Here is a 67511-nt window from a genome sequence, read left to right as displayed (position 1 = left end):
GGGGGGGGTTGGATCCCATTGGCAACTGCGTTTTTGTCTGGAGTGCTGGAGACAGATAATCGTGCTGAGCTGTTTTTCAGTTTAAAGTCTGTAGCTTTGGGGCTTCTAGACCACACGTCAGGATCTGGGCTTGCATCACGATAGTGTCTCTGGCTCAACAAGACAGGGTTCTGGAAGTCCCAGGCTGACAGGGAAAATGGGATCAAGTTAATTTCAGCACATCAGGTGACAATCCCAAGGGGGTCTCTGTGACCAAACCCATCACAGGGTGTTCTCCTGTCATCTGCCCTGCTTGCATGTGGCTGGGGAACGGGGGAGCCCGAGACTCTGCAGGTGATCGGATGGTTCCTGGGGCAGGCTCTCCCTGAAGACCTGGGGGAGGCAGGGACAGAGAGATGGTTTTCTCAGAGCAGCCATCATCAGACTCTGATTAAAGAGAGAGAAAAGGAGAAAGGTAAAGACAAGTGCAAAGTATTTCACTTAGGAAAAATATCCAATGCACATGAGCTGTCTGGAGAGACTCATGGTCCTCAGGGTAGACTGTCAAAAAGCAGGGCCGAGATCCTAGCTGGTGCTATCTGTATGCTCTATTTTATAAGTATCAGTGGTGAAACTTCCAAAGTACTATAATAGTTTGACAATGGAGTCACAGACGGTCCCCTTACACACGCCAGTCTCTCTTGCCTCGCCGGCAAGCTGGACTGTGTGCTAAATGGTGGTGACTTCCTGCAAAAATCAAGAAAATAGTCACATTGTATCTAGTTCCACACTCACCCAGGTCGATTGCATCCAAGATCTCACATGAAAAACACTGCTAGTCAATTCGACAGTAAACTAACTAAAGTTACTAGCTAAGAGAAAGGAAAGAGAGTTATTGAGATGTGAAAGCAGATAAAAATATATGTACAGGATAGTCACAGTCTAGAATTCCTAAAGGCAGCAGAGATTTGGGAAACTGGCAGTTTTTGGGCGACCCAGAGGAACTCTTCTTCTCATTCCATTATTCTTCCTGTGAGAATCCCCCAGTCCAGAGATGAAGAATTTTCCCTTGTGTCCATACATATAGTTTCTTCTCACATAAAGAAGCTCAGAGAGTCACAACCGATGTGGACTCCTTCTCTGATGGCAGAGGGAGAAGGATGAATTTAAGGTCTTTGATCAGCACACACAGTGAACGCTTGCCTTCAAATGCACAAAAATTTCCACCTTCCCATTAAATTTCTTCATTTGCATTACACAAGGCTTCTTTCTCATTGGATGGGTGAGTTTGTCAGTTCTCAGCTGACACTTGGTTTCCCAACATCACAGCACAACTACAAAATGGGGAATAACTGGTTAGGTGGTAGGATAGCTGAAAAGGATCTTGGGTTCCCTAAAGCTTAGGCTGAGTTCACTGGAGTCTCAGTTTAAGTCTCCGTTCACTAAATTCTACACAGTCTGCTGAGTCAAAAGCAACATCTTCCTTCAATTGTTTTCAGGAATCTTCCCTTGAAATCCAGGCAGACTGATTAACCAACCACCCCATTAAGTATATAGATTTAAAAAACCCAACTCTGTTGCAAGTAAATGCAAAACTGAGAACAGCAAAACATAAAGGACTCTTTCACGATCACATTTACAGAAAAGTTGGTGACTCACACTTGTTGAGACAATTTAATTAAAGGAGTTTGGCTAAAATCAAAAATTCAAAGTGTACAATTACAATAAAATTTACATTTCCCTCCCAGTTTCCCCTGTAATTTACATTCCCCAGGCTTCCCTGTTGGAGGGTTGTAACAATATCACTGACCTGCTGCAAAATGCTTCCGACTTTCGGGCAAAACAGCCTGTTTCCTGCTCCTGGGCCCAGCTTCTCCCTGCTGCACAGAGCACAGGGCCTGGCGCAAAGCAGCTGCCCTGACTGCTGCCCTCATGGAGTCTGAGCCCGGCACCAGGGAAACCTATTGGAGCAGCCCTAAACGACACCCCAATTCCAGAAGCTTCTGGCTGGGGAGTGCGAAATTTGGCCTAGCAACAATGACCCAGACACAACTCACTCCTATCCACCCTGCCCCACCAGAGAGCTCTTAAAGAGACAGCTCCTGTTAGGGACATGGGTTAATCTGCAGCAAGGGAGGTTTAGGTTAGATCAGGGGTCACCAACTGGTCAATGGTGATCGACTGCTCTATCCTAGAGAATCTCCCAGTCAATTGTGATCTCTAGTGGCGCAGCAGGGCTGCTCTAAGTCAGGCTCCTTGCCTACCCTGGCCCACACTGCTCCCAGAAGTGGCCAGGGAGGCCCCAGAGGCGTGGGGGGCAGGGTGCCTTAGCCTCACTGTGATGCCGACCGGGAGCAGCCCAAGGCAAGATCCGCTCGGCGGGACGCAATCCCAAGGCCCAGCGCTGAGACCCTTCCTGGAGCCAGCACCCTGTGAACCATCCTTCATCCCAACACCCCACCCCAGGCTGGAGACCTCTCCTGCACCCAAACTCCCTCCAAGAGCTTGCACCCCTCATCCCCTCCTGCACCCCAACCCTCTGCCCCAGGCTCAGCCCACACAGGGAATCCCTCAGGCCCAGACCAGAGCCCACACCCCTCCCCATCCCCGACCCCCTCCCCAGCCTGGTGAAAGTGAGGGAGGGTGGGGCAGAGCGGGCGAGGGAGTGATGCAGGGATGGAGTGAGCAGGACAGGGCTTTGCGGAAAGAACAGGGCCTCAGGGAAGGGATCCTGTATAGCCCTTTAATTCAAAAAGTGATCTTGGGTGTTGTTGTCAGAGTGCTACTGGTGCGGTGCTCTGCTTTCTCCAATGTTGATATCACTCACCTGCGTGCGTGTGTTCCCTCTGTGTTCTGCCTAGCTCTGCGCAGATAGCTGACCTAGAAGACCCGATGAGAACCCCCAATAACCACAGAGTCTAGTAAGGTACGAAGGCACGTCGGCCAGGTTTATTGTCGAAAAAAGCACAGTCTCCAGCTCCCTGGCAAACGTAGTCCAAGGCGCTGCTAAGATACAGCTAGCCAGTACATATGTACTCCCTGACATTGGACTCAGCTCAGTCAGTGGCGGGACTTTCCACTGCCCCCTCGGCTGGCCAAAGACACCGCCCCGGGATGCATTCTTATACACAGATACAAACAAGTTACACATCACACCTGACGTATGAGGTACAACCCCTTTACGCAGGAAGGTTCAACCGCTCTACGTATTTAGGTGCCGCCTCTTACCTTGTACATGTTGGCACGATCAAAACAACTCTATCCATCATTTTACCCTTTTGCCACCTGTCATTGGGATGGGTCGGCCTGTCCTTTTATTATCTATGGAATGTTCCAGTATAGTGTATTGTGGTGCTGTGTTTATACTTCGGTATGCTAGGTGAATATATGTTTATGCAACATCAGCCCTTTTCTTGCCAGCTTCTGTGAACCGAGCCGGCCTTCAGCTCACAGCCTTACTTTGCTTTTTAGCTAAGTCTTGTCCATTACTTTAGTTTAGGCCTCAGGCCTCATACTGGGCCTTTATCAGGGCCTGCACTTACTACATTCCCCCGCTTTTTGTCTTTTTATGGGGAGATGTTTACCCATCGTCCCCGAAAAGCATCATGTACAGACTAAAGATAACCCAGTGGGCTAAACACTGTTATGTGGTTACCTTATCTTACCATCCATACACTCATGCCCCATATGTCATTTTAGTCTGCACATTCCCTCGTACGACTATTAGACAGACTTTATTATCCAATTATTTTAGTCCCTTATGTTGGGCCTGGGAATGTTAGGCCCGGGACCATGGATACATGGGGTCAGTAGCCTCTTTGGTGTTTTATTGAGGGCCTTGTGAGAATATACAACTGTAAATGTAAATATAAATGTAAAATATGGGATATATATTATGTATATAGATATGAATATGTCTATTATGTAATGTAATATATACTAATCATTACCTCTCTCTATATAGGTATATAGCTTATAGATGATTGTTATTAATTTGTTAATTGTGTTTATACTTCTTATTCCATGACATGATTGTTTGGGTGTACCACAGCAGTGTTGATTGCCATTTCCATTCCCTTGTTCACTCTACCTTGCAACTTGGCTTTCTTTGTTTGACGGGACATATAGCAACACATTCCTATTAAAACCACAACAGTTAGGGCCTGAATTCCCATTAAAAATACGCTTAGAGTGCGGAGTGCGGACTACTGGATGCAAAGTCACATCCTCAGGGATTGCCCATCAGGGTGTTTTGAAATACTGGGATAGGGATTATTATAGTGTGTCCCACAGTGCTATGGATATGAGAAATAAAACAGAAATTTGGAGTAGTGACACTACCACTGAGGCCTTTATATATAAATATATTGTAATTAGTTACTACACAGTACTGTCCATTCATGTTATAGGTTATCCTTAAGGCTGGTTGTCACCCTCTGGTCGGCTTTACTGGACAGGAAACAGAAGTGATCCATTGGTTGATGTAGATCCAGTTGTTTCTTATGGATGCTGTCTTCCAGATAACCTACTGAACAGACAGTAACCAATTTATCAAATATTGCTGTGTCAGGATTTAATATTGGTACCCAGACACTGAACAAGATTGTTTTGAATAACATGTGCCTCAGTTAGGATGCAGTGTCACTGACCCAAATTATGACTGGTACTAACAGGAAATTTGTTTACCCAATTTGTAGTTACTATGTAACTTAGTTTCTTTACCAATTTGTTTTTTCCTTGTCTTCATGTTGTTTGCTGCTATTCGTTTGTTGATTTTTACCTGTGTGTTGGTTAAACAATTTAGCCAAGGTTATACATCGTGTACATATTGTACATCAATCATACAATACAGCAATAATACAGCAGTACAATAATAGAGTAGTACAACAATAATACAGTTGTTTTTACACAGTAACAAAGTAGAAATTAAATGACAGTTTTTCCTGGTCCAGCTAGTGGTTTTTAGCTGATTGTTAAATTAATTGTCCATATATGGTAGATAGAGGTGTATTTGACCAGTCTCTTATTTATAAAACACTTCATTTTTCTTTTCTTGATGCTTGGGGGGTTCTTCACTGTATACAGATATGAACTGGTGTCTTCAGGGTGTGATATTTTCTGGCATCTTTGGTCTGTGGGATGCAACTCAAACAACTTTTGTTAGTTAACACAGTAAAGTTTTTTGTTTGTTTGTTTGTTTTCAATAACCCAAACTTAATACACGGTTTTAACTTAGTTTCTTTACAATGTAATAAGAACAATGTAATAGGGACCGAGCCTTTTATAACACAAGCTATACTTTTGCAATTGTTGTATAGACATTCATTTTTATTTGGGGTGCATTACTAATATTTAATACTAAATGTAATGCTTAACAGCAAAAATAAATGCTCACAATCTTCCATAAGAAGGTATATTGCTTTCCCTTGCTGAACACTTTGTTTCAGCAAAAGAGTTAATAACATAATTTTAACAAGCTTTTTAGAGTTAATTTGCTTGTGATACCAACTTCATTTTTAACTGTTTAGAAGCACAAACCTTAACAACCGTTGCTTCCCATTAACATAACATAACAAAAGAAAAGCATATAAAACTAAACCAACTATAAAATTACACCAAAATAATTTTTAAATACAGATACATGCAAATACTTTGAGGGTATTTGAGGGTATACTTTTATGATGCTTTGTTATGTTTGGGAGCCAAAGGTGGAAACCTGTTGAAAATGTGAAAACCTGTTGAAATTGTTTGGTTAGCTTAATGCATAAATTGTTATTTTAAAACATTTTGGTTATGACATTCTTATAATATTATCTTTACCTTAATGTTGAGGTTTCCCCTTACATTTTTTCTTTGAATAACAATTTAAAAAAAAACTAAAAAAAAAAAACTGTAATTGATGAGAGAATTATTTTTGTTTGCAATTGCATTATTTGTTGAGGCAGAAATATATGTACATATATTTGTAACTGAAACCTTTTTGAACTTTGCACAAAAAATTGGTGCTAATAATACTATGATTACACCCAACCATGATTTTAAAATAGTGTGGTACCATATCTTATATATATTTTTAAAAGGGTATAAAATTGACTTTTGTTGCAACAAAATAAAAATAATTTAAAAAAAATAGTCACGTGACACACACAACATAGACACAAGACACACACATGACATACAAGTCAAACTTACAATTAAAACCAAATGGCGCCAGAATTCTATTCATAACTATACAAAAATAACACAACCAAAAATAAAAAGTAAAAAGTTATTACCTTATTTAAAACTTGTAGCATAAATTTGATAAAAATATATTAATATTTGCCAAATGTATTGTATTAATTTGGTAACAGGGAATTTTGCATTACTTTATATTTAACATTATTTTAAAACTCTGCTATATGGAAGTAAGAAAAGCCCATGTTTCAAATATTAGTTAGTGGTTAGGATTAGAAGCAGAGAGTGCATTTCTGTTGCTTGGCAACCATATCTTCAAGAAAGTTAGGAATAATTCCAGCTGTTGCATCCCTGAAGGGTTAAAATAATTAATTTACTGGATTTAAAGTTTTTACCTTGTTTTCTTTTTGTTTCTTGTTTTGTTCTGTTTTTCAGTTGCTTTATTTTTTGAAGGCTTCTGTAAAAACTATAACTTTTAACTTTTAAAACAAAAAGAGAGAGACGAAGTGAGGAGAGGCAGGGGGTGGGGGGAAAGGGGAGTTAAGAGCAACCTAGGAAGGTAGCGAGACCTGAGCCAAGAGAGATTTAACTCCATCGAGGTATTTGAAAGTACAGGCAGCAGCAGCATGTTTAGCAAATTGAGAAATCATATAAAGGAACAAAAACTTAACTGGTATGTAAAAATATTTGAGAAAGAAGGTTCCATTTTCAGATATGAGCGCGAGTGTGGTTCCATGGGTCAAAGCAATTGGGAACCTGCACAGTTGGGAATTGCGCCCCTGGTTTTTATCCTGGCTCTGAGAGGAGATTGGGGGTAGTTACCTGCTCTTGTAAAACCTGAATTTGTTACCCCAGTGTCTGTTGCTTTTGTGTGCAAGCCAAATGGATAGTGGGAGTGCCCTTTTTTGCTGCAGTTAACTGTTTTGGGGCAACTTTAATTCTAGGTGTCAACCTGCTTAATTTCAGTTTTTTATTTTGAAATTCTTTTTTATTCACTCCCCTGCGATCGAGTCGCAGCTCCTGTCTCCTAATGTGCTCTGTGAACTGTTCCATTTTTTCCTTCATTTGATTTACCAATTCAGTGAGAGTGCTGTGTGCTCCTCTCTCCTTCTGTGCACTTACTTGTCCCGTTCTGACAGGCACCAGTCTAGGTTCCAGTTTAAGTTTAACTGGAACCTGGTTTTTATCATAAGGTGATGGTTGCAATGCAGTGGACCCTGTTTCATCTTTTAATTTTACTAGGGCCACCTTTTTCCACTTCTGTCCCCATTCTTCAGGCACAGCGTAGCTACCTGAAGCCTGCTGTTTACCACCAATATTTATAACAGGGGACGGCACATGTATTTTTTGTAGGTTCCTTACAGCTGTTTCCAGTGTTTCACTCTGTTCCTGTACTGGTTGTCTCTGGGCTGCTTGCCACCCTGCAAATCGGGTGGGAGCATTCCAGGGCTGTGTAGCTTCTTTTGATTCTTTTAACTCTTTCTTTGTTACTGTTACTTGCTTGGCCAGCATGCCAGCATGCTGTTTAAGCCATCTCACTGCCATAGACATGAGTTGCAAAAGTTTTGCTTTTTTACTTTTATTACTATTTCTTAGAGCCTCGGTTTGTACCATCGCTCTACATATGCCAGTCCATGTTTCCCCACTCTCCTTTTTAAATTCATATGGCCCCCCCTTACTGGCAATCCAGCGGGTCCAGGAGTTATCAAACTCCATGGGGATCAAAAGGGAGGGGATCAGGGGGTTCCCTAGCTCGAGGTTTTCTGCCATGTTAGATTGCAATTCTTACAGTGGACAGGTCGCTTACTCACCAGATCAGCGGTCGGGGTCACCAGTGTTGTCAAGTGCTACCGGTGCGGTGCTCTGCTTTCTCCAATGTTGATATCACTCACCTGCGTGCGTGTGTTCCCTCTGTGTGCTGCCCCAGCTCTGCGCAGATAGCTGACCCAGCAGACCCGATGAGAACCCCCAATAACCACAGAGTCTAATAAGGTACGAAGGCACATCGGCCAGGTTTATTGTCGAAAAAAGCACAGTCTCCAGCTCCCTGGCAAACGTAGTCCAAGGTGCTGCTAAGATACAGCTAGCCAGTACATATGTACTCCCTGACATTGGACTCAGCTCAGTTAGTGGCGGAACTTTCCACTGCCCCCTCGGCTGGCCAAAGACACCGCCCCGGGATGCATTCTTATACACAGATACAAACAAGTTACACATCACACCTGACGTATGAGGTACAACCCCTTTACGCAGCAAGGTTCAACCGCTCTACGTATTTAGGTGCCGCCTCTTACCTTGTACATGTTGGCTCGATCAAAACAACTCTATCCATCATTTTACCCTTTTGCCCCTGTCATTGGGATGGGTCGGCCTGTCCTTTTATTATCTATGGAATGTTCCAGTATAGTGTATTCTGGTGCTGTGTTTATACTTCGGTACGCTAGGTGAATATATGTTTATGCAACATCAGCCCTTTTCTTGCCAGCTTCTGTGAACCGAGCCGGCCTTCAGCTCACAGCCTTACTTTGCTTTTTAGCTAAGTCTTGTCCATTACTTTAGTTTAGGCCTCAGGCCTCATACTGGGCTTTTATCAGGGCCTTTACTTACTACAGGTGTAAAAAGGTTGGAGACCACTGGGTTAGCTATCAGGAAAAACATAACACTAGGGGTAATTAAGCTCTGGAATAGCCTAACCAGTGACTATAGCTTGTCAGACTGTGGTGCAAATTCCATGAAAAGCGCCAGTGTCGAGAAGCCCTTAGATTTGATGGAGGCTCTGGGGAGGGCAGTACTGAGGAAAAAGGACAGCCTGGAGAAGAGTATGTCACTCATTTTAAGGAGAATTTACAGGTAATGAGGAATTGAGAGACAGAGCCTTGAAAAAGGTCAGGGAATCAGCACGTTTCATACGATTGGCGAACTGGAGAAAGGTGGTTTGACACTGCCGATTTGGTGTTAGTGCCGACCCCAGTGAGGGGAAACAAAAGGCAGGATTATAGGAAGGACCTTTTGAGGTGACTGAAGGGGTGAAGGTCGTCACATCTGATGTAAGGAAGCCCAGCGGCAGAGGAACGGTGCAAACTGTGCATATCAATAAAATAAAACTTACTCTCAAAGGGAGATGGCAGTAAATTTGATTTGTTGAAACATTCTGTGTCCGTTTAAATAGATTTGGTCAGGGAGAGCAGGGCAGAGAATCCCCTGGAAAGCCGTGAGTTCAGGGTGGGTTTAGATCCACCTCCAAAGCAGGAAACGCCGGCCCTTTCGAAGCACCACAAACAGGGATTTTCCTCGCCAGGTTTAACTGCCAAGATTGCAGACTCCAGGCAAACCTCAGGGCCCCGCCCTGCTCCTAGCAGAGCATCCCCGGCTGAAGGGGAAATGCAGAAACAAGTTCCGGAGGAGGTGCAAAGCCTGCGTGAAACGGGGGTAATCACTGAGTCAGAAAGCCCCTGGGTGTCTCCTATTGTAACGGTACCTGAACAGGACAAAGCCGCGAGAGTGTGACAGACCCAGGGCACAGTCTAGACTAGTGAGTAGCTGTGTCACCCGGGCTCTAACCTGGGGTGCCCTGCACCCTGCTTTGCTTCTGTAGCCTCCAGTCCTGCGCTGCTCCCCAACAGGCTCCAGCACGTCAGTCGCTTCCAGCTTGGTGTGCGTGTGATCTGCAGCCAGGCACAGCTCAGCTCCTACCAGCCTTGTTCATACTGCAGGGTGACGCCAGCACAGACCCAGTCTTATATTTCCCCCCAGAAATGGATGTCCTGTACTGCTCAGCCCTCTCCCGGACAATACAACCTGTAGTAAGATGAGGCCCAGAATCATGAACCCCTGGTATGAGTGATCTGGTATCAGAGGCCTGAGCCTGAGCCAAAGGAATTGTCAAGAGTTTGCTAACAAAAAGCAAAGTTCAGCTGTGAGCCTAGGGTGACCAGATGTCCTGATTTTATAGGGACAGTCCTGATTTTTGGGTCTTTTTCTTATATAGGGTCCTCTTACCCCCCACCCCCATCCTGATTTTTCCCCTTTGCTGTCTGGTCACCCTCTGTGAGCCACAGGCAGGCCCTGCTCACAAAAGTTGGCAAGAAGGCTGCTAATTGGACATATACACATATCTAAAGGGTATCAAGCGCTAATAGGATAAACATGGGCCAGGATGGCACCAGCACCGTCCCCTACGAACGCATTCCTCAGAGATAATAAGGAACAGGGTGACCCATACTAAAAGACAGGATCAAAAGGGTAATATGATGGAATGAGTTGTTTGTTCCAACCAACATGTACCAGCAGAGAGGCAGCACCCCAACCCGGAGAGAGGTTGTACCTCCATACGTCAGGAGTGATGTGTAACTTGGTTGTACCTGTGTTAAGAATGCATCCCTGAGTGGATATCTTTGTCTCGCCGAGGGGACAGTGGAGAGTCCTGCCACTGACTGAGCCGGTCCCTTGGCATGCGGCACATATTTGTAGTATGTCCAGTAGAGTCTGCTGGGAAGTATCATGTGCTTCATTTGTTAATAAACCTGGCTGGGTGCCTTCATACCTTATCAGAGTCTGTGATCATTGGGGGTTTCTCAGAGCCTGCTGTGCCAGTGATCTGCAGAGCCCAGGCAGCACACAGAGGGAACACACACACACGAAACCAACTGTTATCAACATTGGACAAGAGCAAAGCACTGTTGTCAGAGCTGTACCGGTGTGGTGCTCTGCTCTCTCCAATGTTGATATCACTCAGCTGCGTGCGTGTGTTCCCTCTGTGTGCTGCCCCAGCTCTTCGAAGATAGCTGACCCAGCAGACCCGATAAGAACCCCCAATAACCACAAAGTCTAGTAAGGTACGAAGGCACGTCGGCCAGGTTTATTGTCGAAAAAAGTACAGCCTCCCTCCCCGGCAAACGTAGTGCAAGGTGCTGCTAACAATACAGCTAGCCAGTACATATGTACTCCCTGACAATGGACTCAGCTCAGTCAGTGGCGGGATTTCCACTGCCCCCTAGGCTGGACAAAAGGCACCTCCCCAGGAATGCATTCTTATACACAGATACAAACAAGTTACACATCACACCTGACGTATTGAAGTGCAACCTTTCTACGTAGCAGGTTACAACCTTTCTACGTATTAAGGCACCGCCTTCTACCTTGTACATGTTGGTTCGAACAAAACAACTCTATCCATCATTTTACCCTTTTGCCCCTGTCATTGGGATGGGCCAGCCTGTTCTCCTATTATCTATGGAATGTTTCAGTATAGTGTGTTCTAGTGCTGTGTTTATGCTAGGTGAATATATGTTTATGCAGCATCAGCCCTTTTCGTGCCAGCTTCTGTGAGCAGGGCCTACCTCTGGCTCACACCTTGACTTTGCTTTATGTTAGCAAAGTCTTGACCATTACTTTAGTTTAGGCCTCAGGCCTCATACCAGGCCTCTGATACCAAGGTTTATATCTTAGGACCTCCTCTTACTACAAGCACCACACTGGTGACATCCGATGGCACAACCTTAACCTGCATCAAGGGAGATTTAGGTGACATATTAGGGAAACCTTGCTAACTGTAACAATAGTTGAGTATTGGAACAAGCTTCCAAGGGAGACCCTTACAGATTGTCCTCCTTTGGTACGGCTACACGGCAGAAAAGTTACCAACTCCAGACTGATGCCCTGGAGCACAGCGCTGCAGGAATATGATATGGAAATTGTCCATATTAAAGGCAAAGGAAATGTGGTGGCAGAGGCACTGTCTGGGCAAGAGGGTTCCAAGCTGACGCATGCAGATTAGCCAGTAACAGAGGGAGTGCAAGGGGTGAGGTGTGACCCAAGGCCTTCAGCAGACACAGAATTGCATGGCGTTTTTACAGGGATACCCTGCAGCTGGATGTGTACAGGTTAAGTTTACAACAGGTGCTATGTGAGGGCTGTGCCCAGAGCCGAGAGCCCGCTGGTCATCATAATCATTGCAAAGTGTACGGACAGATAATGTTTAATTATCAGATCATTGTACAGATAATTATGTATCTGTACTGGAAATCATGTGCTTAAGGTCTAGGAGCTAAGTCAGGTCACACAAAGGGATGAAGTTGCTCCAGTCACGCAGGAGGGAAGAACAGGTGGCAGACAGATTTGATTGTCAAACTCTGCAACTGCAATAAAGATGCAAGAGAACTGTGTGAGAAATACATCAGTTTGGAGCTGCTGATAGGACACGGCCTTTCATGAAACCAGGGAAATCTAGTCTTGCTACTCTGCTTTCCTTCTTTATTCTTTATTTTGACAAGTTTCAACTCCCCTTTATTCCAAATTCAAATATATACTACCTCATACTACTGGTCTTCTAATTTAATTGCTCGTCCTTTCGTTATCTTTTCATATTGCCAAAGGCTTTGACATTGTTTGGCCAAAAGTGTCGTCCAGGTTTGGATACCTCCAGTGTTGGCGCACAACTCAGGAAACCTTGTAGCCTGTTATAAATAAATGTTGAGCGTGAACCGCTCCGGTTTGCTTCAGTGGGACTTTTGAGTACTCAGCACTTCAGAAAAATGGGCTTTTATATAAAATCAATGACTCCTTTGGAAAGAGGTTGGCTTAGCTCCATCCGGAAGTCAGATCATTGAACTATTGTCTTATTTAGCCCCGGTGCAATTCTCTTAGGTCTGAATTCTTGTTTGAAATGCTCTCCCTGGAATTCACAGGTCCAGATTTCCTAGGCCTTCCAATTTAAAGAAAAGAAAAGGTGTGTTTGCAACATACTTGTGAAAACATCTTTTGGTCATGTCATTTCAGCAAGGAGTGGAGATTGCTGCTGACCAGTTGATGAACACATCAGGGCAAAGAATGAGAAGAAGATTAATTTCATGGAGTTATATTGGTGCAATGAAATAAAAAAATCTCAATATGAGGCTGATCTATTTCTGCCTCATTCCCCTACAGCTCCACCATTGCAAAGTAAGTTCAAAGCTCATGTCAAGGAGCTGACTCAGTTGAATTTAACCCCCCCTCCAGTAGGTTGCCTTAAAAGACAACTTTCCAGATGAATGCTTCATGCTACAAGTCACTGGACATTCCATTAGAGGAGAAGAGAAAAATGTCCTGGAAAAAGGAGAAATATTCAGAGACGGCTACTGACTCCATAATTATGTTTCCGCAGAGTCTCTGTTGGAGAGTTTATTCTTCAAAATGCTCTCAAATGACATGCCAGAGATACGTTGGTTTTTACATTTATCCTTAGCGCCGGGAGGAGCGGTGATGATGGAAATGGGGTTTTGTTTTCTCTGAGGGCTCCTGATAGGGTTGCCAACTATCCAGTCAACCAAATCCTAACACTGTTGTCTCACCTCTGCCCCTTCCCCAAGACTCCATCCCCCACTTCACTCCTTCTCTGCAGCCCAACCACGTTCACTCCATCCCAGGGCCACCGGGGGGGGGGGGGCAAGTGGGGAATTTGCCCCAGGGCCCGAGCCCCGCAGGGGCCTATACAAGAGTTTTTCAGGGCCCCTGGAGCGGAGTCCTTCACTGACTCTGGAGGCCCCGGAAAATTCTCGTGCCGCCGAATTATAGCTGAAGTGGGGGGCCCCTGCTGCTGAATACCCCAGGCCCCCTGAATCCTCTGGGTGGCCCTACTCCATCCCCCCTCCCTCCATCACTTGCTTTCCCTTACTTTCACTCACTTTCACGGGGCTGAGCTTGGAAGTTGGGGTGCGGGAGCGAGTGCTGGCTCTGGGCTGCGGCCGAGGGGATTGGAGTGTGGGAAAGAACTAAACCTGGGGCAGGGGGCCTGGGGTGCAGAAGGGATGCGGGGTACAAGCACTGGAAGGCAGTGTGTGTGCAGGAGGGTTCACTGGACTGTGTGTGTAGGGGGGGGTTCCGTGCAGGAGAGGGGTCTGGCCTGTAGCAGGAGTGCAGGGGGGACAAGGGGTGTGGGCTCTGACTGGCCTTAGGTCAGGCAGTTCCCGGTAGGTGGCGCAGTGGGTTTGAGGCAGGCTCCCTGCCTCCCCTGGCCCCGCACCACTTCCAGGAAGTAGCCAGCATATCCCGGCAGCCCCTGGGGAAGGAATAGGGGTCTCTGCGTGCTGCCCCCACCTCCAGTGCTGACTCTGCTGCTCCCATAGGTGGGGGACTGCCTTAGATCTGAGTTAGATAGTGGCCTGGCTATGTGTCTGATCTCTTAGGTTAAGCAGAATCTTCTATATGATGAAATAGGTTTTTAATAATCAGTCATCATAAAGTGTTGGGGTGGTGAAATAAGGGCTGGAGACTGCATTTTTGAATTCTTGTTAACCACTGTATTGAGACAGAAATTTACTTTTTTACTAGCTTGGGATCTAACGTCAGAATAACCACCAGCGTGAGGTGAGTCTGCCATATCCCTCAACAGTTTGTCCTGAATCTGGTATTCTCAGCTGTGAGCCACTGAGGCCAGGTGACACATACAAAAACCAGGGTCACTGTCCTTCAGTGACTCACCCAGATGCTCACCACGAACCATATGGTTAGTCTTCTTGATACCAAAGGAAAAACTTATATTCTTGAAGTGAAAAATGGGCCTATGTTTTCCAGGAAAAAACTCTTTGCTAAAATAGGTAATACAGGGAGGAACTGCACCCTGGTACTCAGGGCCTGCAGAAAGCTATCAGCCACTACAACTCTAGATTCCCCTATCACTCCAGATCTTTGAAAATTGCAAGTGGAGAAGTGCTCAGTGCTACCGGTTCCACAGGGAGGAATTTTGTGATTTTTAAGCAAGGAGGGAGGAACAAGGAGAACCAGGAGACCGATATTATGATGCAGCAGAGTTTTTAATGCAAATGAAATTGGCAGTACACAGTTACAGAAGTAATACTACAGAGCAGAAAGAATGTATTTCCAGTGTTTCAAGAAGGGCCATGACCGATCGCAGGCCTCAATGGGTGTATTTCAGACAAGATGTTCTGCTTGCATTGGTGCAGCTGCAGAGGTTGACAAACAAGTCTCCTTTACAACCATTTTAAGGCCCTTGTTTTAGCCCAGTGGTTGGGAAATGAGACAAAACAAAATAAAAGCAGAGAATTAGGCAACTTCTCCCTAAATGTCGGCCTCAGAAAAGGTCAAAGTGAGGTGCTAAAGATACGTCTTGATGGAAAGGGTAGAACATGTCGGGCCTAATTCTCCTTGACATCAAGGTCTCTTTTTTTGCAGGAGTGCAGGGGGGACAAGGGGTGTGGGCTCTGACTGGCCTTAGGTCAGGCAGTTCCCGGTAGGTGGCGCAGTGGGTTTGAGGCAGGCTCCCTGCCTCCCCTGGCCCCGCACCACTTCCAGGAAGTAGCCAGCATATCCCGGCAGCCCCTGGGGAAGGAATAGGGGTCTCTGCGTGCTGCCCCCACCTCCAGTGCTGACTCTGCTGCTCCCATAGGTGGGGGACTGCCTTAGATCTGAGTTAGATAGTGGCCTGGCTATGTGTCTGATCTCTTAGGTTAAGCAGAATCTTCTATATGATGAAATAGGTTTTTAATAATCAGTCATCATAAAGTGTTGGGGTGGTGAAATAAGGGCTGGAGACTGCATTTTTGAATTCTTGTTAACCACTGTATTGAGACAGAAATTTACTTTTTTATTAGCTTGGGATCTAACGTCAGAATAACCACCAGCGTGAGGTGAGTCTGCCATATCCCTCAACAGTTTGTCCTGAATCTGGTATTCTCAGCTGTGAGCCACTGAGGCCAGGTGACACATACAAAAACCAGGGTCACTGTCCTTCAGTGACTCACCCAGATGCTCACCACGAACCATATGGTTAGTCTTCTTGATACCAAAGGAAAAACTTATATTCTTGAAGTGAAAAATGGGTCTATGTTTTCCAGGAAAAAACTCTTTGCTAAAATAGGTAATACAGGGAGGAACTGCACCCTGGTACTCAGGGCCTGCAGAAAGCTATCAGCCACTACAACTCTAGATTCCCCTATCACTCCAGATCTTTGAAAATTGCAAGTGGAGAAGTGCTCAGTGCTACCGGTTCCACAGGGAGGAATTTTGTGATTTTTAAGCAAGGAGGGAGGAACAAGGAGAACCAGGAGACCGATATTATGATGCAGCAGAGTTTTTAATGCAAATGAAATTGGCAGTACACAGTTACAGAAGTAATACTACAGAGCAGAAAGAATGTATTTCCAGTGTTTCAAGAAGGGCCATGACCGATCGCAGGCCTCAATGGGTGTATTTCAGACAAGATGTTCTGCTTGCATTGGTGCAGCTGCAGAGGTTGACAAACAAGTCTCCTTTACAACCATTTTAAGGCCCTTGTTTTACCCCAGTGGTTGGGAAATGAGACAAAACAAAATAAAAGCAGAGAATTAGGCAACTTCTCCCTAAATGTCGGCCTCAGAAAAGGTCAAAGTGAGGTGCTAAAGATACGTCTTGATGGAAAGGGTAGAACATGTCGGGCCTAATTCTCCTTGACATCAAGGTCTCTTTTTCCCTTCTAAAGGGACTTAACTAACAACAAATGTAACTGATATCTGTCTTAAGGCCCTTGTTTCCTTTACACAGCGTGGTCAGTATAAAGAGGCTGCGCCTAATTCAGATTGAGTCCACAGGTGAAAGCGAGAATCAGCACACGGGTGGGAAAGCCTTGGCAGAAGGAGTCATAAAGCGTAACATTAGAAAGGCAGCATGGCTGTCAGCCCAAGGTGCTGAGCACACACAGCTCCCACTTAGTTCAGCTGGAGCCCTGTTTGCCCAGTACTTCTGAAAGCCATGCCCAAAAGGTCAGGGGTGTATCTGTATCTGGCTGTTCATTTCCTGGTTCTTCCTTTTTCCACGGATGTTCCTGCTGGGTTTAGCATGACCCACAGTATCCACCGAGATACCTACGGCCATATCCCCCATATCCCCATAATCCTCCGTAACCACAGAAGCCTGGGTAACCACAGTATCCCCCATAACCACATAATCCCCCATAACCATAACCACCTGGGTAACCGCAGTATCCCCCATAACCACATAATCCCCCATAACCATAACGGCCGCCGTAACCACCCTATCCACCTAAACCATACAATCCTCCGTAATGGCCTCCATAGCCGTGCAATCCCCCCAACGCGTATGTGCCTCCGTAACCGGGTCCGACCACATGTTCTCCTACAGCTCCGACTGCACTGTGTTGAGGGAAATTGCTGAGAATGGGTCCTGGGAGGGTCACGACAACTGGTGAGGGTCTGATGATCACTTCAGAGTCTTGGCACTGCCTAACGCACGGCTCGTTGCAGGTACCAGTGACCGGACAGGGCCGGGCCACTCCGCATTCTGGATAGCACAGGCTGGAGCAAGTCATCTTTCTGGGATGGAGGTAAACCTGAAACACACAACAGGGACTAGAGTCAAAAGAAGGTACAAGTGCCTATGGAAGAAAGGCTTCAAAGCTTGGTGACTATTGCAGCGAGGTCTGTACGGGGCGGGCAAGAGAGAGGAGAAGTGGCCTTAGTCTCTATGTATGTGGCAATGTATTTGTTCCTATTTTCTCTTTCTAGGCTTCCCTCCAAACTGGTCCCTTTGAGCGCCTATCTAGAACATTATCTGAAAAACACCAACTAGAATAAGCATCACTCTTTCCATGATAGACACCTGCGATTCTGGGTCCATTGTAGACATTTCTCAAAGAGGACATGCCTGGGATTATGGTAATCACTTCCTTTCATTTCTGAATTTAACCTCTGCATGCAAATGCGTTGAGTCCAGTGTCAGAGTAGGGCTCATCGGGTTTCCAAAGCTTGGAAGTCATCAATAATTGCTGATGAATAAACAGAAAACTTTACTTTTCTCCAAAGAAATCACTAAGGACATGCTCCTTAGCTGGGGTAAAATGAGTTCAGGTCCACTGACTTCCATAAGGTGACATTAATTTATACCATCTGAGGAGAAGCAGTGGATTTTTCACTCAGAAGAACATACGAATTGCTAGATTAGAGCACACCGTTTCTCATCTTCATCCATTTTTGTGTCTCCAATAGTGAGGAGTAACAGCTGCTTCAGAAGAAAGTAGGAGCGCACTGAACTGGCCCTTTCTCTATTAACCCAGGGAAATGTATTCCTAATTCAGATAAATGAAATATGGGTAAGTGACTTTCTGAGGTTACTGAAAAGATTTAAATGCCCTAATTCTTTTTCCAGGTAATAGGAAATATGTTTCCCATGAATCCACCAGTGCCTGCAACTCAATAACTATACAAGATAATTATGGAAGAACCCCGGATCCCTCATATAAAAACACATGAATAAAAGCAAGATTCAGTCTTCAATGAAAATAGCCCCTACTGTCACATCTCTAGAGTTCGTAAGCAATTGAGTGTAATTGGACTTACCGAGCTCACCGAGGAGATGAAGTCCGGAGAAATGATTAGAAGAGCCCTGAGTTGTGAGCACTTTTATACATTTCCTAGGACTGCCTGGAGGATCTGCGATGCTGTTTGTGATGGAGGTCCTAATTAGTTGCCAAACAAACTTGATTGCCTTGCTATGTCCTCCTTTGGCTGGAGCTGTTTTCCTCAGGGGCTTTGATCATTGGGCCAATCTCAGCGTCAGAGGGTGTGACGTGCACGTTGCACTCTTCATCTTTCTTTCATCTTAATATTGTATGGGCCAACTGCATTCCTTGTGTCATTTTACTGACTTTTTTGTGGTTGCAGTGAGAATGAATGTGAAGGTGATTCTGAGCGGCATCAATAGCACAACTGGCACTGATGGAAGGAATCCAGTTTGGGCCTTTCAATTCATACTGGTCGTGGCCAGGTGCATTGGGTCCTTCATTGTAAACCTGCTAGGAAGGAGGGAGCCATTTTTCTGCATTCTCACCATCTCCATCCTCACTGGGTCAGATCCAATTCCTTTTGAAGACAATCGGAATCATTCCATTTTCTCCAGCATGTTTCCTGTCAGGACCTTATATTTGATATTCACCTGTTGGCAGGGGTATAGTAAAATGCCCTATGAACAATTTTAGTCCCACTAAACTTTCAAACTGGATCTTAGCAGGGACCTAAGTGGAACATGGGCCTTTGTGATGGCCGTCAGCCTAGGGGTGAAACTTACCCTACGGTGAGTAAAACTGTACCTAATATTGGACTTCCACTTGTGTCACTAATGAGGTCACAAAGGGCTGCCTAGAACAGATTTGCTCACGGGTCAAAGTAGGGATGATGACGAGTGAAAGGATTCAATCCTCTTTTGTAGATAAGGCTTAAGTTAAGTCTTGGAATCTCTACTCCATCAGAAAACATCTCTCCATCCATGAGCAGGCAAGAATCTGAAATTTTCCGATGGAATTCAAGCTTGTTCCTGTGCAGTGTAGGAATACAAATCTCAATATTGGATTCAAATGGAAAATTTTTTTGGACCATACAATGTGTCTGCTCAAGTGTAAATATGCACCACTGAGGCTAAACCTTCAAACAAAGAGAATTAAAGTCCATGGCAAGACTTTAGGTGGTTGATGGTTGTTCACTCTTACATGAGAAGATGTTTCACCACTAAGATCCTCCAAAAAAAAATTTAAAATAAAATCAAGAAAAAACCCAGAATGAGCCTCTCTAAGAGTTACTCTCAGGTGAGTGATTTATTTGGAAGCCATGAAATGTAATGTATTAGATGGGTAGATATGTTAGATGATGCTACTGAAGAAGTGGGGGTTCAGTTTTGACTCTGTCAGTCGCTCCCTGTCTGACCTTCACTGAAACTTGCCATGGTAAACAGGTATAATTGTAATACGCAGGGTGGATCATCTGAAGTGTCCTCTGATCTTAGCATTTCAAAGCACTTTACAAACACACATCATGTTTTATATGGTCAAAGAGGTGTATTATTATAATAGTAGTAACTTTTTAATGGGATTAAATGTTCCAATAATGAAGATGAGATTCTCTTTAAAATTGCATGTCAAGGTCTCAGCTGTCACTCCAGTGCTCACTTCATGAGTCCGAGCCTCTGAAATTGGGTCTCTTTGATTTTCATTCAATGAAACTTTGAATTTCCCATTTATATATATTTTAAAGTTGAAGGGTAGATGCTGAACCAGCGTAAAGGAGGAGAGTTCCATCAACTTGAGATTGAAGGAAGGCACCTTACCCACCCTGGATTAGAGAAAACCTTTCTGCACCTCCATCCTCAGCTGCTCATATCTAATAGACAGTGAAATCAATGGAAACCATCAGCCATTGCATCTCCATGGATGGCCAGCCAAGATAACTGGGTCTTGTGAGAGAATTCAGCTAATAAAGAAAAGGAAGACACACAAGAATGAGTTAAGGGGAACTTCTTCAATGGTCAGTTTGCTGTGGGATTAATTGCAAGTCTGATCAGCCTAGAGCATTCTGGAAGCTCCTTCTCTGATAAAGATTTTCAGCCAGAATTAGAATAATTTCAAAGTGCAAAATTGACCCTCGCCAGGATTTCTTCTAACCTGAACAGGATAAAATGCCTCTCCATAATTGTAGGGCACAGAATATCATTGAAGTGTATGGAACTGGACTGAGGTACATTATCTGAGGATCCTTTACAGAGCAATGTTTGTTAATCAAAGGGAAATGCAAAGCTTTTTTGAAGGAAAAACCAAACAGCCCCGAATAAGGAATGAGGTTGTGTTTCGGTCAGGGACAGGCATTTCTTTGGCCTATTAGCAACAAAGAATCCTGTGGCACCTTATAGACTAACAGACGTTTTGCAGCATGAGCTTTCGTGGGTGAAAAAATCTCATGCTGCAAAACGTCTGTTAGTCTATAAGGTGCCACAGGATTCTTTGTTGCTTTTACAGATCCAGACTAACACGGCTACCCCTCTGATACTTTGGCCTATTAGTGTTTCCTATCCCCACCCCCTCCAGGCAGGCTGCTTGATCTTATCTCGGGAGAGGAGTTAGAGACGGGACTGTCCTTCAATGTACACTCGTGTATTAAACTCCCACCCTACCCAGCAACACTTTACATCTATCTCTTCCCCCAGCCATCTGCTTGCGGGCAGACGTAACACACAGCGTCTTTCTTCTTTGCTGACATATAGTGGTAAGAATGTAAAAAGTATCAAAAATCAAATGAGCAAAAAAGACCCAAAATTCTCTCTCAGGCAAATAGACAGGCCTGAATACAACATTATCATCACTATCACACTAACACTCCTGAAGAGCTCTTACCAAGGGCAGTGAGATGTGCCACCTTGGTGTTTGCATTGGTGCCTCCAGCACTGATCAGCACCATGCACTGTGTAGCTTCCTCAGGGCCTCTGGACAGTGCCTCTGGATATACGTGGGGCCAGTGTGCATGGCACCAGAGGCAGCTCTTGTCAGTGGAGGTGGCTGCGGCATTTCGTCATTGGGTGTGTGACTTTGCACTCCTTATGTTTTATTGAAATATGCTTATGAGTGTGAATATAATGTAACTGGAATATGCTTTATGAAAAAGGTCTCTTGTAAGGTATCCTAAGAAAGATTATAATCCTACTGACTATAGTCCTCCTCTTTGTATGCATGTATCATTCTTGTATGTGAAGCTAGAAATAGGAAGTAGAACTCTGAGGTCCTATTGTAATTATGCAAATTGTGGGCCATTAATGATGGTTTAGAATCTTGATGACTTCCAGTGACTAGGACAATTGGTTGTAAATGGTTTATTTACCTGCAAACCTTCCTGTCTATTTGTGGGCCAACCCAGGAAGAATGGAGACTGGGGTCTTACAGTGACAGGTGACCAAGTCACATGCTACTGGAATCCGTCTTAATCCTTGTACTTTTCCATTGATGAGGCAGGGATGGGGACAAGCACAGACAAAAGATTCTCGCCCTGTGCCAAAGCTATAGAAGGGGGTGGAGCAGGACAAAAGGGCTGCCAATCTTGAGAAACCCCTTGCTTACCACCTGAGATGTCTGCTGGATCTAAAAAAGACGGTACCGGAGAAAGGACTGGGCCCAGACTAGGAAGGAGTCTAGTCTGTGAAAGAAGCTTATTGGATGATCTTTGAGGGTTAGATACTACCTGTAATCAGTTTCTTAATGTATTAGGCTTCGACTTGTATATTCTGCTTTGTGACTTACTTTATTCTGGCAGATATTACTTGAAGCCACTTAAATCCTACTTGGGAAACTTAATAAAATCACTTTTGTTTATTAAGAAAGCCAGAGTAAGTGCAAACAGCTGTGCATGTCTCTCTATCAGTGTTATAGAGAGCGGACAGTTTACGAATTTACCCTGTGTAAGCTTAATACAGAGTAAATTGAATTTTTGCGGGGGGTGGATCCCATTGGCAACTGCGTGTCTGGAGGCTGGAGACAGATAATCTGCTGAGCTGTTTTCAGTTAAGTCTGTAGCTTTGGGGATATAGACCACACGCTGGATCTGGGCTGCATCACGCTAGTGTCTCTGGCTCAACAAGACAGGGTTCTGGAAGTCCCAGGCTGACAGGGAAAATGGGATCAAAGCTAATTTCAGCACATCAGGTGACAATCCCAAGGGGGTCTCTGTGACCAAACCCATCACAGGGTGTTCTCCTGGTCATCTGCCCTGCTTGCATGTGGCTGGGGAACGGGGAGCCCGAGACTCTGCAGGTGATCGGATGGTTCCTGGGGCAGGCTCTCCCTGAAGACCTGGGGGAGGCAGGGACAGAGAGATGGTTTTCTCAGAGCAGCCATCAGCAGACTCTGATTAAAGAGAGAGAAAAGGAGAAAGGTAAAGACAAGTGCAAAGTATTTCACTTAGGAAAAATATCCAATGCACATGAGACGCTGTCTGGAGAGACTCATGGTCCTCAGGGTAGACTGTCAAAAAGCAGGGCCGAGATCCTAGCTGGTGCTATGCTCTATATTTATAAGTATCAAGTGTGAAACTTCCAAAGTACTATAATAGTTTGACAATGGAGTCACAGACGGTCCCCTTACACACTCCAGTCTCTCTTGCCTCGCCGGCAAGCTGGACTGTGTGCTAAATGGTGGTGACTTCCTGCAAAAATCAAGAAAATAGTCACATTGTATCTAGTTCCACACTCACCCAGGTCGATTTGCATCCAAGATCTCACATGAAAAACACTGCTAGTCAATTCGACAGTAAACTAACTAAAGTTACTAGCTAAGAGAAAGGAATGAGAGTTATTGAGATGTGAAAGCATATAAAAATATATGTACAGGATAGTCACAGTCTAGAATTCCTAAAGGCAGCAGAGATTTGGGAAACTGGCAGTTTTTGGGCGACCCAGAGGAACTCTTCTTCTCATTCCATTATTCTGCCTGTGAGAATCCCACCAGTCCAGAGATGAAGAATTTTCCCTTGTGTCCATACTTATAGTTTCTTCTCACATAAAGAAGCTCAGAGAGTCACAACCGATGTGGACTCCTTCTCTGATGGCAGAGGGAGAAGGATGAATTTAAGGTCTTTGATCAGCACACACAGTGACCGCTTGCCTTCAAATGCACAAAAATTTCCACCTTCCCATTAAATTTCTTCATTTGCATTACACAAGGCTTCTTTCTCATTGGATGGGTGAGTTTGTCAGTTCTCAGCTGACACTTGGTTTACCAACATCACAGCACAACTACAAAATGGGGAATAACTGGTTAGGTGGTAGGATAGCTGAAAAGGATCTTGGGTTCCCTAAAGCTTAGGCTGAGTTCACTGGAGTCTCAGTTAAAGTCTCCGTTCACTAAATCTACACAGTCTGCTGAGTCAAAAGCAACATCTTCCTTCCAATTGTTTTCAGGAATCTTCCCTTGAAATCCAGGCAGACTGATTAACCAACCACCCCATTAAGTATATAGATTTAAAAAAACCCAACTCTGTTGCAAGTAAATGCAAAACTGAGAACAGCAAAACATAAAGGACTCTTTCCCACGATCACATTTACAGAAAAGTTGGTGACTCACACTTGTTGAGACAATTTAATTAAAGGAGTTTGGCTAAAATCAAAAATTCAAAGTGTACAATTAAAATAAAATAAATTACATTTCCCTCCCAGTTTCCCCTGTAATTTACATTCCCCAGGCTTCCCTGTTGGAGGGTTGTAACAATATCACTGACCTGCTGCAAAATGCTTCCGACTTCGGGCAAACAGCCTGTTTCCTGCTCCTGGGCCCAGCTTCTCCCTGCTGCACAGAGCACAGGGCCTGGCGCAAAGCAGCTGCCCTGACTGCTGCCCTCATGGAGTCTGAGCCCAGCACCAGGGAACCTATTGGAGCAGCCCCTAAACGACCACCCCCAATTCCAGAAGCTTCTGGCTGGGGAGTGCGAAATCTGCCTAGCAACAATGACCCAGACACAACTCACTCCTATCCACCCTGCCCCACCAGAGAGCTCTTAAAGAGACAGCTCCCTGTTAGGGACGTGGGTTAATCTGCAGCAAGGGAGGTTTAGGTTAGATCAGGGGTCACCAACTGGTCAATGGTGATCGACTGCTCTATCCTAGAGAATCTCCCAGTCAATTGTGATCTCTAGTGGCGCAGCAGGGCTGCCTCTAAGTCAGGCTCCTTGCCTACCCTGGCCCCACACTGCTCCCAGAAGTGGCCAGGGAGGCCCCAGAGGTGTGGGGGGCAGGGTGCCTTAGCCTTACTGTGATGCCGACCGGGAGCAGCCCAAGGCAAGAGCCGCTCGGCGGGACGCCACATCCCAAGGCCCAGCGCTGAGACCCCTCCTGGAGCCAGCACCCTGTGAACCATCCTTCATCCCAACACCCCACCCCAGGCTGGAGACCTCTCCTGCACCCAAACTCCCTCCAAGAGCTTGCACCCCTCATCCCCTCCTGCACCCCAACCCTCTGCCCCAGGCTCAGGCCACACAGGGAATCCCTCACGCCCAGACCAGAGCCCACAACCCTCCCAATCCCCGACCCCCTCCCCAGCCTGGTGAAAGTGAGTGAGGGTGGGGCAGAGCGGGCGAGGGAGTGATGCAGGGATGGAGTGAGCAGGACAGGGCTTTGCGGAAAGAACAGGGCCTCAGGGAAGGGATCCTGCATAGCCCTTTAATTCAAAAAGTGATCTTGGGTGTTGTTGTCAGAGTGCTACCGGTGCGGTGCTCTGCTTTCTCCAATGTTGATATCACTCACCTGCGTGCGTGTGTTCCCTCTGTGTTCTGCCCTAGCTCTGCGCAGATAGCTGACCCAGAAGACCCGATGAGAACCCCCAATAACCACAGAGTCTAGTAAGGTACGAAGGCACGTCGGCCAGGTTTATTGTCGAAAAAAGCACAGTCTCCAGCTCCCTGGCAAACGTAGTCCAAGGCGCTGCTAAGATACAGCTAGCCAGTACATATGTACTCCCTGACATTGGACTCAGCTCAGTCAGTGGCGGGACTTTCCACTGCCCCCTCGGCTGGCCAAAGACACCGCCCCGGGATGCATTCTTATACACAGATACAAACAAGTTACACATCACACCTGACGTATGAGGTACAACCCCTTTACGCAGGAAGGTTCAACCGCTCTACGTATTTAGGTGCCGCCTCTTACCTTGTACATGTTGGCACGATCAAAACAACTCTATCCATCATTTTACCCTTTTGCCCCTGTCATTGGGATGGGTCGGCCTGTCCTTTTATTATCTATGGAATGTTCCAGTATAGTGTATTGTGGTGCTGTGTTTATACTTCGGTATGCTAGGTGAATATATGTTTATGCAACATCAGCCCTTTTCTTGCCAGCTTCTGTGAACCGAGCCGGCCTTCAGCTCACAGCCTTACTTTGCTTTTTAGCTAAGTCTTGTCCATTACTTTAGTTTAGGCCTCAGGCCTCATACTGGGCCTTTATCAGGGCCTGCACTTACTACATTCCCCCGCTTTTTGTCTTTTTATGGGGAGGATGTTTACCCATCGTCCCCGAAAAGCATCATGTACAGACTAAAGATAACCCAGTGGGCTAAACACTGTTATGTGGTTACCTTATCTTACCATCCATACACTCATGCCCCATCTGTCATTTTAGTCTGCACATTCCCTCGTACGACTATTAGACAGACTTTATTATCCAATTATTTTAGTCCCTTATGTTGGGCCTGGGAATGTTAGGCCCGGGACCATGGATACATGGGGGTCAGTAGCCTCTTTGGTGTTTTATTGAGGGCCTTGTGAGAATATACAACTGTAAATGTAAATATAAATGTAAAATATGGGATATACATATTATGTATATAGATATGAATATGTATATTATGTAATGTAATATATACTAATCATTACCTCTCTCTATATAGGTATATAGCTTATAGATGATTGTTATTAATTTGTTAATTGTGTTTATACTTCTTATTCCATGACATGATTGTTTGGGTGTACCACAGCAGTGTTGATTGCCATTTCCATTCCCTTGTTCACTCTACCTTGCAACTTGGCTTTCTTTGTTTGACGGGACATATAGCAACACATTCCTATTAAAACCACAACAGTTAGGGCCTGAATTCCCATTAAAAATACGCTTAGAGTGCGAAGTGCGGACTACTGGATGCAAAGTCACATCCTCAGGGATTGCCCATCAGGGTGTTTTGAAATACTGGGATAGGGATTATTATAGTGTGTCCCACAGTGCTATGGATATGAGAAATAAAACAGAAATTTGGAGTAGTGACACTACCACTGAGGCCTTTATATATAAATATATTGTAATTAGTTACTACACAGTACTGTCCATTCATGTTATAGGTTATCCTTAAGGCTGGTTGTCACCCTCTGGTCGGCTTTACTGGACAGGAAACAGAAGTGATCCATTGGTTGATGTAGATCCAGTTGTTTCTTATGGATGCTGTCTTCCAGATAACCTACTGAACAGACAGTAACCAATTTATCAAATATTGCTGTGTCAGGATTTAATATTGGTACCCAGACACCGAACAAGATTGTTTTGAATAACATGTGCCTCAGTTAGGATGCAGTGTCACTGACCCAAATTATGACTGGTACTAACAGGAAATTTGTTTACCCAATTTGTAGTTACTATGTAACTTAGTTTCTTTACCAATTTGTTTTTTCCTTGTCTTCATGTTGTTTGCTGCTATTCGTTTGTTGATTTTTACCTGTGTGTTGGTTAAACAATTTAGCAAGGTTATACATCGTGTACATATTGTACATCAATCATACAATACAGCAATAATACAGCAGTACAATAATAGAGTAGTACAACAATAATACAGTTGTTTTTACACAGTAACAAAGTAGAAATTAAATGACAGTTTTCCTGGTCCAGCTAGTGGTTTTTAGCTGATTGTTAAATTAATTGTCCATATATGGTAGATAGAGGTGTATTTGACCAGTCTCTTATTTATAAAACACTTCATTTTTCTTTTCTTGATGCTTGGGGGGTTCTTCACTGTATACAGATATGAACTGGTGTCTTCAGGGTGTGATATTTTCTGGCATATTTGGTCTGTGGGATGCAACTCAAACAACTTTTGTTAGTTAACACAGTAAAGTTTTTTGTTTGTTTGTTTGTTTTCAATAACCCAAACTTAATACACGGTTTTAACTTAGTTTCTTTACAATGTAATAAGAACAATGTAATAGGGACCGAGCCTTTTATAACACAAGCTATACTTTTGCAATTGTTGTATAGACATTCATTTTTATTTGGGGTGCATTACTAATATTTAATACTAAATGTAATGCTTAACAGCAAAAATAAATGCTCACAATCTTCCATAAGAAGGTATATTGCTTTCCCTTGCTGAACACTTTGTTTCAGCAAAAGAGTTAATAACATAATTTTAACAAGCTTTTTAGAGTTAATTTGCTTGTGATACCAACTTCATTTTTAACTGTTTAGAAGCACAAACCTTAACAACCGTTGCTTCCCATTAACATAACATAACAAAAGAAAAGCATATAAAACTAAACCAACTATAAAATTACACCAAAATAATTTTTAAATACAGATACATGCAAATACTTTGAGGGTATTTGAGGGTATACTTTTATGATGCTTTGTTATGTTTGGGAGCCAAAGGTGGAAACCTGTTGAAAATGTGAAAACCTGTTGAAATTGTTTGGTTAGCTTAATGCATAAATTGTTATTTTAAAACATTTTGGTTATGACATTCTTATAATATTATCTTTACCTTAATGTTGAGGTTTCCCCTTACATTTTTTCTTTGAATAACAATTTAAAAAAAAACTAAAAAAAAAAAAACTGTAATTGATGAGAGAATTATTTTTGTTTGCAATTGCATTATTTGTTGAGGCAGAAATATATGTACATATATTTGTAACTGAAACCTTTTTGAACTTTGCACAAAAATTGGTGCTAATAATACTATGATTACACCCCAACCATGATTTTAAAATAGTGTGGTACCATATCTTATATATATTTTTAAAAGGGTATAAAATTGACTTTTGTTGCAACAAAATAAAAATAATTTAAAAAAAATAGTCACGTGACACACACAACATAGACACAAGACACACACATGACATACAAGTCAAACTTACAATTAAAACCAAATGGCGCCAGAATTCTATTCATAACTATACAAAATAACACAACCAAAAATAAAAAGTAAAAAGTTATTACCTTATTTAAAACTTGTAGCATAAATTTGATAAAAATATATTAATATTTGCCAAATGTATTGTATTAATTTGGTAACAGGGAATTTTGCATTACTTTATATTTAACATTATTTTAAAACTCTGCTATATGGAAGTAAGAAAAGCCCATGTTTCAAATATTAGTTAGTGGTTAGGATTAGAAGCAGAGAGTGCATTTCTGTTGCTTGGCAACCATATCTTCAAGAAAGTTAGGAATAATTCCAGCTGTTGTATCCCTGAAGGGTTAAAATAATTAATTTACTGGATTTAAAGTTTTTACCTTGTTTTCTTTTTGTTTCTTGTTTTGTTCTGTTTTCAGTTGCTTTATTTTTTGAAGGCTTCTGTAAAAAACTATAACTTTTAACTTTTAAAACAAAAAGAGAGAGACGAAGTGAGGAGAGGCAGGGGGTGGGGGGAAAGGGGGAGTTAAGAGCAACCTAGGAAGGTAGCGAGACCTGAGCCAAGAGAGATTAACTCCATCGAGGTATTTGAAAGTACAGGCAGCAGCAGCATGTTTAGCAAATTGAGAAATCATATAAAGGACAAAACTTAACTGGTATGTAAAAATATTTGAGAAAGAAGGTTCCATTTTCAGATATGAGCGCGAGTGTGGTTCCATGGGTCAAAGCAATTGGGAACCTGCACAGTTGGGAATTGCGCCCCTGGTTTTTATCCTGGCTCTGAGAGGAGATTGGGGGTAGTTACCTGCTCTTGTAAAACCTGAATTTGTTACCCCAGTGTCTGTTGCTTTTGTGTGCAAGCCAAATGGATAGTGGGAGTGCCCTTTTTTGCTGCAGTTAACTGTTTTGGGGCAACTTTAATTCTAGGTGTCAACCTGCTTAATTTCAGTTTTTTATTTTGAAATTCTTTTTTATTCACTCCCCTGCGATCGAGTCGCAGCTCCTGTCTCCTAATGTGCTCTGTGAACTGTTCCATTTTTTCCTTCATTTGATTTACCAATTCAGTGAGAGTGCTGTGTGCTCCTCTCTCCTTCTGTGCACTTACTTGTCCCGTTCTGACAGGCACCAGTCTAGGTTCCAGTTTAAGTTTAACTGGAACCTGGTTTTTATCATAAGGTGATGGTTGCAATGCAGTGGACCCTGTTTCATCTTTTAATTTTACTAGGGCCACCTTTTTCCACTTCTGTCCCCATTCTTCAGGCACAGCGTAGCTACCTGAAGCCTGCTGTTTACCACCAATATTTATAACAGGGGACGGCACATGTATTTTTTGTAGGTTCCTTACAGCTGTTTCCAGTGTTTCACTCTGTTCCTGTACTGGTTGTCTCTGGGCTGCTTGCCACCCTGCAAATCGGGTGGGAGCATTCCAGGGCTGTGTAGCTTCTTTTGATTCTTTTAACTCTTTCTTTGTTACTGTTACTTGCTTGGCCAGCATGCCAGCATGCTGTTTAAGCCATCTCACTGCCATAGACATGAGTTGCAAAAGTTTTGCTTTTTTACTTTTATTACTATTTCTTAGAGCCTCGGTTTGTACCATCGCTCTACATATGCCAGTCCATGTTTCCCCACTCTCCTTTTTAAATTCATATGGCCCCCCCTTACTGGCAATCCAGCGGGTCCAGGAGTTATCAAACTCCATGGGGATCAAAAGGGAGGGGATCAGGGGGTTCCCTAGCTCGAGGTTTTCTGCCATGTTAGATTGCAATTCTTACAGTGGACAGGTCGCTTACTCACCAGATCAGCGGTCGGGGTCACCAGTGTTGTCAGAGTGCTACCGGTGCGGTGCTCTGCTTTCTCCAATGTTGATATCACTCACCTGCGTGCGTGTGTTCCCTCTGTGTGCTGCCCCAGCTCTGCGCAGATAGCTGACCCAGCAGACCCGATGAGAACCCCCAATAACCACAGAGTCTAATAAGGTACGAAGGCACATCGGCCAGGTTTATTGTCGAAAAAAGCACAGTCTCCAGCTCCCTGGCAAACGTAGTCCAAGGTGCTGCTAAGATACAGCTAGCCAGTACATATGTACTCCCTGACATTGGACTCAGCTCAGTTAGTGGCGGAACTTTCCACTGCCCCCTCGGCTGGCCAAAGACACCGCCCCGGGATGCATTCTTATACACAGATACAAACAAGTTACACATCACACCTGACGTATGAGGTACAACCCCTTTACGCAGCAAGGTTCAACCGCTCTACGTATTTAGGTGCCGCCTCTTACCTTGTACATGTTGGCTCGATCAAAACAACTCTATCCATCATTTTACCCTTTTGCCCCTGTCATTGGGATGGGTCGGCCTGTCCTTTGATTATCTATGGAATGTTCCAGTATAGTGTATTCTGGTGCTGTGTTTATACTTCGGTACGCTAGGTGAATATATGTTTATGCAACATCAGCCCTTTTCTTGCCAGCTTCTGTGAACCGAGCCGGCCTTCAGCTCACAGCCTTACTTTGCTTTTTAGCTAAGTCTTGTCCATTACTTTAGTTTAGGCCTCAGGCCTCATACTGGGCTTTTATCAGGGCCTTTACTTACTACAGGTGTAAAAAGGTTGGAGACCACTGGGTTAGCTATCAGGAAAAACATAACACTAGGGGTAATTAAGCTCTGGAATAGCCTAACCAGTGACTATAGCTTGTCAGACTGTGGTGCAAATTCCATGAAAAGCGCCAGTGTCGAGAAGCCCTTAGATTTGATGGAGGCTCTGGGGAGGGCAGTACTGAGGAAAAAGGACAGCCTGGAGGAGAGTATGTCACTCATTTTAAGGAGAATTTACAGGTAATGAGGAATTGAGAGAGACAGAGCCTTGAAAAAGGTCAGGGAATCAGCACGTTTCATACGATTGGCGAACTGGAGAAAGGTGGTTTGACACTGCCGATTTGGTGTTAGTGCCGACCCCAGTGAGGGGAAACAAAAGGCAGGATTATAGGAAGGACCTTTTGAGGTGACTGAAGGGGTGAAGGTCGTCACATCTGATGTAAGGAAGCCCAGCGGCAGAGGAACGGTGCAAACTGTGCATATCAATAAAATAAAACTTACTCTCAAAGGGAGATGGCAGTAAATTTGATTTGTTGAAACATTCTGTGTCCGTTTAAATAGATTTGGTCAGGGAGAGCAGGGCAGACAATCCCCTGGAAAGCCGTGAGTTCAGGGTGGGTTTAGATCCACCTCCAAAGCAGGAAACGCCGGCCCTTTTGAAGCACCACAAACAGGGATTTTCCTCGCCAGGTTTAACTGCCAAGATTGCAGACTCCAGGCAAACCTCAGGGCCCCGCCCTGCTCCTAGCAGAGCATCCCCGGCTGAAGGGGAAATGCAGAAACAAGTTCCGGAGGAGGTGCAAAGCCTGCGTGAAACGGGGGTAATCACTGAGTCAGAAAGCCCCTGGGTGTCTCCTATTGTAACGGTACCTGAACAGGACAAAGCCGTGAGAGTGTGACAGACCCAGGGCACAGTCTAGACTAGTGAGTAGCTGTGTCACCCGGGCTCTAACCTGGGGTGCCCTGCACCCTGCTTTGCTTCTGTAGCCTCCAGTCCTGCGCTGCTCCCCAACAGGCTCCAGCACGTCAGTCGCTTCCAGCTTGGTGTGCGTGTGATCTGCAGCCAGGCACAGCTCAGCTCCTACCAGCCTTGTTCATACTGCAGGGTGACGCCAGCACAGACCCAGTCTTATATTTCCCCCCAGAAATGGATGTCCTGTACTGCTCAGCCCTCTCCCGGACAATACAACCTGTAGTAAGATGAGGCCCAGAATCATGAACCCCTGGTATGAGTGATCTGGTATCAGAGGCCTGAGCCTGAGCCAAAGGAATTGTCAAGAGTTTGCTAACAAAAAGCAAAGTTCAGCTGTGAGCCTAGGGTGACCAGATGTCCTGATTTTATAGGGACAGTCCTGATTTTTGGGTCTTTTTCTTATATAGGGTCCTCTTACCCCCACCCCCATCCTGATTTTTCCCCTTTGCTGTCTGGTCACCCTCTGTGAGCCACAGGCAGGCCCTGCTCACAAAAGTTGGCAAGAAGGCTGCTAATTGGACATATACACATATCTAAAGGGTATCAAGCGCTAATAGGATAAACATGGGCCAGGATGGCACCAGCACCGTCCCCTACGAACGCATTCCTCAGAGATAATAAGGAACAGGGTGACCCATACTAAAAGACAGGATCAAAAGGGTAATATGATGGAATGAGTTGTTTGTTCCAACCAACATGTACCAGCAGAGAGGCAGCACCCCAACCCGGAGAGAGGTTGTACCTCCATACGTCAGGAGTGATGTGTAACTTGGTTGTACCTGTGTGTAAGAATGCATCCCTGAGTGGATATCTTTGTCTCGCCGAGGGGACAGTGGAGAGTCCTGCCACTGACTGAGCCGGTCCCTTGGCATGCGGCACATATTTGTAGTATGTCCAGTAGAGTCTGCTGGGAAGTATCATGTGCTTCATTTGTTAATAAACCTGGCTGGGTGCCTTCATACCTTATCAGAGTCTGTGATCATTGGGGGTTTCTCAGAGCCTGCTGTGCCAGTGATCTGCAGAGCCCAGGCAGCACACAGAGGGAACACACACACACGAAACCAACTGTTATCAACATTGGACAAGAGCAAAGCACTGTTGTCAGAGCTGTACCGGTGTGGTGCTCTGCTCTCTCCAATGTTGATATCACTCAGCTGCGTGCGTGTGTTCCCTCTGTGTGCTGCCCCAGCTCTTCGAAGATAGCTGACCCAGCAGACCCGATAAGAACCCCCAATAACCACAAAGTCTAGTAAGGTACGAAGGCACGTCGGCCAGGTTTATTGTCGAAAAAAGTACAGCCTCCAGCTCCCCGGCAAACGTAGTGCAAGGTGCTGCTACAATACAGCTAGCCAGTACATATGTACTCCCTGACAATGGACTCAGCTCAGTCAGTGGCGGGATTTCCACTGCCCCCTAGGCTGGACAAAAGGCACCTCCCAAGGAATGCATTCTTATACACAGATACAAACAAGTTACACATCACACCTGACGTATTGAAGTGCAATCTTTCTACGTAGCAGGTTACAACCTTTCTAAGTATTAAGGCACCGCCTTCTACCTTGTACATGTTGGTTCGAACAAAACAACTCTATCCATCATTTTACCCTTTTGCCCCTGTCATTGGGATGGGCCAGCCTGTTCTCCTATTATCTATGGAATGTTTCAGTATAGTGTGTTCTAGTGCTGTGTTTATGCTAGGTGAATATATGTTTATGCAGCATCAGCCCTTTTTTGTGCCAGCTTCTGTGAGCAGGGCCTACCTCTGGCTCACACCTTGACTTTGCTTTATGTTAGCAAAGTCTTGACCATTACTTTAGTTTAGGCCTCAGGCCTCATACCAGGCCTCTGATACCAAGGTTTATATCTTAGGACCTCCTCTTACTACAAGCACCACACTGGTGACATCCGATGGCACAACCTTAACCTGCATCAAGGGAGATTTAGGTGACATATTAGGGAAACCTTGCTAACTGTAACAATAGTTGAGTATTGGAACAAGCTTCCAAGGGAGACCCTTACAGATTGTCCTCCTTTGGTACGGCTACACGGCAGAAAAGTTACCAACTCCAGACTGATGCCCTGGAGCACAGCGCTGCAGGAATATGATATGGAAATTGTCCATATTAAAGGCAAAGGAAATGTGGTGGCAGAGGCACTGTCTGGGCAAGAGGGTTCCAAGCTGACGCATGCAGATTAGCCAGTAACAGAGGGAGTGCAAGGGGTGAGGTGTGACCCAAGGCCTTCAGCAGACACAGAATTGCATGGCGTTTTACAGGGATACCCTGCAGCTGGATGTGTACAGGTTAAGTTTACAACAGGTGCTATGTGAGGGCTGTGCCCAGAGCCGAGAGCCCGCTGGTCATCATAATCATTGCAAAGTGTACGGACAGATAATGTTTAATGATCAGATCATTGTACAGATAATTATGTATCTGTACTGGAAATCATGTGCTTAAGGTCTAGGAGCTAAGTCAGGTCACACAAAGGGATGAAGTTGCTCCAGTCACGCAGGAGGGAAGAACAGGTGGCAGACAGATTTGATTGTCAAACTCTGCAACTGCAATAAAGATGCAAGAGAACTGTGTGAGAAATACATCAGTTTGGAGCTGCTGATAGGACACGGCCTTTCATGAAACCAGGGAAATCTAGTCTTGCTACTCTGCTTTCCTTCTTTATTCTTTATTTTGACAAGTTTCAACTCCCCTTTATTCCAAATTCAAATATATACTACCTCATACTACTGGTCTTCTAATTTAATTGCTCGTCCTTTCGTTATCTTTTCATATTGCCAAAGGCTTTGACATTGTTTGGCCAAAAGTGTCGTCCAGGTTTGGATACCTCCAGTGTTGGCGCACAACTCAGGAAACCTTGTAGCCTGTTATAAATAAATGTTGAGCGTGAACCGCTCCGGTTTGCTTCAGTGGGACTTTTGAGTACTCAGCACTTCAGAAAAATGGGCTTTTATATAAAATCAATGACTCCTTTGGAAAGAGGTTGGCTTAGCTCCATCCGGAAGTCAGATCATTGAACTATTGTTTTATTTAGCCCCGGTGCAATTCTCTTAGGTCTGAATTCTTGTTTGAAATGCTCTCCCTGGAATTCACAGGTCCAGATTTCCTAGGCCTTCCAATTTAAAGAAAAGAAAAGGTGTGTTTGCAACATACTTGTGAAAACATCTTTTGGTCATGTCATTTCAGCAAGGAGTGGAGATTGCTGCTGACCAGTTGATGAACACATCAGGGCAAAGAATGAGAAGAAGATTAATTTCATGGAGTTATATTGGTGCAATGAAATAAAAAATTCTCAATATGAGGCTGATCTATTTCTGCCTCATTCCCCTACAGCTCCACCATTGCAAAGTAAGTTCAAAGCTCATGTCAAGGAGCTGACTCAGTTGAATTTAACACCCCCTCCAGTAGGTTGCCTTAAAAGACAACTTTCCAGATGGATGCTTCATGCTACAAGTCACTGGACATTCCATTAGAGGAGAAGAGAAAAATGTCCTGGAAAAAGGAGAAATATTCAGAGACGGCTACTGACTCCATAATTATGTTTCCGCAGAGTCTCTGTTGGAGAGTTAATTCTTCAAAATGCTCTCAAATGACATGCCAGAGATACGTTGGTTTTTACATTTATCCTTAGCGCCGGGAGGAGCGGTGATGATGGAAATGGGGTTTTGTTTTCTCTGAGGGCTCCTGATAGGGTTGCCAACTATCCAGTCAACCAAATCCAAACACTGTTGTCTCACCTCTGCCCCTTCCCCAAGACTCCATCCCCCACTTCACTCCTTCTCTGCAGCCCAACCCCATTCAGTCCATCCCAGGGCCACCCGGGGGGGGGGGGCAAGTGGGGAATTTGCCCCAGGGCCCGAGCCCCGCAGGGGCCTATACAAGAGTTTTTCAGGGCCCCTGGAGCGGAGTCCTTCACTGACTCTGGAGGCCCCGGAAAATTCTCGTGCCGCCGAATTATAGCTGAAGTGGGGGGCCCCTGCCGCTGAATACCCCAGGCCCCCTGAATCCTCTGGGTGGCCCTACTCCATCCCCCCTCCCTCCATCACTTGCTTTCCCTTACTTTCACTCACTTTCACGGGGCTGAGCTTGGGAGTTGGGGTGCGGGAGCGAGTGCTGGCTCTGGGCTGCGGCCGAGGGGATTGGAGTGTGGGAAAGAACTAAACCTGGGGCATGGGGCCTGGGGTGCAGAAGGGATGCGGGGTACAAGCACTGGAAGGCTGTGTGTGTGCAGGAGGGTTCACCGGACTGTGTGTGTATGGGGGGGTTCCGTGCAGGAGAGGGTGTGTGGGCTGGAGCAGGAGTGCAGGGGGAACAAGGGGTGTGGGCTCAGACTGACATTACGTCAGGCAGTTCCCGGTAGGTGGTGCAGTGGGTTTTAAGGCAGGCTCCCTGCCTCCCCTGGCCCCGCACCACTTCCAGGAAGTAACCAGCATATCCCGGCAGCCCCTGGGGAAGGAATAGGGGTCTCTGCGTGCTGCCCCCACCTCCAGTGCTGACTCTGCTGCTCCCATAGGTGGGGGACTGCCTTAGATCTGAGTTAGATAGTGGCCTGGCTATGTGTCTGATCTCTTAGGTTAAGCAGAATCTTCTATGTGATGAAATAGGTTTTTAATAACCAGTCATCATAAAGTGTTGGGGTGGTGAAATAAGGGCTGGAGACTGCATTTTTGAATTCTTGTTAACCACTGTATTGAGACAGAAATTCACTTTTTTACTAGCTTGGGATCTAATGTCAGAATAACCACCAGCGTGAGGTGAGTCTGCCATATCCCTCAACAGTTTGTCCTGAATCTGGTATTCTCAGCTGTGAGCCACTGAGGCCAGGTGACACATACAAAAACCAGGGTCACTGTCGTTCAGTGACTCACCCAGATGCTCACCACGAACCATATGGTTAGTCTTCTTGATACCAAAGGAAACACTTATATTCTTGAAGTGAAAAATGGGTCTGTTTTTTCCAGGAAAAAACTCTTTGCTAAAATAGGTAATACAGGGAGGAACTGCACCCTGGTACTCAGGGCCTGCAGAAAGCTATCAGCCACTACAACTCTGGATTCCCCTATCACTCCAGATCTTTGAAAATTGTAAGTGGAGAAGTGCTCAGTGCTACCGGTTCCACAGGGAGGAATTTTGTGATTTTTAAGCAAGGAGGGAGGAACAAGGAGAACCAGGAGACCGATATTATGATGCAGCAGAGTTTTTAATGCAAATGAAATTGGCAGTACACAGTTACAGAAGTAATACTACAGAGCAGAAAGAATGTATTTCCAGTGTTTCAAGAAGGGCCATGACCGATCGCAGGCCTCAATGGGTGTATTTCAGACAAGATGTTCTGCTTGCATTGGTGCAGCTGCAGAGGTTGACAAACAAGTCCCCTTTACAACCATTTTAAGGCCCTTGTTTTAGCCCAGTGGTTGGGAAATGAGAACAAAACAAAATAAAAGCAGAAAATTAGGCAACTTCTCCCTAAATGTCGGCCTCAGAAAAGGTCAAAGTGAGGTGCTAAAGATACGTCTTGATGGAAAGGGTAGAACATGTCGGGCCTAATTCTCCTTGACATCAAGGTCTCTTTTTCCCTTCTAAAGGGACTTAACTAACAACAAATGTAACTGATATCTGTCTTAAGGCCCTTGTTTCCTTTACACAGCGGGGTCAGTATAAAGAGGCTGCGCCTAATTCAGATTGAGTCCACAGGTGAAAGCGAGAATCAGCACACGGGTGGGAAAGCCTTGGCAGAAAGAGTCATAAAGCGTAACATTAGAAAGGCAGCATGGCTGTCAGCCCAAGGTGCTGAGCACACACAGCTCCCACTGAGTTCAGCTGGAGCCCTGTTTGCCCAGTACTTCTGAAAGCCATGCCCAAAAGATCATGGGTGAATCTGTATCTGGCTGTTCATTTCCTGGTTCTTCCTTTTTCCACGGATGTTCCTGCTGGGTTTAGCATGACCCACAGTATCCACCGAGATACCTACGGCCATATCCCCCATATCCCCATAATCCTCCGTAACCACAGAAGCCTGGGTAACCACAGTATCCCCCATAACCACATAATCCCCCATAACCATAACCACCTGGGTAACCGCATTATCCCCCATAACCACATAATCCCCCATAACCATATCGGCCGCCGTAACCACCGTATCCACCTAAACCATACAATCCTCCGTAATGGCCTCCATAGCCGTGCAATCCCCCCCAACCGAATGAGCCTCCGTAACCGGGTCCGACCACAGGTGCTCCTACAGCTCCCACTGCACTGTGTTGAGGGAAATTGCTGAGAATGGGTCCTGGGAGGGTCACGACAACTGGTGAGGGTCTGATGATCACTTCAGAGTCTTGGCACTGCCTAACGCACGGCTCGTTGCAGGTACCAGTGACCGGACAGGGCCGGGCCACTCCGCATTCTGGATAGCACAGGCTGGAGCAAGTCATCTTTCTGGGATGGAGGTAAACCTGAAACACACAACAGGGACTAGAGTCAAAAGAAGGTACAAGTGCCGTGGAAGACAGGCTTCAAAGCTTGGTGACTATTGCAGCGAGGTCTGCACGGGCGGGCAAGAGAGAGGAGAAGTGGCCTTAGTCTCTATGTATGTGGCCATGTATTTGTTCCTATTTTCTCTTTTCTAGGCTTCTTCTCCACTCGCACTAAACTTCCCTCCAAACTGGTCCCTTTGAGCGCCTATCTAGAACATTATCTGAAAAACACCAACTAGAATAAGCATCACTCTTTCCATGATAGACACCTGCGATTCTGGGTCCATTGTAGACATTTCTCAAAGAGGACATGCCTGGGATTATGGTAATCACTTCCTTTCATTTCTGAATTTAACCTCTGCATGCAAATGCGTTGAGTCCAGTGTCAGAGTAGGGCTCATCGGGTTTCCAAAGCTTGGAAGTCATCAATAATTGCTGATGAATAAACAGAAAACTTTACTTTTCTCCAAAGAAATCACTAAGGACATGCTCCTTAGCTGGGGTAAAATGAGTTCAGGTCCACTGACTTCCATAAGGTGACATTAATTTATACCATCTGAGGAGAAGCAGTGGATTTTTCACTCAGAAGAACATACGAATTGCTAGATTAGAGCACACCGTTTCTCATCTTCATCCATTTTTGTGTCTCCAATAGTGAGGAGTAACAGCTGCTTCAGAAAGTAGGAGCGCACTGAACTGGCCCTTTCTCTATTAACCCAGGGAAATGTATTCCTAATTCAGATAAATGAAATATGGGTAAGTGACTTTCTGAGGTTACTGAAAAGATTTAAATGCCCTAATTCTTTTTCCAGGTAATAGGAAATATGTTTCCCATGAATCCACCAGTGCCTGCAACTCAATAAATATACAAGATAATTATGGAAGAACCCCTGATCCCTCATATAAAAACACATGAATAAAAGCAAGATTCAGTCTTCAATGAAAATAGCCCCTACTGTCACATCTCTAGAGTTCGTAAGCAATTGAGTGTAATTGGACTTACCAACTCACCGAGGAGATGAAGTCCGGAGAAATGATTAGAAGAGCCCTGAGTTGTGAGCACTTTTATACAGTTCCTAGGACTGCCTGGACGATCTGCGATGCTGTTTGTGATGGAGGTCCTAATTAGTTGCCAAACAAACTTGATTGCCTTGCTATGTCCTCCTTTGGCTGGAGCTGTTTTCCTCAGGGGCTTTGATCATTGGGCCAATCTTAGCGTCAGAGGGTGTGACGTGCACGTTGCACTCTTCATCTTTCTTTCATCTTAATATTGTATGGGCCAACTGCATTCCTTGTGTCATTTTACTGACTTTTTTGTGGTTGCAGTGAGAATGAATGTGAAGGTGATTCTGAGCGGCATCAATAGCACAACTGGCACTGATGGAAGGAATCCAGTTTGGGCCTTTCAATTCATACTGGTCGTGGCCAGGTGCATTGGGTCCTTCATTGTAAACCTGCTAGGAAGGAGGGAGCCATTTTTTCTGCATTCTCACCATCTCCATCCTCACTGGGTCAGATCCAATTCCTTTTGAAGACAATCGGAATCATTCCATTTTCTCCAGCATGTTTCCTGTCAGGACCTTATATTTGATATTCACCTGTTGGCAGGGGTATAGTAAAATGCACTATGAACAATTTTAGTCCCACTAAACTTACAAACTGGATCTTAGCCGGGACCTAAGTGGAACATGGGCCTTTGTGATGGCCGTCAGCCTAGGGGTGAAACTTACCCTACGGTGGAGTAAAACTGTACTTAATATTGGACCTCCACGTGTGTCACTAATGAGGTCACAAAGGGCTGCCTAGAACAGATTTGCTCACGGGTCAAAGTAGGGATGATGACGAGTTGAAAGGATTCAATCCTCTTTTGTAGATAAGGCTTAAGTTAAGTCTTGGAATCTCTACTCCATCAGAAAACATCTCTCCATCCATGAGCAGGCAAGAATCTGAAATTTTCCGATGGAATTCAAGCTTGTTCCTGTGCAGTGTAGGAATACAAATCTCAATATAGGATTCAAATGGAAAAATTTTTGGGACCATACAATGTGTCTGCTCAAGTGTAAATATGCAACCACTGAGGCTAAACCTTCAAACAAAGAGAATTAATGTCCATGGCAAGACTTTAGGTGGTTGATTGTTGTTCACTCTTACATGAGAAGATGTTTCACCACTAAGATCCTCCAAAAAAAAATTAAAAAAATAAAGAAAAAACCCAGAATGAGCCTCTCTAAGAGTTACTCTCAGGTGAGTGATTTATTTGGAAGCCATGAAATGTAATGTATTAGATGGGTAGACATGTTAGATGATGCTACTGAAGAAGTGGGGGTTCAGTTTTGACTCTGTCAGTCGCTCCCTGTCTGACCTTCACTGAAACTTGCCATGGTAAACAGGTATAATTGTAATATGTAGGGTGGATCATCTGAAGTGTCCTCTGATCTTAGCATTTCAAAGCACTTTACAAACACACATCATGTTTTATATGGTCAAAGAGGTGTATTATTATAATAGTAGTAACTTTTTAATGGGATTAAATGTTCCAATAATGCAGATGAGATTCTCTTTAAAATTGCATGTCAAGGTCTCAGCTGTCACTCCAGTGCTCACTTCATGAGTCCGAGCCTCTGAAATTGGGGCTCTTTGATTTTCATTCAATGAAACTTTGCATTTCCCATTTATATATATTTTAAAGTTGAAGGGTAGATGCTGAACCAGCGTAAAGGAGGAGAGTTCCATCAACTTGAGATTGAAGGAAGGCACCTTACCCACCCTGGATTAGAGAAAACCTTTCTGCACGTCCATCCTCAGCTGCTCATATCTAATAGACAGTGAAATCAATGGAAACCATCAGCCATTGCATCTCCATGGATGGCCAGCCAAGATAACTGGGTCTTGTGAGAGAATTCAGCTAATAAAGAAAAGGAAGACACACAAGAATGAGTTAAAGGGGAACTTCTTCAATGGTCAGTTTGCTGTGGGATTAATTGCAAGTCTGATCAGCCTAGAGCATTCTGGAAGCTCCTTCTCTGATTAAGATTTTCAGCCAGAATTAGAATAATTTCAAAGTGCAAAATTGACCCTCGCCAGGATTTCTTCTAACCTGAACAGGATAAAATGCCTCTCCATAATTGTAGGGCACAGAATATCATTGAAGTGTATGGAACTGGACTGAGGTACATTATCTGAGGATCCTTTACAGAGCAATGTTTGTTAATCAAAGGGAAATGCAAAGCTTTTTTGAAGGAAAAACCAAACAGCCCCGAATAAGGAATGAGGTTGTGTTTCGGTCAGGGACAGGCATTTCTTTGGCCTATTAGCAACAAAGAATCCTGTGGCACCTTATAGACTAACAGACGTTTTGCAGCATGAGCTTTCGTGGGTGAAAAAATCTCATGCTGCAAAACGTCTGTTAGTCTATAAGGTGCCACAGGATTCTTTGTTGCTTTTACAGATCCAGACTAACACGGCTACCCCTCTGATACTTTGGCCTATTAGTGTTTCCTATCCCCACCCCCTCCAGGCAGGCTGCTTGATCTTATCTCGGGAGAGGAGTTAGAGACGGGACCGTCCTTCAATGTACACTCGTGTATTAAACTCCCACCCTACCCAGCAACACTTTACATCTATCTCTTCCCCCAGCCATCTGCTTGTGGGTAGACGTAACACACAGCCTGTCTTTGTTGACACATATTGGTAAGAATATAAAAAAATATCAAAATTCAATGAGCAAAAAAGACCCAAAATTCTCTCTCAGGCAAATAGACAGGCCTGAATACAACATTATCATCACTATCACACTGACACTGCTGAAGAGCTCTTACCAAGGGCAGTGAGATGTGCCACCTTGGTGTTTGCATTGGTGCCTCCAGCACTGATCAGCACCATGCACTGTGTAGCTTCCTCAGGGCCTCTGGACAGTGCCTCTGGATATACGTGGGGCCAGTGTGCATGGCACCAGAGGCAGCTCTTGTCAGTGGAGGTGGCTGCGGCATTTCGTCATTGGGTGTGTGACTTTGCACTCCTTATGTTTTATTGAAATATGCTTATGAGTGTGAATATAATGTAACTGGGAATATGCTTTATGAAAAAGGTCTCTTGTAAGGTATCCTAAGAAAAGATTATAATCCTACGGACGATAGTCCTCCTCTTTGTATGCATGTATCATTCTTGTATGTGAAGCTAGAAATAGGAAGTAGAACTCTGAGGTCCTATTGTAATTATGCAAATTGTGGGCCATTAATGATGGTTTAGAATCTTGATGACTTCCAGTGACTAGGACAATTGGTTGTAAATGGTTTATTTACCTGCAAACCTTCCTGTCTATTTGTGGGCCAACCCAGGAAGAATGGAGACTGGGGTCTTACAGTGACAGGTGACCATGTCACATGCTACTGGAATCCGTCTTAATCCTTGTACTTTTCCATTGATGAGGCAGGGATGGGGACAAGCACAGACAAAAGATTCTCGCCCTGTGCCAAAGCTATAGAAGGGGGTGGAGCAGGACAAAAGGGCTGCCAATCTTGAGAAACCCCTTGCTTACCACCTGAGATGTCTGCTGGATCTAAAAAAGACGGTACCGGAGAAAGGACTGGGTCCAGACTAGGAAGGAGTCTAGTCTGTGAAAGAAGCTTATTGGATGATCTTTGAGGGTTAGATACTACCTGTAATCAGTTTCTTAATGTATTAGGCTTCGACTTGTATATTCTGCTTTGTGACTTACTTTATTCTGGCAGATATTACTTGAAGCCACTTAAATCCTACTTGGGAAACTTAATAAAATCACTTTTGTTTATTAAGAAAGCCAGAGTAAGTGCAAACAGCTGTGCATGTCTCTCTATCAGTGTTATAGAGAGCGGACAGTTTACGAATTTACCCTGTGTAAGCTTAATACAGAGTAAATTGAATTTTTGCGGGGGGTGGATCCCATTGGCAACTGCGTGTCTGGAGGCTGGAGACAGATAATCTGCTGAGCTGTTTTCAGTTAAGTCTGTAGCTTTGGGGATATAGACCACACGCTGGATCTGGGCTGCATCACGCTAGTGTCTCTGGCTCAACAAGACAGGGTTCTGGAAGTCCCAGGCTGACAGGGAAAATGGTATCAAAGGTAATTTCAGCACATCAGGTGACAATCCCAAGGAGGTCTCTGTGACCAAACCCATCACAGGGTGTTCTCCTGCTCATCTGCCCTGCTTGCATGTGGCTGGGGAACGGGGAGCCCGAGACTCTGCAGGTGATCGGATGGTTACTGGGGCAGGCTCTCCCTGAAGACCTGGGGGAGGCAGGGACAGAGAGATGGTTTTCTCAGAGCAGCCATCAGCAGACTCTGATTAAAGAGAGAGAAAAGGAGAAAGGTAAAGACAAGTGCAAAGTATTTCACTTAGGAAAAATAACCAATGCATATGAGATGCTGTCTGGAGAGACTCATGGTCCTCAGGGTAGACTGTCAAAAAGCAGGGCCGAGATCCTAGCTGGTGCTATGCTCTATATTTATAAGTATCAAGTGTGAAACTTCCAAAGTACTATAATAGTTTGACAATGGAGTCACAGACGGTCCCCTTACACACTCCAGTCTCTCTTGCCTCGCCGGCAAGCTGGACTGTGTGCTAAATGGTGGTGACTTCCTGCAAAAATCAAGAAAATAGTCACATTGTATCTAGTTCCACACTCACCCAGGTCGATTTGCATCCAAGATCTCACATGAAAAACACTGCTAGTCAATTCGACAGTAAACTAACTAAAGTTACTAGCTAAGAGAAAGGAATGAGAGTTATTGAGATGTGAAAGCATATAAAAATATATGTACAGGATAGTCACAGTCTAGAATTCCTAAAGGCAGCAGAGATTTGGGAAACTGGCAGTTTTTGGGCGACCCAGAGGAACTCTTCTTCTCATTCCATTATTCTGCCTGTGAGAATCCCACCAGTCCAGAGATGAAGAATTTTCCCTTGTGTCCATACTTATAGTTTCTTCTCACATAAAGAAGCTCAGAGAGTCACAACCGATGTGGACTCCTTCTCTGATGGCAGAGGGAGAAGGATGAATTTAAGGTCTTTGATCAGCACACACAGTGACCGCTTGCCTTCAAATGCACAAAAATTTCCACCTTCCCATTAAATTTCTTCATTTGCATTACACAAGGCTTCTTTCTCATTGGATGGGTGAGTTTGTCAGTTCTCAGCTGACACTTGGTTTACCAACATCACAGCACAACTACAAAATGGGGAATAACTGGTTAGGTGGTAGGATAGCTGAAAAGGATCTTGGGTTCCCTAAAGCTTAGGCTGAGTTCACTGGAGTCTCAGTTAAAGTCTCCGTTCACTAAATCTACACAGTCTGCTGAGTCAAAAGCAACATCTTCCTTCCAATTGTTTTCAGGAATCTTCCCTTGAAATCCAGGCAGACTGATTAACCAACCACCCCATTAAGTATATAGATTTAAAAAAAACCCAACTCTGTTGCAAGTAAATGCAAAACTGAGAACAGCAAAACATAAAGGACTCTTTCCCACGATCACATTTACAGAAAAGTTGGTGACTCACACTTGTTGAGACAATTTAATTAAAGGAGTTTGGCTAAAATCAAAAATTCAAAGTGTACAATTAAAATAAAATAAATTACATTTCCCTCCCAGTTTCCCCTGTAATTTACATTCCCCAGGCTTCCCTGTTGGAGGGTTGTAACAATATCACTGACCTGCTGCAAAATGCTTCCGACTTCGGGCAAACAGCCTGTTTCCTGCTCCTGGGCCCAGCTTCTCCCTGCTGCACAGAGCACAGGGCCTGGCGCAAAGCAGCTGCCCTGACTGCTGCCCTCATGGAGTCTGAGCCCAGCACCAGGGAACCTATTGGAGCAGCCCCTAAACGACCACCCCCAATTCCAGAAGCTTCTGGCTGGGGAGTGCGAAATCTGCCTAGCAACAATGACCCAGACACAACTCACTCCTATCCACCCTGCCCCACCAGAGAGCTCTTAAAGAGACAGCTCCCTGTTAGGGACGTGGGTTAATCTGCAGCAAGGGAGGTTTAGGTTAGATCAGGGGTCACCAACTGGTCAATGGTGATCGACTGCTCTATCCTAGAGAATCTCCCAGTCAATTGTGATCTCTAGTGGCGCAGCAGGGCTGCCTCTAAGTCAGGCTCCTTGCCTACCCTGGCCCCACACTGCTCCCAGAAGTGGCCAGGGAGGCCCCAGAGGTGTGGGGGGCAGGGTGCCTTAGCCTTACTGTGATGCCGACCGGGAGCAGCCCAAGGCAAGAGCCGCTCGGCGGGACGCCACATCCCAAGGCCCAGCGCTGAGACCCCTCCTGGAGCCAGCACCCTGTGAACCATCCTTCATCCCAACACCCCACCCCAGGCTGGAGACCTCTCCTGCACCCAAACTCCCTCCAAGAGCTTGCACCCCTCATCCCCTCCTGCACCCCAACCCTCTGCCCCAGGCTCAGGCCACACAGGGAATCCCTCACGCCCAGACCAGAGCCCACAACCCTCCCAATCCCCGACCCCCTCCCCAGCCTGGTGAAAGTGAGTGAGGGTGGGGCAGAGCGGGCGAGGGAGTGATGCAGGGATGGAGTGAGCAGGACAGGGCTTTGCGGAAAGAACAGGGCCTCAGGGAAGGGATCCTGCATAGCCCTTTAATTCAAAAAGTGATCTTGGGTGTTGTTGTCAGAGTGCTACCGGTGCGGTGCTCTGCTTTCTCCAATGTTGATATCACTCACCTGCGTGCGTGTGTTCCCTCTGTGTTCTGCCCTAGCTCTGCGCAGATAGCTGACCCAGAAGACCCGATGAGAACCCCCAATAACCACAGAGTCTAGTAAGGTACGAAGGCACGTCGGCCAGGTTTATTGTCGAAAAAAGCACAGTCTCCAGCTCCCTGGCAAACGTAGTCCAAGGCGCTGCTAAGATACAGCTAGCCAGTACATATGTACTCCCTGACATTGGACTCAGCTCAGTCAGTGGCGGGACTTTCCACTGCCCCCTCGGCTGGCCAAAGACACCGCCCCGGGATGCATTCTTATACACAGATACAAACAAGTTACACATCACACCTGACGTATGAGGTACAACCCCTTTACGCAGGAAGGTTCAAACCGCTCTACGTATTTAGGTGCCGCCTCTTACCTTGTACATGTTGGCACGATCAAAACAACTCTATCCATCATTTTACCCTTTTGCCCCTGTCATTGGGATGGGTCGGCCTGTCCTTTTATTATCTATGGAATGTTCCAGTATAGTGTATTGTGGTGCTGTGTTTATACTTCGGTATGCTAGGTGAATATATGTTTATGCAACATCAGCCCTTTTCTTGCCAGCTTCTGTGAACCGAGCCGGCCTTCAGCTCACAGCCTTACTTTGCTTTTTAGCTAAGTCTTGTCCATTACTTTAGTTTAGGCCTCAGGCCTCATACTGGGCCTTTATCAGGGCCTGCACTTACTACATTCCCCCGCTTTTTGTCTTTTTATGGGGAGGATGTTTACCCATCGTCCCCGAAAAGCATCATGTACAGACTAAAGATAACCCAGTGGGCTAAACACTGTTATGTGGTTACCTTATCTTACCATCCATACACTCATGCCCCATCTGTCATTTTAGTCTGCACATTCCCTCGTACGACTATTAGACAGACTTTATTATCCAATTATTTTAGTCCCTTTATGTTGGGCCTGGGAATGTTAGGCCCGGGACCATGGATACATGGGGTGTCAGTAGCCTCTTTGGTGTTTTATTGAGGGCCTTGTGAGAATATACAACTGTAAATGTAAATATAAATGTAAAATATGGGATATACATATTATGTATATAGATATGAATATGTATATTATGTAATGTAATATATACTAATCATTACCTCTCTCTATATAGGTATATAGCTTATAGATGATTGTTATTAATTTGTTAATTGTGTTTATACTTCTTATTCCATGACATGATTGTTTGGGTGTACCACAGCAGTGTTGATTGCCATTTCCATTCCCTTGTTCACTCTACCTTGCAACTTGGCTTTCTTTGTTTGACGGGACATATAGCAACACATTCCTATTAAAACCACAACAGTTAGGGCCTGAATTCCCATTAAAAATACGCTTAGAGTGCGAAGTGCGGACTACTGGATGCAAAGTCACATCCTCAGGGATTGCCCATCAGGGTGTTTTGAAATACTGGGATAGGGATTATTATAGTGTGTCCACAGTGCTATGGATATGAGAAATAAAACAGAAATTTGGAGTAGTGACACTACCACTGAGGCCTTTATATATAAATATATTGTAATTAGTTACTACACAGTACTGTCCATTCATGTTATAGGTTATCCTTAAGGCTGGTTGTCACCCTCTGGTCGGCTTTACTGGACAGGAAACAGAAGTGATCCATTGGTTGATGTAGATCCAGTTGTTTCTTATGGATGCTGTCTTCCAGATAACCTACTGAACAGACAGTAACCAATTTATCAAATATTGCTGTGTCAGGATTTAATATTGGTACCCAGACACCGAACAAGATTGTTTTGAATAACATGTGCCTCAGTTAGGATGCAGTGTCACTGACCCAAATTATGACTGGTACTAACAGGAAATTTGTTTACCCAATTTGTAGTTACTATGTAACTTAGTTTCTTTACCAATTTGTTTTTTCCTTGTCTTCATGTTGTTTGCTGCTATTCGTTTGTTGATTTTTACCTGTGTGTTGGTTAAACAATTTAGCAAGGTTATACATCGTGTACATATTGTACATCAATCATACAATACAGCAATAATACAGCAGTACAATAATAGAGTAGTACAACAATAATACAGTTGTTTTTACACAGTAACAAAGTAGAAATTAAATGACAGTTTTCCTGGTCCAGCTAGTGGTTTTTAGCTGATTGTTAAATTAATTGTCCATATATGGTAGATAGAGGTGTATTTGACCAGTCTCTTATTTATAAAACACTTCATTTTTCTTTTCTTGATGCTTGGGGGGTTCTTCACTGTATACAGATATGAACTGGTGTCTTCAGGGTGTGATATTTTCTGGCATATTTGGTCTGTGGGATGCAACTCAAACAACTTTTGTTAGTTAACACAGTAAAGTTTTTTGTTTGTTTGTTTGTTTTCAATAACCCAAACTTAATACACGGTTTTAACTTAGTTTCTTTACAATGTAATAAGAACAATGTAATAGGGACCGAGCCTTTTATAACACAAGCTATACTTTTGCAATTGTTGTATAGACATTCATTTTTATTTGGGGTGCATTACTAATATTTAATACTAAATGTAATGCTTAACAGCAAAAATAAATGCTCACAATCTTCCATAAGAAGGTATATTGCTTTCCCTTGCTGAACACTTTGTTTCAGCAAAAGAGTTAATAACATAATTTTAACAAGCTTTTTAGAGTTAATTTGCTTGTGATACCAACTTCATTTTTAACTGTTTAGAAGCACAAACCTTAACAACCGTTGCTTCCCATTAACATAACATAACAAAAGAAAAGCATATAAAACTAAACCAACTATAAAATTACACCAAAATAATTTTTAAATACAGATACATGCAAATACTTTGAGGGTATTTGAGGGTATACTTTTATGATGCTTTGTTATGTTTGGGAGCCAAAGGTGGAAACCTGTTGAAAATGTGAAAACCTGTTGAAATTGTTTGGTTAGCTTAATGCATAAATTGTTATTTTAAAACATTTTGGTTATGACATTCTTATAATATTATCTTTACCTTAATGTTGAGGTTTCCCCTTACATTTTTTCTTTGAATAACAATTTAAAAAAAAACTAAAAAAAAAAAACTGTAATTGATGAGAGAATTATTTTTGTTTGCAATTGCATTATTTGTTGAGGCAGAAATATATGTACATATATTTGTAACTGAAACCTTTTTGAACTTTGCACAAAAATTGGTGCTAATAATACTATGATTACACCCCAACCATGATTTTAAAATAGTGTGGTACCATATCTTATATATATTTTTAAAAGGGTATAAAATTGACTTTTGTTGCAACAAAATAAAAATAATTTAAAAAAAAATAGTCACGTGACACACACAACATAGACACAAGACACACACATGACATACAAGTCAAACTTACAATTAAAACCAAATGGCGCCAGAATTCTATTCATAACTATACAAAATAACACAACCAAAAATAAAAAGTAAAAAGTTATTACCTTATTTAAAACTTGTAGCATAAATTTGATAAAAATATATTAATATTTGCCAAATGTATTGTATTAATTTGGTAACAGGGAATTTTGCATTACTTTATATTTAACATTATTTTAAAACTCTGCTATATGGAAGTAAGAAAAGCCCATGTTTCAAATATTAGTTAGTGGTTAGGATTAGAAGCAGAGAGTGCATTTCTGTTGCTTGGCAACCATATCTTCAAGAAAGTTAGGAATAATTCCAGCTGTTGTATCCCTGAAGGGTTAAAATAATTAATTTACTGGATTTAAAGTTTTTACCTTGTTTTCTTTTTGTTTCTTGTTTTGTTCTGTTTTCAGTTGCTTTATTTTTTGAAGGCTTCTGTAAAAACTATAACTTTTAACTTTTAAAACAAAAAGAGAGAGACGAAGTGAGGAGAGGCAGGGGGTGGGGGGAAAGGGGGAGTTAAGAGCAACCTAGGAAGGTAGCGAGACCTGAGCCAAGAGAGATTAACTCCATCGAGGTATTTGAAAGTACAGGCAGCAGCAGCATGTTTAGCAAATTGAGAAATCATATAAAGGACAAAACTTAACTGGTATGTAAAAATATTTGAGAAAGAAGGTTCCATTTTCAGATATGAGCGCGAGTGTGGTTCCATGGGTCAAAGCAATTGGGAACCTGCACAGTTGGGAATTGCGCCCCTGGTTTTTATCCTGGCTCTGAGAGGAGATTGGGGGTAGTTACCTGCTCTTGTAAAACCTGAATTTGTTACCCCAGTGTCTGTTGCTTTTGTGTGCAAGCCAAATGGATAGTGGGAGTGCCCTTTTTTGCTGCAGTTAACTGTTTTGGGGCAACTTTAATTCTAGGTGTCAACCTGCTTAATTTCAGTTTTTTATTTTGAAATTCTTTTTTATTCACTCCCCTGCGATCGAGTCGCAGCTCCTGTCTCCTAATGTGCTCTGTGAACTGTTCCATTTTTTCCTTCATTTGATTTACCAATTCAGTGAGAGTGCTGTGTGCTCCTCTCTCCTTCTGTGCACTTACTTGTCCCGTTCTGACAGGCACCAGTCTAGGTTCCAGTTTAAGTTTAACTGGAACCTGGTTTTTATCATAAGGTGATGGTTGCAATGCAGTGGACCCTGTTTCATCTTTTAATTTTACTAGGGCCACCTTTTTCCACTTCTGTCCCCATTCTTCAGGCACAGCGTAGCTACCTGAAGCCTGCTGTTTACCACCAATATTTATAACAGGGGACGGCACATGTATTTTTTGTAGGTTCCTTACAGCTGTTTCCAGTGTTTCACTCTGTTCCTGTACTGGTTGTCTCTGGGCTGCTTGCCACCCTGCAAATCGGGTGGGAGCATTCCAGGGCTGTGTAGCTTCTTTTGATTCTTTTAACTCTTTCTTTGTTACTGTTACTTGCTTGGCCAGCATGCCAGCATGCTGTTTAAGCCATCTCACTGCCATAGACATGAGTTGCAAAAGTTTTGCTTTTTTACTTTTATTACTATTTCTTAGAGCCTCGGTTTGTACCATCGCTCTACATATGCCAGTCCATGTTTCCCCACTCTCCTTTTTAAATTCATATGGCCCCCCCTTACTGGCAATCCAGCGGGTCCAGGAGTTATCAAACTCCATGGGGATCAAAAGGGAGGGGATCAGGGGGTTCCCTAGCTCGAGGTTTTCTGCCATGTTAGATTGCAATTCTTACAGTGGACAGGTCGCTTACTCACCAGATCAGCGGTCGGGGTCACCAGTGTTGTCAGAGTGCTACCGGTGCGGTGCTCTGCTTTCTCCAATGTTGATATCACTCACCTGCGTGCGTGTGTTCCCTCTGTGTGCTGCCCCAGCTCTGCGCAGATAGCTGACCCAGCAGACCCGATGAGAACCCCCAATAACCACAGAGTCTAATAAGGTACGAAGGCACATCGGCCAGGTTTATTGTCGAAAAAAAGCACAGTCTCCAGCTCCCTGGCAAACGTAGTCCAAGGTGCTGCTAAGATACAGCTAGCCAGTACATATGTACTCCCTGACATTGGACTCAGCTCAGTTAGTGGCGGAACTTTCCACTGCCCCCTCGGCTGGCCAAAGACACCGCCCCGGGATGCATTCTTATACACAGATACAAACAAGTTACACATCACACCTGACGTATGAGGTACAACCCCTTTACGCAGCAAGGTTCAACCGCTCTACGTATTTAGGTGCCGCCTCTTACCTTGTACATGTTGGCTCGATCAAAACAACTCTATCCATCATTTTACCCTTTTGCCCCTGTCATTGGGATGGGTCGGCCTGTCCTTTGATTATCTATGGAATGTTCCAGTATAGTGTATTCTGGTGCTGTGTTTATACTTCGGTACGCTAGGTGAATATATGTTTATGCAACATCAGCCCTTTTCTTGCCAGCTTCTGTGAACCGAGCCGGCCTTCAGCTCACAGCCTTACTTTGCTTTTTAGCTAAGTCTTGTCCATTACTTTAGTTTAGGCCTCAGGCCTCATACTGGGCTTTTATCAGGGCCTTTACTTACTACAGGTGTAAAAAGGTTGGAGACCACTGGGTTAGCTATCAGGAAAAACATAACACTAGGGGTAATTAAGCTCTGGAATAGCCTAACCAGTGACTATAGCTTGTCAGACTGTGGTGCAAATTCCATGAAAAGCGCCAGTGTCGAGAAGCCCTTAGATTTGATGGAGGCTCTGGGGAGGGCAGTACTGAGGAAAAAGGACAGCCTGGAGGAGAGTATGTCACTCATTTTAAGGAGAATTTACAGGTAATGAGGAATTGAGAGAGACAGAGCCTTGAAAAAGGTCAGGGAATCAGCACGTTTCATACGATTGGCGAACTGGAGAAAGGTGGTTTGACACTGCCGATTTGGTGTTAGTGCCGACCCCAGTGAGGGGAAACAAAAGGCAGGATTATAGGAAGGACCTTTTGAGGTGACTGAAGGGGTGAAGGTCGTCACATCTGATGTAAGGAAGCCCAGCGGCAGAGGAACGGTGCAAACTGTGCATATCAATAAAATAAAACTTACTCTCAAAGGGAGATGGCAGTAAATTTGATTTGTTGAAACATTCTGTGTCCGTTTAAATAGATTTGGTCAGGGAGAGCAGGGCAGACAATCCCCTGGAAAGCCGTGAGTTCAGGGTGGGTTTAGATCCACCTCCAAAGCAGGAAACGCCGGCCCTTTTGAAGCACCACAAACAGGGATTTTCCTCGCCAGGTTTAACTGCCAAGATTGCAGACTCCAGGCAAACCTCAGGGCCCCGCCCTGCTCCTAGCAGAGCATCCCCGGCTGAAGGGGAAATGCAGAAACAAGTTCCGGAGGAGGTGCAAAGCCTGCGTGAAACGGGGGTAATCACTGAGTCAGAAAGCCCCTGGGTGTCTCCTATTGTAACGGTACCTGAACAGGACAAAGCCGTGAGAGTGTGACAGACCCAGGGCACAGTCTAGACTAGTGAGTAGCTGTGTCACCCGGGCTCTAACCTGGGGTGCCCTGCACCCTGCTTTGCTTCTGTAGCCTCCAGTCCTGCGCTGCTCCCCAACAGGCTCCAGCACGTCAGTCGCTTCCAGCTTGGTGTGCGTGTGATCTGCAGCCAGGCACAGCTCAGCTCCTACCAGCCTTGTTCATACTGCAGGGTGACGCCAGCACAGACCCAGTCTTATATTTCCCCCCAGAAATGGATGTCCTGTACTGCTCAGCCCTCTCCCGGACAATACAACCTGTAGTAAGATGAGGCCCAGAATCATGAACCCCTGGTATGAGTGATCTGGTATCAGAGGCCTGAGCCTGAGCCAAAGGAATTGTCAAGAGTTTGCTAACAAAAAGCAAAGTTCAGCTGTGAGCCTAGGGTGACCAGATGTCCTGATTTTATAGGGACAGTCCTGATTTTTGGGTCTTTTTCTTATATAGGGTCCTCTTACCCCCCACCCCCATCCTGATTTTTCCCCTTTGCTGTCTGGTCACCCTCTGTGAGCCACAGGCAGGCCCTGCTCACAAAAGTTGGCAAGAAGGCTGCTAATTGGACATATACACATATCTAAAGGGTATCAAGCGCTAATAGGATAAACATGGGCCAGGATGGCACCAGCACCGTCCCCTACGAACGCATTCCTCAGAGATAATAAGGAACAGGGTGACCCATACTAAAAGACAGGATCAAAAGGGTAATATGATGGAATGAGTTGTTTGTTCCAACCAACATGTACCAGCAGAGAGGCAGCACCCCAACCCGGAGAGAGGTTGTACCTCCATACGTCAGGAGTGATGTGTAACTTGGTTGTACCTGTGTGTAAGAATGCATCCCTGAGTGGATATCTTTGTCTCGCCGAGGGGACAGTGGAGAGTCCTGCCACTGACTGAGCCGGTCCCTTGGCATGCGGCACATATTTGTAGTATGTCCAGTAGAGTCTGCTGGGAAGTATCATGTGCTTCATTTGTTAATAAACCTGGCTGGGTGCCTTCATACCTTATCAGAGTCTGTGATCATTGGGGGTTTCTCAGAGCCTGCTGTGCCAGTGATCTGCAGAGCCCAGGCAGCACACAGAGGGAACACACACACACGAAACCAACTGTTATCAACATTGGACAAGAGCAAAGCACTGTTGTCAGAGCTGTACCGGTGTGGTGCTCTGCTCTCTCCAATGTTGATATCACTCAGCTGCGTGCGTGTGTTCCCTCTGTGTGCTGCCCCAGCTCTTCGAAGATAGCTGACCCAGCAGACCCGATAAGAACCCCCAATAACCACAAAGTCTAGTAAGGTACGAAGGCACGTCGGCCAGGTTTATTGTCGAAAAAAGTACAGCCTCCAGCTCCCCGGCAAACGTAGTGCAAGGTGCTGCTACAATACAGCTAGCCAGTACATATGTACTCCCTGACAATGGACTCAGCTCAGTCAGTGGCGGGATTTCCACTGCCCCTAGGCTGGACAAAAGGCACCTCCCAAGGAATGCATTCTTATACACAGATACAAACAAGTTACACATCACACCTGACGTATTGAAGTGCAATCTTTCTACGTAGCAGGTTACAACCTTTCTAAGTATTAAGGCACCGCCTTCTACCTTGTACATGTTGGTTCGAACAAAACAACTCTATCCATCATTTTACCCTTTTGCCCCTGTCATTGGGATGGGCCAGCCTGTTCTCCTATTATCTATGGAATGTTTCAGTATAGTGTGTTCTAGTGCTGTGTTTATGCTAGGTGAATATATGTTTATGCAGCATCAGCCCTTTTTTGTGCCAGCTTCTGTGAGCAGGGCCTACCTCTGGCTCACACCTTGACTTTGCTTTATGTTAGCAAAGTCTTGACCATTACTTTAGTTTAGGCCTCAGGCCTCATACCAGGCCTCTGATACCAAGGTTTATATCTTAGGACCTCCTCTTACTACAAGCACCACACTGGTGACATCCGATGGCACAACCTTAACCTGCATCAAGGGAGATTTAGGTGACATATTAGGGAAACCTTGCTAACTGTAACAATAGTTGAGTATTGGAACAAGCTTCCAAGGGAGACCCTTACAGATTGTCCTCCTTTGGTACGGCTACACGGCAGAAAAGTTACCAACTCCAGACTGATGCCCTGGAGCACAGCGCTGCAGGAATATGATATGGAAATTGTCCATATTAAAGGCAAAGGAAATGTGGTGGCAGAGGCACTGTCTGGGCAAGAGGGTTCCAAGCTGACGCATGCAGATTAGCCAGTAACAGAGGGAGTGCAAGGGGTGAGGTGTGACCCAAGGCCTTCAGCAGACACAGAATTGCATGGCGTTTTACAGGGATACCCTGCAGCTGGATGTGTACAGGTTAAGTTTACAACAGGTGCTATGTGAGGGCTGTGCCCAGAGCCGAGAGCCCGCTGGTCATCATAATCATTGCAAAGTGTACGGACAGATAATGTTTAATGATCAGATCATTGTACAGATAATTATGTATCTGTACTGGAAATCATGTGCTTAAGGTCTAGGAGCTAAGTCAGGTCACACAAAGGGATGAAGTTGCTCCAGTCACGCAGGAGGGAAGAACAGGTGGCAGACAGATTTGATTGTCAAACTCTGCAACTGCAATAAAGATGCAAGAGAACTGTGTGAGAAATACATCAGTTTGGAGCTGCTGATAGGACACGGCCTTTCATGAAACCAGGGAAATCTAGTCTTGCTACTCTGCTTTCCTTCTTTATTCTTTATTTTGACAAGTTTCAACTCCCCTTTATTCCAAATTCAAATATATACTACCTCATACTACTGGTCTTCTAATTTAATTGCTCGTCCTTTCGTTATCTTTTCATATTGCCAAAGGCTTTGACATTGTTTGGCCAAAAGTGTCGTCCAGGTTTGGATACCTCCAGTGTTGGCGCACAACTCAGGAAACCTTGTAGCCTGTTATAAATAAATGTTGAGCGTGAACCGCTCCGGTTTGCTTCAGTGGGACTTTTGAGTACTCAGCACTTCAGAAAAATGGGCTTTTATATAAAATCAATGACTCCTTTGGAAAGAGGTTGGCTTAGCTCCATCCGGAAGTCAGATCATTGAACTATTGTTTTATTTAGCCCCGGTGCAATTCTCTTAGGTCTGAATTCTTGTTTGAAATGCTCTCCCTGGAATTCACAGGTCCAGATTTCCTAGGCCTTCCAATTTAAAGAAAAGAAAAGGTGTGTTTGCAACATACTTGTGAAAACATCTTTTGGTCATGTCATTTCAGCAAGGAGTGGAGATTGCTGCTGACCAGTTGATGAACACATCAGGGCAAAGAATGAGAAGAAGATTAATTTCATGGAGTTATATTGGTGCAATGAAATAAAAAATTCTCAATATGAGGCTGATCTATTTCTGCCTCATTCCCCTACAGCTCCACCATTGCAAAGTAAGTTCAAAGCTCATGTCAAGGAGCTGACTCAGTTGAATTTAACCCCCTCCAGTAGGTTGCCTTAAAAGACAACTTTCCAGATGGATGCTTCATGCTACAAGTCACTGGACATTCCATTAGAGGAGAAGAGAAAAATGTCCTGGAAAAAGGAGAAATATTCAGAGACGGCTACTGACTCCATAATTATGTTTCCGCAGAGTCTCTGTTGGAGAGTTAATTCTTCAAAATGCTCTCAAATGACATGCCAGAGATACGTTGGTTTTTACATTTATCCTTAGCGCCGGGAGGAGCGGTGATGATGGAAATGGGGTTTTGTTTTCTCTGAGGGCTCCTGATAGGGTTGCCAACTATCCAGTCAACCAAATCCAAACACTGTTGTCTCACCTCTGCCCCTTCCCCAAGACTCCATCCCCCACTTCACTCCTTCTCTGCAGCCCAACCCCATTCAGTCCATCCCAGGGCCACCCGGGGGGGGGGGCAAGTGGGGAATTTGCCCCAGGGCCCGAGCCCCGCAGGGGCCTATACAAGAGTTTTTCAGGGCCCCTGGAGCGGAGTCCTTCACTGACTCTGGAGGCCCCGGAAAATTCTCGTGCCGCCGAATTATAGCTGAAGTGGGGGGCCCCTGCCGCTGAATACCCCAGGCCCCCTGAATCCTCTGGGTGGCCCTACTCCATCCCCCCTCCCTCCATCACTTGCTTTCCCTTACTTTCACTCACTTTCACGGGGCTGAGCTTGGGAGTTGGGGTGCGGGAGCGAGTGCTGGCTCTGGGCTGCGGCCGAGGGGATTGGAGTGTGGGAAAGAACTAAACCTGGGGCATGGGGCCTGGGGTGCAGAAGGGATGCGGGGTACAAGCACTGGAAGGCTGTGTGTGTGCAGGAGGGTTCACCGGACTGTGTGTGTATGGGGGGGTTCCGTGCAGGAGAGGGTGTGTGGGCTGGAGCAGGAGTGCAGGGGGAACAAGGGGTGTGGGCTCAGACTGACATTACGTCAGGCAGTTCCCGGTAGGTGGTGCAGTGGGTTTTAAGGCAGGCTCCCTGCCTCCCCTGGCCCCGCACCACTTCCAGGAAGTAACCAGCATATCCCGGCAGCCCCTGGGGAAGGAATAGGGGTCTCTGCGTGCTGCCCCCACCTCCAGTGCTGACTCTGCTGCTCCCATAGGTGGGGGACTGCCTTAGATCTGAGTTAGATAGTGGCCTGGCTATGTGTCTGATCTCTTAGGTTAAGCAGAATCTTCTATGTGATGAAATAGGTTTTTAATAACCAGTCATCATAAAGTGTTGGGGTGGTGAAATAAGGGCTGGAGACTGCATTTTTGAATTCTTGTTAACCACTGTATTGAGACAGAAATTCCACTTTTTTACTAGCTTGGGATCTAATGTCAGAATAACCACCAGCGTGAGGTGAGTCTGCCATATCCCTCAACAGTTTGTCCTGAATCTGGTATTCTCAGCTGTGAGCCACTGAGGCCAGGTGACACATACAAAAACCAGGGTCACTGTCGTTCAGTGACTCACCCAGATGCTCACCACGAACCATATGGTTAGTCTTCTTGATACCAAAGGAAACACTTATATTCTTGAAGTGAAAAATGGGTCTGTTTTTTCCAGGAAAAAACTCTTTGCTAAAATAGGTAATACAGGGAGGAACTGCACCCTGGTACTCAGGGCCTGCAGAAAGCTATCAGCCACTACAACTCTGGATTCCCCTATCACTCCAGATCTTTGAAAATTGTAAGTGGAGAAGTGCTCAGTGCTACCGGTTCCACAGGGAGGAATTTTGTGATTTTTAAGCAAGGAGGGAGGAACAAGGAGAACCAGGAGACCGATATTATGATGCAGCAGAGTTTTTAATGCAAATGAAATTGGCAGTACACAGTTACAGAAGTAATACTACAGAGCAGAAAGAATGTATTTCCAGTGTTTCAAGAAGGGCCATGACCGATCGCAGGCCTCAATGGGTGTATTTCAGACAAGATGTTCTGCTTGCATTGGTGCAGCTGCAGAGGTTGACAAACAAGTCCCCTTTACAACCATTTTAAGGCCCTTGTTTTAGCCCAGTGGTTGGGAAATGAGACAAAACAAAATAAAAGCAGAAAATTAGGCAACTTCTCCCTAAATGTCGGCCTCAGAAAAGGTCAAAGTGAGGTGCTAAAGATACGTCTTGATGGAAAGGGTAGAACATGTCGGGCCTAATTCTCCTTGACATCAAGGTCTCTTTTTCCCTTCTAAAGGGACTTAACTAACAACAAATGTAACTGATATCTGTCTTAAGGCCCTTGTTTCCTTTACACAGCGGGGTCAGTATAAAGAGGCTGCGCCTAATTCAGATTGAGTCCACAGGTGAAAGCGAGAATCAGCACACGGGTGGGAAAGCCTTGGCAGAAAGAGTCATAAAGCGTAACATTAGAAAGGCAGCATGGCTGTCAGCCCAAGGTGCTGAGCACACACAGCTCCCACTGAGTTCAGCTGGAGCCCTGTTTGCCCAGTACTTCTGAAAGCCATGCCCAAAAGATCATGGGTGAATCTGTATCTGGCTGTTAATTTCCTGGTTCTTCCTTTTTCCACGGATGTTCCTGCTGGGTTTAGCATGACCCACAGTATCCACCGAGATACCTACGGCCATATCCCCCATATCCCCATAATCCTCCGTAACCACAGAAGCCTGGGTAACCACAGTATCCCCCATAACCACATAATCCCCCATAACCATAACCACCTGGGTAACCGCAGTATCCCCCATAACCACATAATCCCCCATAACCATAACGGCCGCCGTAACCACCATATCCACCGTATCCACCTAAACCATACAATCCTCCGTAATGGCCTCCATAGCCGTGCAATCCCCCCCAACCGAATGAGCCTCCGTAACCGGGTCCGACCACAGGTGCTCCTACAGCTCCCACTGCACTGTGTTGAGGGAAATTGCTGAGAATGGGTCCTGGGAGGGTCACGACAACTGGTGAGGGTCTGATGATCACTTCAGAGTCTTGGCACTGCCTAACGCACGGCTCGTTGCAGGTACCAGTGACCGGACAGGGCCGGGCCACTCCGCATTCTGGATAGCACAGGCTGGAGCAAGTCATCTTTCTGGGATGGAGGTAAACCTGAAACACACAACAGGGACTAGAGTCAAAAGAAGGTACAAGTGCCGGTGGAAGACAGGCTTCAAAGCTTGGTGACTATTGCAGCGAGGTCTGCACGGGGCGGGCAAGAGAGAGGAGAAGTGGCCTTAGTCTCTATGTATGTGGCCATGTATTTGTTCCTATTTTCTCTTTCTAGGCTTCTTCTCCACTCGCACTAAACTTCCCTCCAAACTGGTCCCTTTGAGCGCCTATCTAGAACATTATCTGAAAAACACCAACTAGAATAAGCATCACTCTTTCCATGATAGACACCTGCGATTCTGGGTCCATTGTAGACATTTCTCAAAGAGGACATGCCTGGGATTATGGTAATCACTTCCTTTCATTTCTGAATTTAACCTCTGCATGCAAATGCGTTGAGTCCAGTGTCAGAGTAGGGCTCATCGGGTTTCCAAAGCTTGGAAGTCATCAATAATTGCTGATGAATAAACAGAAAACTTTACTTTTCTCCAAAGAAATCACTAAGGACATGCTCCTTAGCTGGGGTAAAATGAGTTCAGGTCCACTGACTTCCATAAGGTGACATTAATTTATACCATCTGAGGAGAAGCAGTGGATTTTTCACTCAGAAGAACATACGAATTGCTAGATTAGAGCACACCGTTTCTCATCTTCATCCATTTTTGTGTCTCCAATAGTGAGGAGTAACAGCTGCTTCAGAAGAAAGTAGGAGCGCACTGAACTGGCCCTTTCTCTATTAACCCAGGGAAATGTATTCCTAATTCAGATAAATGAAATATGGGTAAGTGACTTTCTGAGGTTACTGAAAAGATTTAAATGCCCTAATTCTTTTTCCAGGTAATAGGAAATATGTTTCCCATGAATCCACCAGTGCCTGCAACTCAATAAATATACAAGATAATTATGGAAGAACCCCTGATCCCTCATATAAAAACACATGAATAAAAGCAAGATTCAGTCTTCAATGAAAATAGCCCCTACTGTCACATCTCTAGAGTTCGTAAGCAATTGAGTGTAATTGGACTTACCAACTCACCGAGGAGATGAAGTCCGGAGAAATGATTAGAAGAGCCCTGAGTTGTGAGCACTTTTATACAGTTCCTAGGACTGCCTGGACGATCTGCGATGCTGTTTGTGATGGAGGTCCTAATTAGTTGCCAAACAAACTTGATTGCCTTGCTATGTCCTCCTTTGGCTGGAGCTGTTTTCCTCAGGGGCTTTGATCATTGGGCCAATCTTAGCGTCAGAGGGTGTGACGTGCACGTTGCACTCTTCATCTTTCTTTCATCTTAATATTGTATGGGCCAACTGCATTCCTTGTGTCATTTTACTGACTTTTTTGTGGTTGCAGTGAGAATGAATGTGAAGGTGATTCTGAGCGGCATCAATAGCACAACTGGCACTGATGGAAGGAATCCAGTTTGGGCCTTTCAATTCATACTGGTCGTGGCCAGGTGCATTGGGTCCTTCATTGTAAACCTGCTAGGAAGGAGGGAGCCATTTTTCTGCATTCTCACCATCTCCATCCTCACTGGGTCAGATCCAATTCCTTTTGAAGACAATCGGAATCATTCCATTTTCTCCAGCATGTTTCCTGTCAGGACCTTATATTTGATATTCACCTGTTGGCAGGGGTATAGTAAAATGCACTATGAACAATTTTAGTCCCACTAAACTTACAAACTGGATCTTAGCCGGGACCTAAGTGGAACATGGGCCTTTGTGATGGCCGTCAGCCTAGGGGTGAAACTTACCCTACGGTGAGTAAAACTGTACTTAATATTGGACCTCCACGTGTGTCACTAATGAGGTCACAAAGGGCTGCCTAGAACAGATTTGCTCACGGGTCAAAGTAGGGATGATGACGAGTGAAAGGATTCAATCCTCTTTTGTAGATAAGGCTTAAGTTAAGTCTTGGAATCTCTACTCCATCAGAAAACATCTCTCCATCCATGAGCAGGCAAGAATCTGAAATTTTCCGATGGAATTCAAGCTTGTTCCTGTGCAGTGTAGGAATACAAATCTCAATATAGGATTCAAATGGAAAAATTTTTGGGACCATACAATGTGTCTGCTCAAGTGTAAATATGCACCACTGAGGCTAAACCTTCAAACAAAGAGAATTAATGTCCATGGCAAGACTTTAGGTGGTTGATTGTTGTTCACTCTTACATGAGAAGATGTTTCACCACTAAGATCCTCCAAAAAAAAATTAAAAATAAAATAAAGAAAAAACCCAGAATGAGCCTCTCTAAGAGTTACTCTCAGGTGAGTGATTTATTTGGAAGCCATGAAATGTAATGTATTAGATGGGTAGACATGTTAGATGATGCTACTGAAGAAGTGGGGGTTCAGTTTTGACTCTGTCAGTCGCTCCCTGTCTGACCTTCACTGAAACTTGCCATGGTAAACAGGTATAATTGTAATATGTAGGGTGGATCATCTGAAGTGTCCTCTGATCTTAGCATTTCAAAGCACTTTACAAACACACATCATGTTTTATATGGTCAAAGAGGTGTATTATTATAATAGTAGTAACTTTTTAATGGGATTAAATGTTCCAATAATGCAGATGAGATTCTCTTTAAAATTGCATGTCAAGGTCTCAGCTGTCACTCCAGTTCTCACTTCATGAGTCCGAGCCTCTGAAATTGGGGCTCTTTGATTTTCATTCAATGAAACTTTGCATTTCCCATTTATATATATTTTAAAGTTGAAGGGTAGATGCTGAACCAGCGTAAAGGAGGAGAGTTCCATCAACTTGAGATTGAAGGAAGGCACCTTACCCACCCTGGATTAGAGAAAACCTTTCTGCACGTCCATCCTCAGCTGCTCATATCTAATAGACAGTGAAATCAATGGAAACCATCAGCCATTGCATCTCCATGGATGGCCAGCCAAGATAACTGGGTCTTGTGAGAGAATTCAGCTAATAAAGAAAAGGAAGACACACAAGAATGAGTTAAGGGGAACTTCTTCAATGGTCAGTTTGCTGTGGGATTAATTGCAAGTCTGATCAGCCTAGAGCATTCTGGAAGCTCCTTCTCTGATTAAGATTTTCAGCCAGAATTAGAATAATTTCAAAGTGCAAAATTGACCCTCGCCAGGATTTCTTCTAACCTGAACAGGATAAAATGCCTCTCCATAATTGTAGGGCACAGAATATCATTGAAGTGTATGGAACTGGACTGAGGTACATTATCTGAGGATCCTTTACAGAGCAATGTTTGTTAATCAAAGGGAAATGCAAAGCTTTTTTGAAGGAAAAACCAAACAGCCCCGAATAAGGAATGAGGTTGTGTTTCGGTCAGGGACAGGCATTTCTTTGGCCTATTAGCAACAAAGAATCCTGTGGCACCTTATAGACTAACAGACGTTTTGCAGCATGAGCTTTCGTGGGTGAAAAAATCTCATGCTGCAAAACGTCTGTTAGTCTATAAGGTGCCACAGGATTCTTTGTTGCTTTTACAGATCCAGACTAACACGGCTACCCCTCTGATACTTTGGCCTATTAGTGTTTCCTATCCCCACCCCCTCCAGGCAGGCTGCTTGATCTTATCTCGGGAGAGGAGTTAGAGACGGGACCGTCCTTCAATGTACACTCGTGTATTAAACTCCCACCCTACCCAGCAACACTTTACATCTATCTCTTCCCCCAGCCATCTGCTTGCGGGCAGACGTAACACACAGCGTCTTTCTTCTTTGCTGACATATAGTGGTAAGAATGTAAAAAGTATCAAAAATCAAATGAGCAAAAAAGACCCAAAATTCTCTCTCAGGCAAATAGACAGGCCTGAATACAACATTATCATCACTATCACACTAACACTCCTGAAGAGCTCTTACCAAGGGCAGTGAGATGTGCCACCTTGGTGTTTGCATTGGTGCCTCCAGCACTGATCAGCACCATGCACTGTGTAGCTTCCTCAGGGCCTCTGGACAGTGCCTCTGGATATACGTGGGGCCAGTGTGCATGGCACCAGAGGCAGCTCTTGTCAGTGGAGGTGGCTGCGGCATTTCGTCATTGGGTGTGTGACTTTGCACTCCTTATGTTTTATTGAAATATGCTTATGAGTGTGAATATAATGTAACTGGAATATGCTTTATGAAAAAGGTCTCTTGTAAGGTATCCTAAGAAAGATTATAATCCTACAGACTATAGTCCTCCTCTTTGTATGCATGTATCATTCTTGTATGTGAAGCTAGAAATAGGAAGTAGAACTCTGAGGTCCTATTGTAATTATGCAAATTGTGGGCCATTAATGATGGTTTAGAATCTTGATGACTTCCAGTGACTAGGACAATTGGTTGTAAATGGTTTATTTACCTGCAAACCTTCCTGTCTATTTGTGGGCCAACCCAGGAAGAATGGAGACTGGGGTCTTACAGTGACAGGTGACCATGTCACATGCTACTGGAATCCGTCTTAATCCTTGTACTTTTCCATTGATGAGGCAGGGATGGGGACAAGCACAGACAAAAGATTCTCGCCCTGTGCCAAAGCTATAGAAGGGGGTGGAGCAGGACAAAAGGGCTGCCAATCTTGAGAAACCCCTTGCTTACCACCTGAGATGTCTGCTGGATCTAAAAAAGACGGTACCGGAGAAAGGACTGGGCCCAGACTAGGAAGGAGTCTAGTCTGTGAAAGAAGCTTATTGGATGATCTTTGAGGGTTAGATACTACCTGTAATCAGTTTCTTAATGTATTAGGCTTCGACTTGTATATTCTGCTTTGTGACTTACTTTATTCTGGCAGATATTACTTGAAGCCACTTAAATCCTACTTGGGAAACTTAATAAAATCACTTTTGTTTATTAAGAAAGCCAGAGTAAGTGCAAACAGCTGTGCATGTCTCTCTATCAGTGTTATAGAGAGCGGACAGTTTACGAATTTACCCTGTGTAAGCTTAATACAGAGTAAATTGAATTTTTGCGGGGGGTGGATCCCATTGGCAACTGCGTGTCTGGAGGCTGGAGACAGATAATCTGCTGAGCTGTTTTCAGTTAAGTCTGTAGCTTTGGGGATATAGACCACACGCTGGATCTGGGCTGCATCACGCTAGTGTCTCTGGCTCAACAAGACAGGGTTCTGGAAGTCCCAGGCTGACAGGGAAAATGGTATCAAAGGTAATTTCAGCACATCAGGTGACAATCCCAAGGAGGTCTCTGTGACCAAACCCATGACAGGGTGTTCTCCTGCTCATCTGCCCTGCTTGCATGTGGCTGGGGAACGGGGAGCCCGAGACTCTGCAGGTGATCGGATGGTTACTGGGGCAGGCTCTCCCTGAAGACCTGGGGGAGGCAGGGACAGAGAGATGGTTTTCTCAGAGCAGCCATCAGCAGACTCTGATTAAAGAGAGAGAAAAGGAGAAAGGTAAAGACAAGTGCAAAGTATTTCACTTAGGAAAAATATCCAATGCATATGAGACGTTGTCTGGAGAGACTCATGGTCCTCAGGGTAGACTGTCAAAAAGCAGGGCCGAGATCCTAGCTGGTGCTATGCTCTATATTTATAAGTATCAAGTGTGAAACTTCCAAAGTACTATAATAGTTTGACAATGGAGTCACAGACGGTCCCCTTACACACTCCAGTCTCTCTTGCCTCGCCGGCAAGCTGGACTGTGTGCTAAATGGTGGTGACTTCCTGCAAAAATCAAGAAAATAGTCACATTGTATCTAGTTCCACACTCACCCAGGTCGATTTGCATCCAAGATCTCACATGAAAAACACTGCTAGTCAATTCGACAGTAAACTAACTAAAGTTACTAGCTAAGAGAAAGGAATGAGAGTTATTGAGATGTGAAAGCATATAAAAATATATGTACAGGATAGTCACAGTCTAGAATTCCTAAAGGCAGCAAAGATTTGGGAAACTGGCAGTTTTTGGGCGACCCAGAGGAACTCTTCTTCTCATTCCATTATTCTGCCTGTGAGAATCCCACCAGTCCAGAGATGAAGAATTTTCCCTTGTGTCCATACTTATAGTTTCTTCTCACATAAAGAAGCTCAGAGAGTCACAACCGATGTGGACTCCTTCTCTGATGGCAGAGGGAGAAGGATGAATTTAAGGTCTTTGATCAGCACACACAGTGACCGCTTGCCTTCAAATGCACAAAAATTTCCACCTTCCCATTAAATTTCTTCATTTGCATTACACAAGGCTTCTTTCTCATTGGATGGGTGAGTTTGTCAGTTCTCAGCTGACACTTGGTTTACCAACATCACAGCACAACTACAAAATGGGGAATAACTGGTTAGGTGGTAGGATAGCTGAAAAGGATCTTGGGTTCCCTAAAGCTTAGGCTGAGTTCACTGGAGTCTCAGTTAAAGTCTCCGTTCACTAAATCTACACAGTCTGCTGAGTCAAAAGCAACATCTTCCTTCCAATTGTTTTCAGGAATCTTCCCTTGAAATCCAGGCAGACTGATTAACCAACCACCCCATTAAGTATATAGATTTAAAAAAACCCAACTCTGTTGCAAGTAAATGCAAAACTGAGAACAGCAAAACATAAAGGACTCTTTCCCACGATCACATTTACAGAAAAGTTGGTGACTCACACTTGTTGAGACAATTTAATTAAAGGAGTTTGGCTAAAATCAAAAATTCAAAGTGTACAATTAAAATAAAATAAATTACATTTCCCTCCCAGTTTCCCCTGTAATTTACATTCCCCAGGCTTCCCTGTTGGAGGGTTGTAACAATATCACTGACCTGCTGCAAAATGCTTCCGACTTCGGGCAAACAGCCTGTTTCCTGCTCCTGGGCCCAGCTTCTCCCTGCTGCACAGAGCACAGGGCCTGGCGCAAAGCAGCTGCCCTGACTGCTGCCCTCATGGAGTCTGAGCCCAGCACCAGGGAACCTATTGGAGCAGCCCCTAAACGACCACCCCCAATTCCAGAAGCTTCTGGCTGGGGAGTGCGAAATCTGCCTAGCAACAATGACCCAGACACAACTCACTCCTATCCACCCTGCCCCACCAGAGAGCTCTTAAAGAGACAGCTCCATGTTAGGGACATGGGTTAATCTGCAGCAAGGGAGGTTTAGGTTAGATCAGGGGTCACCAACTGGTCAATGGTGATCGACTGTTCTATCCTAGAGAATCTCCCAGTCAATTGTGATCTCTAGTGGCGCAGCAGGGCTGCCTCTAAGTCAGGCTCCTTGCCTACCCTGGCCCCACACTGCTCCCAGAAGTGGCCAGGGAGGCCCCAGAGGTGTGGGGGGCAGGGTGCCTTAGCCTCACTGTGATGCCGACCGGGAGCAGCCCAAGGCAAGAGCCGCTCGGCGGGAGGCCACATCCCAAGGCCCAGCGCTGAGACCCCTCCTGGAGCCAGCACCCTGTGAACCATCCTTCATCCCAACACCCCACCCCAGGCTGGAGACCTCTCCTGCACCCAAACTCCCTCCAAGAGCTTGCACCCCTCATCCCCTCCTGCACCCCAACCCTCTGCCCCAGGCTCAGGCCACACAGGGAATCCCTCACGCCCAGACCAGAGCCCACAACCCTCCCAATCCCCGACCCCCTCCCCAGCCTGGTGAAAGTGAGTGAGGGTGGGGCAGAGCGGGCGAGGGAGTGATGCAGGGATGGAGTGAGCAGGACAGGGCTTTGCGGAAAGAACAGGGCCTCAGGGAAGGGATCCTGCATAGCCCTTTAATTCAAAAAGTGATCTTGGGTGTTGTTGTCAGAGTGCTACCGGTGCGGTGCTCTGCTTTCTCCAATGTTGATATCACTCACCTGCGTGCGTGTGTTCCCTCTGTGTTCTGCCCTAGCTCTGCGCAGATAGC

At 44.8% G+C, this 67511-nt stretch overlaps 1 protein-coding gene and 2 pseudogenes across 2 annotated transcripts; all 3 read right to left on the bottom strand.

Annotated features, from left to right (window-relative positions):
- Positions 1 to 16936: 16936 nt before the first annotated feature.
- On the bottom strand, positions 16937 to 24282 carry LOC123355229 (annotated as a pseudogene).
- A 13334-nt stretch (positions 24283 to 37616) lies between these two features.
- Positions 37617 to 45411, bottom strand: LOC123349070 (annotated as a pseudogene).
- A 13767-nt stretch (positions 45412 to 59178) lies between these two features.
- LOC123376027 (claw keratin-like) lies at positions 59179 to 66552 on the bottom strand. Of its 2 annotated transcripts, none has more exons than XM_045027635.1 (2): positions 66441 to 66552; positions 59179 to 59725 (listed from the first exon to the last, which is right to left on the bottom strand). In XM_045027635.1, the coding sequence occupies exon 2, from the start codon at positions 59702 to 59704 to the stop codon at positions 59201 to 59203; it is 504 nt and encodes a 167-aa protein (XP_044883570.1). In that variant the 5' UTR covers positions 59705 to 59725; positions 66441 to 66552; the 3' UTR covers positions 59179 to 59200. The 2 variants fall into 2 exon arrangements, with proteins under 2 accessions (XP_044883570.1, XP_044883581.1); XM_045027646.1 differs by lacking the exon at positions 66441 to 66552 and adding an exon at positions 60754 to 61474.
- Between the last annotated feature and the right edge of the window lie 959 nt (positions 66553 to 67511).

The sequence above is a fragment of the Mauremys mutica genome, chromosome 1 (assembly GCF_020497125.1).
Source record: "Mauremys mutica isolate MM-2020 ecotype Southern chromosome 1, ASM2049712v1, whole genome shotgun sequence".
Taxonomy (NCBI): domain Eukaryota; kingdom Metazoa; phylum Chordata; order Testudines; family Geoemydidae; genus Mauremys; species Mauremys mutica.
This window is presented reverse-complemented; position numbering and strand designations above follow the sequence as displayed.

Excerpts from the sequence above, each read along its gene's own strand:
- LOC123376027 (XM_045027635.1), bottom strand. The coding sequence starts at position 59,704 with ATGACTTGCTCCAGCCTGTGCTATCCAGAATGCGGAGTGGCCCGGCCC.